Consider the following 72,089-nt stretch of genomic DNA (forward strand, 5'->3'; position numbering starts at 1 on the left):
AGAGTTTATTTGACTGAGACATTAAATAATCTCTGTGTAGCAGCGCTCTGAGGCACCGTGTCATCAACACAGCTGATTCCAGTAGGCTATATGCTCCGTCGTACGACCGTGTCACGTAAACTTGTAGATCGTCTATTTTCCCCGTGCGATACCTTCGTACGATAAAGTATAACATACACTGGAATGTTAACGAGATGGGAGTAATTTTGCTTTAACACAGGAGGATATTTATAACCTTCTAACCATTGATCAACCGTAAGTCCACCAAATAAGTCCAAATTAACAACATAGTCCATTTTACTTAATTGTCTTTGTGTATGAAATGTGTTATATATTTAAATATATTTATCCCATTTATACCTGATTCTAAAAACGCCTTCTAAATACGGACCTAAGTTTTCAGAAAAACTTCAAATATTGATGTGTGTGTTTGTGTGTGTGTGTGTGTGTGTGTGTGTGTGTGTGTGTGTGTGTGTGTGTGTGTGTGTGTGTGTGTGTGTGTGTGTGTGTGTGTGTGTGTGTGTGTGTGTGTGTGTGTGTGTGCGTCAGATCGTCACCATAGCAACCCCTGTAACTCTTCCTCTGTGGTTAAACACACACACACACACACACACACACACACACACACACACACACACACACACACACACACACACACAGGGGCATGTGCACACATGGGTATCAAAGGGGGTCTTGAGCCCCTTTACTCGTCTGTAAAAAGTGCCTCTCAGCATTTACTATGGTGAAAGAAATGCAAACTATAAAGCCTCCTTTTCCATGCTGTACCTGAAGGCAGGAAGGAAGTAAGGAAGAGGCCCGGTTTGCTGTGCATAGAGCCTACTGCCTTCTCCAAACTCTGCAGCATGTCATGTCATGTCATGTCATGTCATGCCATGTTGTCCTCTTTGTATTAATTCATGGTGTATGATGCAACTCCAGCAAAGGTTTAGTTGATTATACTTAGTTGAGCGTGGTGTCGTGCACAATGATGACCGATCTACAAGCTCACAACACGTCGTGTTGTGAGCTTGTAGATCGGCTATTTTCGGGCTAGAAAAGTCAGAATTCCGGCACTGTGCCTCTGGTTGTGTTACACCCCATGTTGTTACCCTTAATATAATGTGACCTACAGTCAGTGCAGTATAAGGCTAGGTGACAGAATGTGATGATGGTAACCATGGTGACAGGTTTAGGATACTTTGTAACTAATAGATTTGATAGACATTACAAGTTGTGACAATAACGTGTGTGTGTGCGTGTGCGTGTGCGTGTGCGTGTGCGTGTGCGTGTGCGTGTGCGTGTGCGTGTGCGTGTGCGTGTGCGTGTGTGTGTGTGTGTGTGTGTGCGCGCGTGCGTGTGTGAAATATCTTTCTTTCTTTGTTTTTACTTTTTAACTTCCATCAGACTGTTCACTGAACAGCGCAATGCTGCCCTCTACAGGAACCAGTTTGACGTTGAAACTAATGAAGACACATCTAATCTACTTTCTTATTGCACTAGTTTATTAGATAACACTGGAGATAATATTAGCAAATGTAGCTTAGTTCAAACAACCAATTATATGAAGATGAATACTATTCTATTATGGTGTCATGTGTGACAATGCTGTTATGTTATGCATTATGACAGTATTATAATGTAACAGTTATTTATTGTACTTAAATGTGTGTTTAGGTCCTTCTACTCCAGCTGACCCTGATCCAGATACTGGTGAGAGACCATTATTTATATTAACTTTATACTGGTTGATCCTCATCAGAATACTGGTGAGAGAACAAGTTTTATTTATATTAACTTTTATACTGGTTGATCATCAGACTACTGGTGAGAGAACATGTTTTATTTATATTAACTTTATACTGGTTGATCCTCAGACTACTGGTGAGAGAACATGTTTTATTTATACTAACTTTTATACTGGTTGATCCTCAGACTACTGGTGAGAGAACATGTTTTATTTATACTAACTTTATACTGGTTGATCCTCAGACTACTGGTGAGAGAACATGTTTTATTTATACTAACTTTTATACTGGTTGATCCTCAGACTACTGGTGAGAGAACATGTTTTTTTTATATTAACTTTATACTGGTTGATCCTCAGACTACTGGTGAGAGAACACGTTTTATTTATATTAACTTTATACTGGTTGATCCTCAGACTACTGGTGAGAGAACATGTTTTTTTTATATTAACTTTATACTGGTTGATCCTCAGACTACTGGGGAGAGAACACGTTTTATTTATATTAACTTTATACTGGTTTGTCATGACACCTCAATATCTCCACAGAGAACAATAAGGTTCTATATAGATGCTGAAGAGAGGAGAGTGTATGTTAGGCTCAAATGATGACTTATTATGTGGTGGGAAACAAGGAATGATAAAAACATGTTTACCCACTCATACGGGTCCAGTTCCAAGGCTGTATACAAAACAGTTGACCGACACAGGCCGCCACTGTCCACGGGGACTTGTGGTGGTGCAGGGGGTGTAGGTGGGAGAGGCGGTGTTCATGAATCAGAGGAACACCCTGCTGGGGACCATAGGTTGGACACCTCGACTGGGACCGTACAACAGTCAGACAGCCTTTACAGACAGGTTGTTGGATGGAGATGGTGACCGTCTGGAGGGAGAAAGGATCCTCACTTCACGCCTCGGCTGCCGATCCGCCGTCACGCGTCGCTCTCGAGGATCCTCGTCCTCTGATCGGTACGGTGAGAAGTCACCAGCGGTAGCTCGGGTCCCCGCTCTCACGGTGACCACTCCCTCCCTCTGTAACCTCTCTGAGGTCTGCGTTGTGGAGAACTCCACCCGGTGCTCCCTCTGGTGGCTCCTGACCGTAGACCTGCAGCCAAACCTGCCACAGTCACAGTCTGACAGGCTCCTCATTGTCCTCTGTGCTCCCCAGCATCCTGCAGCCAGTCCTCACTGGGGGGCGGGGGGGGGGGGGGGCATCCTCTGTCCTGTGGCTTCGTGCTCTTAACTCCCTCAGTCTGTAAGTTGTCCATCTTCACCATGAGGCGTCGAACCACATGGATGAGCTTCTCTGCAGCATTAGCATCACAGTCCATAACAGCAGTCGGTGGTGAATTTAGATTAGCCACCACAGCAGGATGTGGGAGACCACTTCCTGCGTTGTTGGGGGCGTGGTCACCCCCAACACAGCCTGTCGTCCACGCTCACAGCGGCTTGCTACCGTCAAAGCCTCTTCCATGTCAGTTGCTCCCTGTTTACGGCACTTAGCTTGGAGAGCAGGATCCAGCCCAGCAAGAAAACGTGTTCTCCCCGTGTCCCCTAGGGTAGGCACCCTCACAAAAAAAAATGTAGTAATCCTGGTCACTATACTGCCTCCCCCTGGCCAGCTTGGGCGCCTGATGGAGGGGAAAGGAACTGGTTGGAATAACGTGTTCCTTCCATACGCTACGTCCTACCGGGGAAACTCTCCCCTGTCAGGTGATAAGAAGGTCAGTTGGCTCTCATACATTGTGTGCCCAGGATTATTTAGACAATTGGCACTGGGTGAAGAAAATGGGGTTACGAAATAAGGGGGTAAAAAATAAAAACAAAGTGTCTGACAATAACACTATAACAAGCCACTTCACATTAATAACAATATAGTTACCAGTAACTCAAACACAAAACTATATTCTACAATCCCACGCTGTGTGTGTGTGTGTGTGTGTGTGTGTGTGTGTGTGTGTGTGTGTGTGTGTGTGTGTGTGTGTGTGTGTGTGTGTGTGTGTGTGTGTGTGTGTGTGTGTGTGTGTGTGTGTGTGTGTGTGTGTGTGTGTGTAGATGAGTGTAGCACCTATCCCTGCACCCAGCGCTGCATCAACACACCTGGCAGCTTCCACTGTCTCTGTGTGGAGGGCTTCCAGCTCAGCCCTGAAGACCCCACCATCTGCAAGTCCACGTCTGGTAAGAAACAACCATAGTCCTGCTTTGAGAGCTGTGTGGATGTTTAAATGTAAACCAACTCAAACGTCATGTCTCACTTTCTCTAGAGGTGGAGCCATTCCTCATATTTGCCACCCGATACCACCTGAGGAAGATGAACTTGAACGGCACCAATGACACAGTGCTCAAACAGGTGAAAACCACTGAACATAACAACACATCCTATACAATACTCTGTACAGACTGCTTTTGGTTCGATTCCCGCCGGGGACGCTGTGGGCGCTGGGGGCGTGTCTTCTCCTCTGTGTCATCCTGATCTCTATACCGCCTCCCCCGGGCCAGCCGGGGCTCCTGATGGAGGGGAAAGGAACTGGTTGGAATTACGTGTTCCTTCCACGCGCTACGTCCTACCGGGGAAACTCCCCCCTGTCAGGTGACAAGAAGGCTAGTTGGCTTTCATGCATTGAAGGAGGCATGAGCTCGGCCCTGGGCTCCCTAGGCTGTGGGGGGAGTGTAGCGCCCAGGACCACTTAGAAAATTGGCACCGGGTGAAAAAAATTGTGGGATAAAAAAATGTAAGAAAAAAAAAAAGACTGACATAACTACTGTGGTGTGACAGGGCTTAGACAACCCGGTGGCTCTGGATATTAACTATCAGCAGCAGATGATCTACTGGACAGACGTGAACCGCCCAAAGATCAGTCGCATGAACATCAATGGCAGTGACGTCCAGGTCAGTGTGACAATGACAACAATGAGGACAGATGATGGGGAAGGGAAATCATATTCCAAATGTTTATATTTTTATTCAAATGTTTCAAAATTTTTGGTGATATCATTGTTAAATGAAAAACAAGAAAACATAATTTCTGGAGGCTCAGCCATGTTCTCCCCGTGAGCCACGAGGACCAGAGTTTGAATCCGACTCCTTGTCTTATATTCTATGTTTCTCCTCTCTCTGCACTTGATTTAGTGTCACTCTACACTATTCTATCTAACAAATAAAGCACACAAATGGCAAAATAAATGCTTTAAAGTGAAAGAAAGAAAGAAAGAAAGCTTGTATTGCTCGTTGACAGGTTCTTCACAACAAGTTGATCAATATATCAGACGGTCTGGCTGTTGATTGGATAGGAGGAAACCTGTACTGGTGTGACCGTGACAGGGACACCATAGAGGTGTCCAAACTAAACGGGTCGTACCGAACAGTCCTGGTCAACACCGGCCTGGAGGAGCCACGTGGCATGGCTGTAGATGTACGCTACGGGTAAGCATAGCCGCGGGAAGATGTTTTAGGTTAAGGGTGCTGTATGCGCGCGCACGCATGCACGTGCACGTACTGTAGTGTGTGTGAGTGTGTGTGTGTGTGTGTGCACACGCGTGCACGCGCATGTAGTGTGTGTGCGCGTGCATCGGTTTTTGGGGGGGTTATGTTACTTTAATTCGGTTCATTCCGTTCCAGAACACATATTGCACTAAATCTAAAACTGATGAGATTGCATGATATTCTGTAGCTACTTTGTATAAACTTTATTTCAGACACCATGGGTCCATATAAAAACAGAGCTACAAAACAGACAACAACAACACATAAATAGCCTGAGTACCAGACTGTTTTCATTAATTGAAAACATATAAGCATTGCCTCCAGTGTATCCAGAAACATGAGGAATACCTTGTATCACTCCGTGTGATCCCTGTTAAGGCCATAATTAATATATTCTTTGACTCCAACAGTCTACACATAAATTTAAACATGAAATTCCTCAATACAGCATGAAAGGTGGGTACATTACTAGTCACAAACATTTCACTTGCACTAGTCCATCTTGGAAGTTTCATGAATATTCTAAAAGCATCATTATATGCCACCTGAAGTTTTTTAATTTTTGCACTGCTATAACGGCACCACAAGTGGGCTGTATATAGCCTGGTAAAGCCCCTCCCTCCGGAATTCTCATTTCCATTTGATTTCAGGAGTGAGTTTGGCCTGAAGGCTTATCTGGGCGTTTCTTGCTCGTCCACCAAATGGACAGCAATCAGCGTCCTCGCTCATTGTTTTGTGATTGACAGCGGAGGTAGGCCAATCAGGTGGAACCCGAGTGGTTCACACATCATTAATCAATACACCTTTCATACAAGCTGCTCGTTAACATCAGAGACAACCCAATTACTCCTGGTGATAATCACTGCAGCCTAAAGTGGCTTAATTGGACATCAAAGGGCCACTTGGACATCAAAACTACATTACTCCCGCCCAGCTCCAGCCCACAGCCAAAAAGCCAAACAGGCCCTCATGCCAGACTCACTCCTGAAATAAAATACAAATGAGATTTCTGGAGGGAGGGTTTACCAGGCTAGGCTGTATATAGAGGAGTGCAATATGTTTTAAAAAGTGATACTTTAACATCGTCTGTACACATGTGAAATTTTTGTGCCAGCATGTTGGCTTGCCCATATAGTTTACAACACTGGCGCTGCACATCATCGTCATCACAGAGATCATCCCTGATTATGTGACCCAGGTCACATAATCAGGGATTTACATAATGTACTTAATGTAGCAACAGTACAATTTAGAAGGGTTACATTTAACACATGTTAAATAATATCATATAAGTTGTCACAGACAGACAGACAGACACACAGACACATAGTTTGACGTTACTTTCTCAGACATTGTATTATTATTGGGGCTTTTTAGCATATTTTCTGCAGCTCCTATGAAACAAAGTCCAAACAAAATGACACCTAAGATGATTAAAACAAATCATAGTAAAGCATGAAAAGGATTTTTGAGCCATGGATGTCTTATCATAATGCCTGTCTACTAGTACTGTACACTCACTGTATGTGTGATTTGTTGTGAATAGTGACCCTGACACAGTGTATCTCTGACAGATACTTGTACTGGACAGACTGGGGCAACCACCCTCACATAGAGAGGATGGGGATGGACGGCACCAACAGGAGAGTCATCGTGAAGGAGAAGATCTCCTGGCCCAACGGTCTGACATTAGACTACATCAATGATCACATCTACTGGGCTGATGCCAAGGAGGATTACATTGAGTTTGCCAACCTGGACGGAACCAACAGACACACAGGTAACACACAGGTAACACACACACACACACACACACACACACACACACACACACACACACACACACACACACACACACACACACACACACACACACACACACACACACACACACACACACACACACAAGTCTGTGTGTGTGTGTGTGTGTGTGTCTAAGGTTACTTGTCTAAATGTGGTGTTATCTCTACAGATTATTTGTCCTGCCGCCCTACGGGCGCCCAGCCCGCTAGCCGCGCACGGGGCTCTAGTGAGGGCGCGTTTATTTTGGGGTACCAAAATCGTGGGATATAAATTTCCAAAACAAAAGTTTAAAAAATAAAATAATAATAATTAAAAAAAATAGATGAGGGACCTTTTGCCGACGTGGCAACCCAGATGCCGAGTTGTCTGTTGTTGTGGGAGATTACAAAAGCAGCTGCGTGGTGTTGGTTGTCTTTGGGATGTACATGGCACGTGACATATTACCGTGAGTGTGGTGTGATAGAGACATGACTAAAGTGAAAGCAACGGCATGGATCGTACAAAAAGGTAAGCAAGAGGGGGGTTTGAAGCGACATGAAGGACGCGCTTCTGTTGTTGTTGTTGTATGTATGTATTGATATGTCATAATAGTATGTATGTTTGTATTGTAAATATCATTTATATGTGACTGTAAGTATGTGTTATTGTGTACTATAATACAGCATATGACATGATATAATAATATATTATTATATGTAATACTATATGATAATATAATATATAACATCATGAATACAAAATTTATTATAGTATAACATATAATATACTTAATAATACATATTATTGTAATGTGTAATATTATGATATCTAACAGTTTATTGCAATAATAATTGTAGTGTGTAATTTATTTATATATAACATATGGAATATATATAAATAGCCACACACACACACACACACACACAGAGTAAGGGGAGCTTGTTTACTACGTGACGTTGTGGCTGATGGTGGTGAGCCAATAGATTAGCGTTATTGTTATTAACGCTAATCTACCGATTGAAATAGCAAAACGCTCGCCTCGGGGCAAATCCGGCGGTATTACAGGCAAAATCGGCAGTATATAGAATGGGGGGCGAGTGTGTTCTGGGGCGAGTTTTTTTTTATTTTGTCATTTGTTTTCCGAGGCGAACTTGTCCGCCCAGCCCAATACTTATGGAATACTTTCATTGCCGTAAGCAAGGAAATACTTCGTTTTGTTGTTACTTTTGGGTAAATGTATTTATGTATTTATTAAGTAGCCGTGTAATAAGCGGGATAATGGTGGTTAATCGCCCTGAAGGGCTTTAAATTTCAATAATGACTACCTCCCCATGCATTATCCCTTGCATACTTTTGCGAGCGAAGACCGCTGATTTCAATGGCCGCCGCTTCGTGTTGTTTCGGCTGTGGCCGTCGGCGTTCGGTTGTGCTGACGGTAAACGGTGCGAAAGTGTTTCCACGTCCGGTGTGGTCGTAATGTGGTGAGTAGGATGAATTATGTTGCGAGGTGGAAAATGTGTAGTGAGCAATGAGAAGTACCCAACGCCACCCGTAAATTCAGCGCGCACGTTGTGGCTGGTGTTGTGGTGATATTACATATGTAGCTGTTGTGTTTAGTCGAAATCAATGCTGTGGGTATGGCGTCAGCGGCGAGAGGTCCAAATGCATGGAGTGGGTGTGGCGTCAGCGGCGGAAGTAGCTTTCTCCTTTATATAAGTAGATAGAGTCACAACATGAAAAATATTTATTTTGATTTTAAGAACACAACCTGTAATTACACAGTTAACACGTTCATTATTTAAGTTAAATTACTAAGCTGGATTTCATGGCTGTGTATAAGAATAGCTTTTGTTAATTTTCACAAGTTGAAGAATAGCAATAAAAGAAGTGAGATTATTATCGTTTATAATATATGCTTTATTGATGCATTTGAACACATAATGTACCTTTATTATAAGGATAAACCCCTTTAGATGTATCATCTAGTTTTCGAGGGGGTCCTTATCACAAGAATACAAAGAGTACAATAAGTACACTAAGGGTTTGTTCATGTATTGTCATATCCATGTAAAGCTATATGAACAAAACTACAGAGCGTTACATACAGTACATGCACATACAGTAACATGCAATAATATGCCCATAAGAATTGTATTTCACTTTTTTGTCTTCACTCCTATGTTAACAAACCTAGAAATACCCAACTCCAAAAATACAGTAAAACTAAATAAACAGTTATAATTCACCTTCTTCACAGTTGACACTACAACACAACCAGTGGATATTGAACAATACACATGAACCAAATATTACCCTTATTTTCTCCTGTTATAGAACAGTCTCTACTAATTCAATAGTAAAAAAGAGATGTTGAAGATGTGTGATGCCCTTTGCAATCCATGTTCTGATTAACAAGTGTTTTCTTGTGTTAATTGTGGAGTCAGGATTATTCTAAATTGGAGTGAATTGTGATGGTTAGTAAGCACATTTTATAATAGTCTGACTCTTTTGGTTTTGTGTATCTGTAGTTGTGAGTCAGGACATCCCCTCCATCTTCGCTATAACTCTGTTTGAGGAGCACATCTACTGGACAGACTGGGAGACCAAATCCATCTACAGAGCCCACAAGACTCAGGGTACCAACAAGACCAAGCTCATCAGCACCACAGACAGACCAATGGGCATCCACATCTACCACCCCTATAGACAACCTGAGGGTCTGTACTGTAATGGCTATTTCAGAATGCCAACCTGTTCTTCTGTATTTCTGTACTATCTAACTCTATCTGAACCAAGGAGGTCTAAACTCACAGCAGGGGTCTTTAGTCAACTTAGCTACAGCTGTCAATCTAACAGCTGATCTGGATCCTCCATGCTATTCTCTGTGTCAGCATATATTTGTCCTGTGATACTATGAATGTGTCAGCTATGTGTATTTGTGTAGCTATGGTTGTGTCTCTCTTATCTTTAGTACATACCTTATATGTACATTTAGAATAGCACCTTTGGTAAATGGTCTACTATAAGAACTGTGTAAGATGGGTGTTTGAGGGGCTTGTGCCCCGATGGGCTGTTGGAGCAGGGCTGGAGCCCTGCTTCTCATGATCTGTATGGCCAGGAGGCCAGAGCTCTATCTGATGTGTATGCTGTCTGCTCTACTGAAATCTTCAGAATAAATGATCTAAAACTTCACCTGAATGGAATATCATATTTCTATTACAGTACCACCTACTGTATACAACTCTCATTATTACTCTTCATGCTGGTTTATGACTTTTATCTGCTTCTTCTTCTTCTTCTTCTTCTTCTTCTTCTTCTTCTTCTTCTTCTTCTTCTTCTTCGCCTTCTTCTTCTTCTTCTTCTTCTTCTTCTTCTTCTTCTTCTTCTTCTTCTTCATATACTAGTAGTCGCAGCAGTAGCAATAGTAGTATTCTCACATACTGTAGGTGTAGGTTCTCTAGTGTGTCATAACCATAAACATGTACATGTTTTCTCCACCCTACAGTATCAGGTCATCCATGTCAGACCAACAATGGAGGCTGCAGTTACCTGTGTCTGCTCTCACCTGGAGGAGGCTACAAGTGTGCCTGTCCCACCTACTTCTGTTGTACGCGCGAACACACACACACACACACACACACACACACACACACACACACACACACACACACACACACACACACACACACACACACACACACACACACACACACACACACACACACACACACACACACACACATACATACATACATACATACATACATACATACATACATACATACATACATACATACATACATACATACATACATACATACATACAATAAATGTATGCCTGCTTGGGGTAGGGTGAGCTGCATAAAAGTAAAACATAAACTGCATTATTGATAGAGAACTTTAAACATCATGTATAACTGTCACCTTTTCTGTCCTAGCGTTATGGTCTTATTCTGTATAATAGCATCATCATGTGACTGCAATTTGTTCTTGTTGGAGGATGACTCTTTCCTAGTCTCTGACGAGAACAAATTGCAGGTTGAAAAAGCCCTTAGCTCAGAGCTCGGCGAAATCTGCACATGGCTCGCTGATAACAAACTATCATTACACCTGATAAAACTGAATCCATTCTTTTTGGGTCTAAAATGAACCTCAGTAAGGCCACAGACTTTATGATCAGAGTGGGTGACAATGTTATCACAAGGAATGAAGAAATGACCTACCTGGGTTGTGTTTTAGATAACGGTGATAAAATGGCAACAAAATGAAGGACACTTGGAGCACTCATCCAATGTAATTTTGACTATACATGCACCTCAGGTACTCAAAGGTACTAAAATCAAAACTACAGACCTCTCAAAACAAACTGATCAGTCTACTACTAGACCTCACTACTAGGACTCACCTAACCCCTGTTCATGATGCTCAGGGTAGAGGACAGAGTACAGCAACTAGCAAGTGGCCTGGTTTTCAAGATATTCAAGGGACCAGTGACCATGTATCTGTCTGACTACTTCAATAGAGTGATAAACGCCCATGGGCAGAACACCAGAGGGAGCTCCACTGATCTCATCCTCCCCAGATTTGGCATGAATATGATGATGAATTAATTCTACTGTTATGCCACCAATATGTGGAATGTCCTACTATACCACCAGACATCACAAAGTGTGACTCCCTACCTTACTTCAAAACCGTAATCTTCTAGACAAGACAAGTCTTCTAGCTTGCCAAAAGAAATGACCCCCCACTGTGTTTATGTAAATATACTTTTACTGCTCCTAGTATTGATTATATCTTGTATAGTATTGTGTGTCTTTAAATGTCTTGATGAATTGAATACACAGGACCACAATGGAAACAAAGCCCTCAGGGCCTCTTGTGTTATCCTTTTAGCATTATTGTATAACTATATTACTATACTTTAGCGAACTGTTAATAAAGTATTCATTCAATCTATCAATACAGAATGAATTGAAAACAATATAAATATAAATTATATAAACATACAGAAGGAATAGAATGGTATTTGTTGGGTTAATCCAACAACTACCATTCTATTCATCTGTTCTTCTCCTCCTTTGTGTCATTTCCAGCTGGAACAGAGCAGACATGTGATGTTCCAGTCTATACTTGTCACAACGGGAACTGTGTTGGTGACACATTGCTGTGTGACAGTAAGGACGACTGTGGTGACGGCTCTGATGAGCTCAACTGCTTTAACGAGTGTTTGAACAAGGAGCTGAGTGGCTGCTCCCAGATCTGTGAAGACCTCTACATAGGCTTCAAGGTATGGAAACAACACTGTCATTGTACACAGATTCCACAAAGACACTAATGAAACATCTGGTCATCATCTCTGTTCCTGTCTCCTTACAGTGTACATGATCTGTTGATTGATTGATTGATGTACTTTTATTTAGTAAGACATGAGAATAACAGTACATGGAAGTACAAATTCACAATACAAGGTCTAAACTGGAAGACTCATTAAGCACTGAGCTTGTTTAAGATGAGAACCCCATGCACACAAATCATGATGACACATAAGAGACAGACAGATATACACACTACTATACAGAATGTCATACAATCAGCTTACAGGTTACTGGTATGAAGAGTGAAAAAAGTATATACGAAAGAAGAAAATGAAAAGGGGGGGGGGGGGGGGGGGTGGGGGGGGTTCTGTCTCCTTACAGTGTCCCGTCTCCTTAAAGTGTACATGATCTGTTCCTGTCTCCTTACAGTGTACATGATCTGTTCCTGTCTCCTTACAGTGTACATGATCTGTTCCTGTCTCCTTACAGTGTAAATGCCAGCCTGGCTTCCATCTGCAGGACGATGAGAAGACGTGTGGGGACATAGATGAGTGTAGCACCACCTATCCCTGCACCCAGCGCTGCATCAACACACACGGCAGCTTCCACTGTCTCTGTGTGGAGGGCTTCCAGCTCAGCCCTGAAGACCCCACCATCTGCAAGTCCACGTCTGGTAAGAAACAACCATAGTCCTGCTTTGAGAGCTGTGTGGATTTTTAAAGGTAAACCAACTCACATGTCATGTCTCACTTTCTCCAGAGGTGGAGCCATTCCTCATCTTTGCCAGCGGCAAGTATCTGAGGAAGATGAACTTGAACGGCTCCAATGACACAGTGCTCAAACAGGTGAAAACCACTGAACATAACAACACATCCTATACAATAATCTGTACAGACTGCTTTTGACATGTTGGAATGTATTCCTGTCAGAGACTAACACAACTACTGTGGTGTGACAGGACTCACCCTTGGCAGTGGCTCTGGACTTTAACTATCAGCAGCAGATGATCTACTGGACAGACTACACTCCCCCAAACAGCAAGATCAGTCGCATGAACATCAATGGCAGTGACGTCCAGGTCAGTGTGACAATGACAACAATGAGGACAGATGATGGGGAGGGGAAATCATATTCCAAATGTTTATATTTGAATTCAAATGTTTCAAAATGTTTGGTGATATCACTGTTAAATGAAAAACAAGAAAACATAATTTCTGGTGGCTCAGCCATGTTCTCCCCGTGAGCCGCGAGGACCAGAGTTTGAATCCGACTCATTGTCTTATATTCTATGTGTCTCCTCTCTCTGCACTTGATTTAGTGTCACTCTACACTAGTCTACAAATAAAGCACACAAATGGCAAAATAAATGCTTTAAAGTGAAAGAAAGAAAGAAAGAAAGAAAGAAAGCTTGTATTGCTCGTTGACAGGTCCTTCACAACACGTCGATCAGTGGACCAGAAGGTCTGGCTGTTGATTGGATAGGAGGAAACCTGTACTGGTGTGACAGTGACAGGGACACCATAGAGGTGTCCAAACTAAACGGGTCGTACCGAACAGTCCTGGTCAACACCGGCCTGGACAAGCCACGTGGCATGGCTGTAGATGTACGCTACGGGTAAGCATAGCCGCGGGGAAATGTTTTAGGTTAAGGGTGCTGTATGCTTGCGCACGCATAGACGCACACGTAGTGTGTGTGTGTGTGTGTGTGTGTGTGTGTGTGTGTGTGTGTGTGTGTGTGTGTGTGTGTGTGTGCGCACGTGTGCATGTGCATGTAGTGTGTGCGCGTGTGGTATCGGTGTTTGGGGGGGTTTTGTTACTTGAATTCGGTTTATTCCGTTTCAGAACACATATTGCACTAAATCCCCCCCAAATAACGACCAACAACAACAGGGACATTATCCAAAAATGTTTTTTAATAATTTTATTAAAAAATACATATATATATATTTTTTCATAGATTATTCTCAGAGGGTGCTGCAGCACCCCCAGCACCCCTTCTTCCCGTGGTTATGCGGGTATGAGCACTATGTGATCATGAACCTCATGCTGAATTTATCAACCATCCTGTGAAACGAGACTAAAACTGATAAGATTGTGTGATATCCTGTAGCTACCTAATGTAGCTACAGAAGAATTTAAAAGGGTTACATTTAACACATGAGGGCAATTTAAATAATATCATATAGGTTGTCACAGACAGACACACAGACACACAGACAGACAGACACAGACACATAGTTTGATGTTGCATTCTCAGACATTGTATTATTATTGGGGCTTTTTAGCTGTCTATATTTTCTGGAGCTCCTATGAAACAAAGTCCAAACATAATGACACCTAAGATGATTAAAACAAATCGTACTAAAGCATGAAAAGGATTTTTGAGCCATGGATGTCTTATCATACTGCCTGTCTACTAGTACTGTACACTCACTGTATATGTGATTTGTTGTGAATAGTGACCCTGACACAGTGTCTCTCTGACAGATACTTGTACTGGACAGACTGGGGCAACAACCCTCACATAGAGAGGATGGGGATGGACGGCACCAACAGGAGAGTCATCGTGAAGGAGAAGATCACCTGGCCCAACGGTCTGACATTAGACTACATCAATGACCGCATCTACTGGGCTGATGCCAAGGAGGAATACATTGAGTTTGCCAACCTGGACGGAACCAACAGACACACAGGTACACACACACACACACACTAACACACACACACACACACACACACACACACACACACACACACACACACACACACACACACACACACACACACACACACACACACACACACACACACACACACACACACACACACATTTATAGGAAATATATGTGTCATATATAGATCATATATATCCACGTATATAATATGTTAAACATATATGTGGAATATATAAAATATATATATGTTGTTGACCTCCCTGAAATGATTTTTTCCATGGTGGGATGTCTGCGGTTGTTATTCACCTTCTTCACAGTTGACACTACAACACAACCAGTGGATATTGAACAATACACATGAACCAAATATTACCTTATTTTCTCCTGTTATAGAACAGTCTCTACTAATTCAAGAGTAAAATAAGAGATGTTGAAGATGTGTGATGCCCTTTGCAATCCATGTACTGATTAACAAGTGTTTTCTTGTTGATTGAGGAGTCAGGATTATTCTAAATTGGAGTGCATTGTGATGGTGAGTAAGCACATTTTATAATATTCTGACTCTTTATGTTTTGTGTATCTGTAGTTGTGAGTCAGGACATCCCTCTCATCCGGGCTATAACTCTGTTTGAGGAGCACATCTACTGGACAGAGTGGGAGACCACATCCATCTACAGAGCCCACAAGACTCAGGGTACCAACAAGACCAAGCTCATCAGCACCACAGACAAACCTGATGGCATCCACATCTACCACCCCTATAGACAACCTGAGGGTCTGTACCACCTACTGTATACAACACTCTCATTATTACTCTTCATGCTGGTTTATGACTTTGATCTGTTTCTTCTTCTTCTTCTTCTTCTTCTTCTTCTTCTTCTCCTTCTTCTTCTTCTTCTTCTTTATTATATACTAGTAGTCGCAGCAGTAGCAATAGTAGTATTCTCACATACTGTAGGTGTGGGTTCTCTAGTGTGTCATGTGTCATAACCATAAACATATGTACATTAGGGGTGGGACGATATATCGATATATCGCGATACTTTCTCCCGCGATAAATAATCGATATCCTGCCGAAAAATATCGATATTTTTTTTTTAGTGTGTGATACGTTGTTTTTCCTACTCTGTATTTGTGTAATGATGATTTTGAACTGTTTGGTGCTATTTATGTGTTTATGAATTGAATACAAGGACTATCGTGATATATCGTTGGTGAATTTTCATGCAATATATCGTGATATCGCAATATATCGATATTTTCAGATATCGTGATATATCGTTGGTGAAATTTCTTGCAATATATATCGAATATCGTGATATCGCAATATATCGAACATCGTCGAATATCGTGATATATATTGTTATCGTGGGCCTAATATCGTGATATATATCGTATCGTGAGGTACCCATATCGTCCCACCCCTAATGTACATGTTTTCTCCTCCTTACAGTATCAGGTCATCCATGTCAGACCAACAATGGAGGCTGCAGTCACATGTGTCTGCTCTCACCTGGAGGAGGATACAAGTGTGCCTGTCCCACCTACTTCTGTTGTACGCGCGAACACACACACACACACACACACACACACACACACACACACACACACACACACACACACACACACACACACACACACACACACACACACACACACACACACACACACACACACACACACACACACACACACACACACACACACACACACACACACACACACACACACACACACACACACACATACATACATACATACATACATACATACATACATACATACATACATACATACATACATACATACATACATACATACATACATACATACATACATACATACATACATACATACATACAGTACATACATACATACATACAATAAATGTATGCCTGCTTGGGGTAGGGTGAGCTGCATAAAAGTAAAACATAAACTGCATTATTGATAGAGAACTTTAAACATCATGTATAACTGTCACCTTTTCTGTCCTAGCGTTATGGTCTTATTCTGTATAATAGCATCATCATGTGACTGCAATTTGTTCTTGTTGGAGGATGACTCTTTCCTAGTCTCTGACGAGAACAAATTGCAGGTTGAAAAAGCCCTTAGCTCAGAGCTCGGCGAAATCTGCACATGGCTCGCTGATAACAAACTATCATTACACCTGATAAAACTGAATCCATTCTTTTTGGGTCTAAAATGAACCTCAGTAAGGCCACAGACTTTATGATCAGAGTGGGTGACAATGTTATCACAAGGAATGAAGAAATGACCTACCTGGGTTGTGTTTTAGATAACGGTGATAAAATGGCAACAAAATGAAGGACACTTGGAGCACTCATCCAATGTAATTTTGACTATACATGCACCTCAGGTACTCAAAGGTACTAAAATCAAAACTACAGACCTCTCAAAACAAACTGATCAGTCTACTACTAGACCTCACTACTAGGACTCACCTAACCCCTGTTCATGATGCTCAGGGTAGAGGACAGAGTACAGCAACTAGCAAGTGGCCTGGTTTTCAAGATATTCAAGGGACCAGTGACCATGTATCTGTCTGACTACTTCAATAGAGTGATAAACGCCCATGGGCAGAACACCAGAGGGAGCTCCACTGATCTCATCCTCCCCAGATTTGGCATGAATATGATGATGAATTAATTCTACTGTTATGCCACCAATATGTGGAATGTCCTACTATACCACCAGACATCACAAAGTGTGACTCCCTACCTTACTTCAAAACCGTAATCTTCTAGACAAGACAAGTCTTCTAGCTTGCCAAAAGAAATGACCCCCCACTGTGTTTATGTAAATATACTTTTACTGCTCCTAGTATTGATTATATCTTGTATAGTATTGTGTGTCTTTAAATGTCTTGATGAATTGAATACACAGGACCACAATGGAAACAAAGCCCTCAGGGCCTCTTGTGTTATCCTTTTAGCATTATTGTATAACTATATTACTATACTTTAGCGAACTGTTAATAAAGTATTCATTCAATCTATCAATACAGAATGAATTGAAAACAATATAAATATAAATGATATAAACATACAGAAGGAATAGAATGGTATTTGTTGGGTTAATCCAACAACTACCATTCTATTCATCTGTTCTTCTCCTCCTTTGTGTCATTTCCAGCTGGAACAGAGCAGACATGTGATGTTCCAGTCTATACTTGTCACAACGGGAACTGTGTTGGTGACACATTGCTGTGTGACAGTAAGGACGACTGTGGTGAGCTCAACTGCTTTAACAAGTGTTTGAACAAGGAGCTGAGTGGCTGCTCCCAGATCTGTGAAGACCTCTACATAGGCTTCAAGGTATGGAAACAACACTGTCATTGTACACAGATTCCACAAAGACACTAATGAAACATCTGGTCATCATCTCTGTTCCTGTCTCCTTACAGTGTACATGATCTGTTGATTGATTGATTGATGTACTTTTATTTAGTAAGACATGAGAATAACAGTACATGGAAGTACAAATTCACAATACAAGGTCTAAACTGGAAGACTCATTAAGCACTGAGCTTGTTTAAGATGAGAACCCCATGCACACAAATCATGATGACACATAAGAGACAGACAGATATACACACTACTATACAGAATGTCATACAATCAGCTTACAGGTTACTGGTATGAAGAGTGAAAAAAGTATATACGAAAGAAGAAAATGAAAAAGGGGGGGGGGGGGTGGGGGGGGTTCTGTCTCCTTACAGTGTCCCGTCTCCTTAAAGTGTACATGATCTGTTCCTGTCTCCTTACAGTGTACATGATCTGTTCCTGTCTCCTTACAGTGTAAATGCCAGCCTGGCTTCCATCTGCAGGACAATGAGAAGACGTGTGGGGACATAGATGAGTGTAGCACCTATCCCTGCACCCAGCGCTGCATCAACACACACGGTAGCTTCCACTGTCTCTGTGTGGAGGGCTTCCAGCTCAGCCCTGAAGACCCCACCATCTGCAAGTCCACGTCCGGTAAGAAACAACCATAGTCCTGCTTTGAGAGCTGTGTGGATGTTTAAATGTAAACCAACTCAAACGTCATGTCTCACTTTCTCTAGAGGTGGAGCCATTCCTCATATTTGCCACCCGATACCACCTGAGGAAGATGAACTTGAACGGCACCAATGACACAGTGCTCAAACAGGTGAAAACCACTGAACATAACAACACATCCTATACAATACTCTGTACAGACTGCTTTTGGTTCGATTCCCGCCGGGGACGCTGTGGGCGCTGGGGGCGTGTCTTCTCCTCTGTGTCATCCTGATCTCTATACCGCCTCCCCCGGGCCAGCCGGGGCTCCTGATGGAGGGGAAAGGAACTGGTTGGAATTACGTGTTCCTTCCACGCGCTACGTCCTACCGGGGAAACTCCCCCCTGTCAGGTGACAAGAAGGCTAGTTGGCTTTCATGCATTGAAGGAGGCATGAGCTCGGCCCTGGGCTCCCTAGGCTGTGGGGGGAGTGTAGCGCCCAGGACCACTTAGAAAATTGGCACCGGGTGAAAAAAATTGTGGGATAAAAAAATGTAAGAAAAAAAAAAAGACTGACATAACTACTGTGGTGTGACAGGGCTTAGACAACCCGGTGGCTCTGGATATTAACTATCAGCAGCAGATGATCTACTGGACAGACGTGAACCGCCCAAAGATCAGTCGCATGAACATCAATGGCAGTGACGTCCAGGTCAGTGTGACAATGACAACAATGAGGACAGATGATGGGGAAGGGAAATCATATTCCAAATGTTTATATTTTTATTCAAATGTTTCAAAATTTTTGGTGATATCATTGTTAAATGAAAAACAAGAAAACATAATTTCTGGAGGCTCAGCCATGTTCTCCCCGTGAGCCACGAGGACCAGAGTTTGAATCCGACTCCTTGTCTTATATTCTATGTTTCTCCTCTCTCTGCACTTGATTTAGTGTCACTCTACACTATTCTATCTAACAAATAAAGCACACAAATGGCAAAATAAATGCTTTAAAGTGAAAGAAAGAAAGAAAGAAAGCTTGTATTGCTCGTTGACAGGTTCTTCACAACAAGTTGATCAATAGATCAGACGGTCTGGCTGTTGATTGGATAGGTGGAAACCTGTACTGGTGTGACAGGGACACCATAGAGGTGTCCAAACTAAACGGGTCGTACCGAACAGTCCTGGTCAACACCGGCCTGGAGGAGCCACGTGGCATGGCTGTAGATGTACGCTACGGGTAAGCATAGCCGCGGGAAGATGTTTTAGGTTAAGGGTGCTGTATGCGCGCGCACGCATGCACGTGCACGTACTGTAGTGTGTGTGAGTGTGTGTGTGTGTGTGTGCACACGCGTGCACGCGCATGTAGTGTGTGTGCGCGTGCATCGGTTTTTGGGGGGGTTATGTTACTTTAATTCGGTTCATTCCGTTCCAGAACACATATTGCACTAAATCTAAAAATGATGAGATTGCATGATATTCTGTAGCTACTTTGTATAAACTTTATTTCAGACACCATGGGTCCATATAAAAACAGAGCTACAAAACAGACAACAACAACACATAAATAGCCTGAGTACCAGACTGTTTTCATTAATTGAAAACATATAAGCATTGCCTCCAGTGTATCCAGAAACATGAGGAATACCTTGTATCACTCCGTGTGATCCCTGTTAAGGCCATAATTAATATATTCTTTGACTCCAACAGTCTACACATAAATTTAAACATGAAATTCCTCAATACAGCATGAAAGGTGGGTACATTACTAGTCACAAACATTTCACTTGCACTAGTCCATCTTGGAAGTTTCATGAATATTCTAAAAGCATCATTATATGCCACCTGAAGTTTTTTAATTTTTGCACTGCTATAACGGCACCACAAGTGGGCTGTATATAGCCTGGTAAAGCCCCTCCCTCCGGAATTCTCATTTCCATTTGATTTCAGGAGTGAGTTTGGCCTGAAGGCTTATCTGGGCGTTTCTTGCTCGTCCACCAAATGGACAGCAATCAGCGTCCTCGCTCATTGTTTTGTGATTGACAGCGGAGGTAGGCCAATCAGGTGGAACCCGAGTGGTTCACACATCATTAATCAATACACCTTTCATACAAGCTGCTCGTTAACATCAGAGACAACCCAATTACTCCTGGTGATAATCACTGCAGCCTAAAGTGGCTTAATTGGACATCAAAGGGCCACTTGGACATCAAAACTACATTACTCCCGCCCAGCTCCAGCCCACAGCCAAAAAGCCAAACAGGCCCTCATGCCAGACTCACTCCTGAAATAAAATACAAATGAGATTTCTGGAGGGAGGGTTTACCAGGCTAGGCTGTATATAGAGGAGTGCAATATGTTTTAAAAAGTGATACTTTAACATCGTCTGTACACATGTGAAATTTTTGTGCCAGCATGTTGGCTTGCCCATATAGTTTACAACACTGGCGCTGCACATCATCGTCATCACAGAGATCATCCCTGATTATGTGACCCAGGTCACATAATCAGGGATTTACATAATGTACTTAATGTAGCAACAGTATAATTTAGAAGGGTTACATTTAACACATGTTAAATAATATCATATAAGTTGTCACAGACAGACAGACAGACACACAGACACATAGTTTGACGTTACTTTCTCAGACATTGTATTATTATTGGGGCTTTTTAGCATATTTTCTGCAGCTCCTATGAAACAAAGTCCAAACAAAATGACACCTAAGATGATTAAAACAAATCATAGTAAAGCATGAAAAGGATTTTTGAGCCATGGATGTCTTATCATAATGCCTGTCTACTAGTACTGTACACTCACTGTATGTGTGATTTGTTGTGAATAGTGACCCTGACACAGTGTATCTCTGACAGATACTTGTACTGGACAGACTGGGGCAACCACCCTCACATAGAGAGGATGGGGATGGACGGCACCAACAGGAGAGTCATCGTGAAGGAGAAGATCTCCTGGCCCAACGGTCTGACATTAGACTACATCAATGATCACATCTACTGGGCTGATGCCAAGGAGGATTACATTGAGTTTGCCAACCTGGACGGAACCAACAGACACACAGGTAACACACAGGTAACACACACACACACACACACACACACACACACACACACACACACACACACACACACACACACACACACACACACACACACACAAGTCTGTGTGTGTGTGTGTGTGTGTGTGTCTAAGGTTACTTGTCTAAATGTGGTGTTATCTCTACAGATTATTTGTCCTGCCGCCCTACGGGCGCCCAGCCCGCTAGCCGCGCACGGGGCTCTAGTGAGGGCGCGTTTATTTTGGGGTACCAAAATCGTGGGATATAAATTTCCAAAACAAAAGTTTAAAAAATAAAATAATAATAATTAAAAAAAATAGATGAGGGACCTTTTGCCGACGTGGCAACCCAGATGCCGAGTTGTCTGTTGTTGTGGGAGATTACAAAAGCAGCTGCGTGGTGTTGGTTGTCTTTGGGATGTACATGGCACGTGACATATTACCGTGAGTGTGGTGTGATAGAGACATGACTAAAGTGAAAGCAACGGCATGGATCGTACAAAAAGGTAAGCAAGAGGGGGGTTTGAAGCGACATGAAGGACGCGCTTCTGTTGTTGTTGTTGTATGTATGTATTGATATGTCATAATAGTATGTATGTTTGTATTGTAAATATCATTTATATGTGACTGTAAGTATGTGTTATTGTGTACTATAATACAGCATATGACATGATATAATAATATATTATTATATGTAATACTATATGATAATATAATATATAACATCATGAATACAAAATTTATTATAGTATAACATATAATATACTTAATAATACATATTATTGTAATGTGTAATATTATGATATCTAACAGTTTATTGCAATAATAATTGTAGTGTGTAATTTATTTATATATAACATATGGAATATATATAAATAGCCACACACACACACACACACACACAGAGTAAGGGGAGCTTGTTTACTACGTGACGTTGTGGCTGATGGTGGTGAGCCAATAGATTAGCGTTATTGTTATTAACGCTAATCTACCGATTGAAATAGCAAAACGCTCGCCTCGGGGCAAATCCGGCGGTATTACAGGCAAAATCGGCAGTATATAGAATGGGGGGCGAGTGTGTTCTGGGGCGAGTTTTCTTTTATTTTGTCATTTGTTTTCCGAGGCGAACTTGTCCGCCCAGCCCAATACTTATGGAATACTTTCATTGCCGTAAGCAAGGAAATACTTCGTTTTGTTGTTACTTTTGGGTAAATGTATTTATGTATTTATTAAGTAGCCGTGTAATAAGCGGGATAATGGTGGTTAATCGCCCTGAAGGGCTTTAAATTTCAATAATGACTACCTCCCCATGCATTATCCCTTGCATACTTTTGCGAGCGAAGACCGCTGATTTCAATGGCCGCCGCTTCGTGTTGTTTCGGCTGTGGCCGTCGGCGTTCGGTTGTGCTGACGGTAAACGGTGCGAAAGTGTTTCCACGTCCGGTGTGGTCGTAATGTGGTGAGTAGGATGAATTATGTTGCGAGGTGGAAAATGTGTAGTGAGCAATGAGAAGTACCCAACGCCACCCGTAAATTCAGCGCGCACGTTGTGGCTGGTGTTGTGGTGATATTACATATGTAGCTGTTGTGTTTAGTCGAAATCAATGCTGTGGGTATGGCGTCAGCGGCGAGAGGTCCAAATGCATGGAGTGGGTGTGGCGTCAGCGGCGGAAGTAGCTTTCTCCTTTATATAAGTAGATAGAGTCACAACATGAAAAATATTTATTTTGATTTTAAGAACACAACCTGTAATTACACAGTTAACACGTTCATTATTTAAGTTAAATTACTAAGCTGGATTTCATGGCTGTGTATAAGAATAGCTTTTGTTAATTTTCACAAGTTGAAGAATAGCAATAAAAGAAGTGAGATTATTATCGTTTATAATATATGCTTTATTGATGCATTTGAACACATAATGTACCTTTATTATAAGGATAAACCCCTTTAGATGTATCATCTAGTTTTCGAGGGGGTCCTTATCACAAGAATACAAAGAGTACAATAAGTACACTAAGGGTTTGTTCATGTATTGTCATATCCATGTAAAGCTATATGAACAAAACTACAGAGCGTTACATACAGTACATGCACATACAGTAACATGCAATAATATGCCCACTTTTTTGTCTTCACTCCTATGTTAACAAACCTAGAAATACCCAACTCCAAAAATACAGTAAAACTAAATAAACAGTTATAATTCACCTTCTTCACAGTTGACACTACAACACAACCAGTGGATATTGAACAATACACATGAACCAAATATTACCCTTATTTTCTCCTGTTATAGAACAGTCTCTACTAATTCAATAGTAAAAAAGAGATGTTGAAGATGTGTGATGCCCTTTGCAATCCATGTTCTGATTAACAAGTGTTTTCTTGTGTTAATTGTGGAGTCAGGATTATTCTAAATTGGAGTGAATTGTGATGGTTAGTAAGCACATTTTATAATAGTCTGACTCTTTTGGTTTTGTGTATCTGTAGTTGTGAGTCAGGACATCCCCTCCATCTTCGCTATAACTCTGTTTGAGGAGCACATCTACTGGACAGACTGGGAGACCAAATCCATCTACAGAGCCCACAAGACTCAGGGTACCAACAAGACCAAGCTCATCAGCACCACAGACAGACCAATGGGCATCCACATCTACCACCCCTATAGACAACCTGAGGGTCTGTACTGTAATGGCTATTTCAGAATGCCAACCTGTTCTTCTGTATTTCTGTACTATCTAACTCTATCTGAACCAAGGAGGTCTAAACTCACAGCAGGGGTCTTTAGTCAACTTAGCTACAGCTGTCAATCTAACAGCTGATCTGGATCCTCCATGCTATTCTCTGTGTCAGCATATATTTGTCCTGTGATACTATGAATGTGTCAGCTATGTGTATTTGTGTAGCTATGGTTGTGTCTCTCTTATCTTTAGTACATACCTTATATGTACATTTAGAATAGCACCTTTGGTAAATGGTCTACTATAAGAACTGTGTAAGATGGGTGTTTGAGGGGCTTGTGCCCCGATGGGCTGTTGGAGCAGGGCTGGAGCCCTGCTTCTCATGATCTGTATGGCCAGGAGGCCAGAGCTCTATCTGATGTGTATGCTGTCTGCTCTACTGAAATCTTCAGAATAAATGATCTAAAACTTCACCTGAATGGAATATCATATTTCTATTACAGTACCACCTACTGTATACAACACTCTCATTATTACTCTTCATGCTGGTTTATGACTTTTATCTGCTTCTTCTTCTTCTTCTTCTTCTTCTTCTTCTTCTTCTTCTTCTTCTTCTTCTTCTTCTTCTTCATATACTAGTAGTCGCAGCAGTAGCAATAGTAGTATTCTCACATACTGTAGGTGTAGGTTCTCTAGTGTGTCATAACCATAAACATGTACATGTTTTCTCCACCCTACAGTATCAGGTCATCCATGTCAGACCAACAATGGAGGCTGCAGTTACCTGTGTCTGCTCTCACCTGGAGGAGGCTACAAGTGTGCCTGTCCCACCTACTTCTGTTGTACGCGCGAACACACACACACACACACACACACACACACACACACACACACACACACACACACACACACATACACACACACACACACACACACACACACACACACACACACACACACACACACACACACACACACACACACACACACACACACACACACACACACACATACATACATACATACATACATACATACATACATACATACATACATACATACATACATACATACATACATACATACAATAAATGTATGCCTGCTTGGGGTAGGGTGAGCTGCATAAAAGTAAAACATAAACTGCATTATTGATAGAGAACTTTAAACATCATGTATAACTGTCACCTTTTCTGTCCTAGCGTTATGGTCTTATTCTGTATAATAGCATCATCATGTGACTGCAATTTGTTCTTGTTGGAGGATGACTCTTTCCTAGTCTCTGACGAGAACAAATTGCAGGTTGAAAAAGCCCTTAGCTCAGAGCTCGGCGAAATCTGCACATGGCTCGCTGATAACAAACTATCATTACACCTGATAAAACTGAATCCATTCTTTTTGGGTCTAAAATGAACCTCAGTAAGGCCACAGACTTTATGATCAGAGTGGGTGACAATGTTATCACAAGGAATGAAGAAATGACCTACCTGGGTTGTGGTTTAGATAACGGTGATAAAATGGCAACAAAATTAAGGACACTTGGAGCACTCATCCAATGTAATTTTGACTATACATGCACCTCAGGTACTCAAAGGTACTAAAATCAAAACTACAGACCTCTCAAAACAAACTGATCAGTCTACTACTAGACCTCACTACTAGGACTCACCTAACCCCTGTTCATGATGCTCAGGGTAGAGGACAGAGTACAGCAACTAGCAAGTGGCCTGGTTTTCAAGATATTCAAGGGACCAGTGACCATGTATCTGTCTGACTACTTCAATAGAGTGATAAACGCCCATGGGCAGAACACCAGAGGGAGCTCCACTGATCTCATCCTCCCCAGATTTGGCATGAATATGATGATGAATTAATTCTACTGTTATGCCACCAATATGTGGAATGTCCTACTATACCACCAGACATCACAAAGTGTGACTCCCTACCTTACTTCAAAACCGTAATCTTCTAGACAAGACAAGTCTTCTAGCTTGCCAAAAGAAATGACCCCCCACTGTGTTTATGTAAATATACTTTTACCTCTCCTAGTATTGATTATATCTTGTATAGTATTGTGTGTCTTTAAATGTCTTGATGAATTGAATACACAGGACCACAATGGAAACAAAGCCCTCAGGGCCTCTTGTGTTATCCTTTTAGCATTATTGTATAACTATATTACTATACTTTAGCGAACTGTTAATAAAGTATTCATTCAATCTATCAATACAGAATGAATTGAAAACAATATAAATATAAATGATATAAACATACAGAAGGAATAGAATGGTATTTGTTGGGTTAATCCAACAACTACCATTCTATTCATCTGTTCTTCTCCTCCTTTGTGTCATTTCCAGCTGGAACAGAGCAGACATGTGATGTTCCAGTCTATACTTGTCACAACGGGAACTGTGTTGGTGACACATTGCTGTGTGACAGTAAGGACGACTGTGGTGACGGCTCTGATGAGCTCAACTGCTTTAACGAGTGTTTGAACAAGGAGCTGAGTGGCTGCTCCCAGATCTGTGAAGACCTCTACATAGGCTTCAAGGTATGGAAACAACACTGTCATTGTACACAGATTCCACAAAGACACTAATGAAACATCTGGTCATCATCTCTGTTCCTGTCTCCTTACAGTGTACATGATCTGTTGATTGATTGATTGATGTACTTTTATTTAGTAAGACATGAGAATAACAGTACATGGAAGTACAAATTCACAATACAAGGTCTAAACTGGAAGACTCATTAAGCACTGAGCTTGTTTAAGATGAGAACCCCATGCACACAAATCATGATGACACATAAGAGACAGACAGATATACACACTACTATACAGAATGTCATACAATCAGCTTACAGGTTACTGGTATGAAGAGTGAAAAAAGTATATACGAAAGAAGAAAATGAAAAAGGGGGGGGGGGGGGTGGGGGGGGGTTCTGTCTCCTTACAGTGTCCCGTCTCCTTAAAGTGTACATGATCTGTTCCTGTCTCCTTACAGTGTACATGATCTGTTCCTGTCTCCTTACAGTGTAAATGCCAGCCTGGCTTCCATCTGCAGGACAATGAGAAGACGTGTGGGGACATAGATGAGTGTAGCACCACCTATCCCTGCACCCAGCGCTGCATCAACACACACGGCAGCTTCCACTGTCTCTGTGTGGAGGGCTTCCAGCTCAGCCCTGAAGACCCCACCATCTGCAAGTCCACGTCTGGTAAGAAACAACCATAGTCCTGCTTTGAGAGCTGTGTGGATTTTTAAAGGTAAACCAACTCACATGTCATGTCTCACTTTCTCTAGAGGTGGAGCCATTCCTCATATTTGCCACCCGATACCACCTGAGGAAGATGAACTTGAACGGCACCAATGACACAGTGCTCAAACAGGTGAAAACCACTGAACATAACAACACATCCTATACAATACTCTGTACAGACTGCTTTTGGTTCGATTCCCGCCGGGGACGCTGTGGGCGCTGGGGGCGTGTCTTCTCCTCTGTGTCATCCTGATCTCTATACCGCCTCCCCCGGGCCAGCCGGGGCTCCTGATGGAGGGGAAAGGAACTGGTTGGAATTACGTGTTCCTTCCACGCGCTACGTCCTACCGGGGAAACTCCCCCCTGTCAGGTGACAAGAAGGCTAGTTGGCTTTCATGCATTGAAGGAGGCATGAGCTCGGCCCTGGGCTCCCTAGGCTGTGGGGGGAGTGTAGCGCCCAGGACCACTTAGAAAATTGGCACCGGGTGAAAAAAATTGTGGGATAAAAAAATGTAAGAAAAAAAAAAAGACTGACATAACTACTGTGGTGTGACAGGGCTTAGACAACCCGGTGGCTCTGGATATTAACTATCAGCAGCAGATGATCTACTGGACAGACGTGAACCGCCCAAAGATCAGTCGCATGAACATCAATGGCAGTGACGTCCAGGTCAGTGTGACAATGACAACAATGAGGACAGATGATGGGGAAGGGAAATCATATTCCAAATGTTTATATTTTTATTCAAATGTTTCAAAATTTTTGGTGATATCATTGTTAAATGAAAAACAAGAAAACATAATTTCTGGAGGCTCAGCCATGTTCTCCCCGTGAGCCACGAGGACCAGAGTTTGAATCCGACTCCTTGTCTTATATTCTATGTTTCTCCTCTCTCTGCACTTGATTTAGTGTCACTCTACACTATTCTATCTAACAAATAAAGCACACAAATGGCAAAATAAATGCTTTAAAGTGAAAGAAAGAAAGAAAGAAAGCTTGTATTGCTCGTTGACAGGTTCTTCACAACAAGTTGATCAATAGATCAGACGGTCTGGCTGTTGATTGGATAGGTGGAAACCTGTACTGGTGTGACAGGGACACCATAGAGGTGTCCAAACTAAACGGGTCGTACCGAACAGTCCTGGTCAACACCGGCCTGGAGGAGCCACGTGGCATGGCTGTAGATGTACGCTACGGGTAAGCATAGCCGCGGGAAGATGTTTTAGGTTAAGGGTGCTGTATGCGCGCGCACGCATGCACGTGCACGTACTGTAGTGTGTGTGAGTGTGTGTGTGTGTGTGTGCACACGCGTGCACGCGCATGTAGTGTGTGTGCGCGTGCATCGGTTTTTGGGGGGGTTATGTTACTTTAATTCGGTTCATTCCGTTCCAGAACACATATTGCACTAAATCTAAAAATGATGAGATTGCATGATATTCTGTAGCTACTTTGTATAAACTTTATTTCAGACACCATGGGTCCATATAAAAACAGAGCTACAAAACAGACAACAACAACACATAAATAGCCTGAGTACCAGACTGTTTTCATTAATTGAAAACATATAAGCATTGCCTCCAGTGTATCCAGAAACATGAGGAATACCTTGTATCACTCCGTGTGATCCCTGTTAAGGCCATAATTAATATATTCTTTGACTCCAACAGTCTACACATAAATTTAAACATGAAATTCCTCAATACAGCATGAAAGGTGGGTACATTACTAGTCACAAACATTTCACTTGCACTAGTCCATCTTGGAAGTTTCATGAATATTCTAAAAGCATCATTATATGCCACCTGAAGTTTTTTAATTTTTGCACTGCTATAACGGCACCACAAGTGGGCTGTATATAGCCTGGTAAAGCCCCTCCCTCCGGAATTCTCATTTCCATTTGATTTCAGGAGTGAGTTTGGCCTGAAGGCTTATCTGGGCGTTTCTTGCTCGTCCACCAAATGGACAGCAATCAGCGTCCTCGCTCATTGTTTTGTGATTGACAGCGGAGGTAGGCCAATCAGGTGGAACCCGAGTGGTTCACACATCATTAATCAATACACCTTTCATACAAGCTGCTCGTTAACATCAGAGACAACCCAATTACTCCTGGTGATAATCACTGCAGCCTAAAGTGGCTTAATTGGACATCAAAGGGCCACTTGGACATCAAAACTACATTACTCCCGCCCAGCTCCAGCCCACAGCCAAAAAGCCAAACAGGCCCTCATGCCAGACTCACTCCTGAAATAAAATACAAATGAGATTTCTGGAGGGAGGGTTTACCAGGCTAGGCTGTATATAGAGGAGTGCAATATGTTTTAAAAAGTGATACTTTAACATCGTCTGTACACATGTGAAATTTTTGTGCCAGCATGTTGGCTTGCCCATATAGTTTACAACACTGGCGCTGCACATCATCGTCATCACAGAGATCATCCCTGATTATGTGACCCAGGTCACATAATCAGGGATTTACATAATGTACTTAATGTAGCAACAGTATAATTTAGAAGGGTTACATTTAACACATGTTAAATAATATCATATAAGTTGTCACAGACAGACAGACAGACACACAGACACATAGTTTGACGTTACTTTCTCAGACATTGTATTATTATTGGGGCTTTTTAGCATATTTTCTGCAGCTCCTATGAAACAAAGTCCAAACAAAATGACACCTAAGATGATTAAAACAAATCATAGTAAAGCATGAAAAGGATTTTTGAGCCATGGATGTCTTATCATAATGCCTGTCTACTAGTACTGTACACTCACTGTATGTGTGATTTGTTGTGAATAGTGACCCTGACACAGTGTATCTCTGACAGATACTTGTACTGGACAGACTGGGGCAACCACCCTCACATAGAGAGGATGGGGATGGACGGCACCAACAGGAGAGTCATCGTGAAGGAGAAGATCTCCTGGCCCAACGGTCTGACATTAGACTACATCAATGATCACATCTACTGGGCTGATGCCAAGGAGGATTACATTGAGTTTGCCAACCTGGACGGAACCAACAGACACACAGGTAACACACAGGTAACACACACACACACACACACACACACACACACACACACACACACACACACACACACACACACACACACACACACACACACACACACACACACACACACACAAGTCTGTGTGTGTGTGTGTGTGTGTGTGTCTAAGGTTACTTGTCTAAATGTGGTGTTATCTCTACAGATTATTTGTCCTGCCGCCCTACGGGCGCCCAGCCCGCTAGCCGCGCACGGGGCTCTAGTGAGGGCGCGTTTATTTTGGGGTACCAAAATCGTGGGATATAAATTTCCAAAACAAAAGTTTAAAAAATAAAATAATAATAATTAAAAAAAATAGATGAGGGACCTTTTGCCGACGTGGCAACCCAGATGCCGAGTTGTCTGTTGTTGTGGGAGATTACAAAAGCAGCTGCGTGGTGTTGGTTGTCTTTGGGATGTACATGGCACGTGACATATTACCGTGAGTGTGGTGTGATAGAGACATGACTAAAGTGAAAGCAACGGCATGGATCGTACAAAAAGGTAAGCAAGAGGGGGGTTTGAAGCGACATGAAGGACGCGCTTCTGTTGTTGTTGTTGTATGTATGTATTGATATGTCATAATGTATGTTTGTATTGTAAATATCATTTATATGTGACTGTAAGTATGTGTTATTGTGTACTATAATACAGCATATGACATGATATAATAATATATTATTATATGTAATACTATATGATAATATAATATATAACATCATGAATACAAAATTTATTATAGTATAACATATAATATACTTAATAATACATATTATTGTAATGTGTAATATTATGATATCTAACAGTTTATTGCAATAATAATTGTAGTGTGTAATTTATTTATATATAACATATGGAATATATATAAATAGCCACACACACACACACACACACACAGAGTAAGGGGAGCTTGTTTACTACGTGACGTTGTGGCTGATGGTGGTGAGCCAATAGATTAGCGTTATTGTTATTAACGCTAATCTACCGATTGAAATAGCAAAACGCTCGCCTCGGGGCAAATCCGGCGGTATTACAGGCAAAATCGGCAGTATATAGAATGGGGGGCGAGTGTGTTCTGGGGCGAGTTTTTTTTTATTTTGTCATTTGTTTTCCGAGGCGAACTTGTCCGCCCAGCCCAATACTTATGGAATACTTTCATTGCCGTAAGCAAGGAAATACTTCGTTTTGTTGTTACTTTTGGGTAAATGTATTTATGTATTTATTAAGTAGCCGTGTAATAAGCGGGATAATGGTGGTTAATCGCCCTGAAGGGCTTTAAATTTCAATAATGACTACCTCCCCATGCATTATCCCTTGCATACTTTTGCGAGCGAAGACCGCTGATTTCAATGGCCGCCGCTTCGTGTTGTTTCGGCTGTGGCCGTCGGCGTTCGGTTGTGCTGACGGTAAACGGTGCGAAAGTGTTTCCACGTCCGGTGTGGTCGTAATGTGGTGAGTAGGATGAATTATGTTGCGAGGTGGAAAATGTGTAGTGAGCAATGAGAAGTACCCAACGCCACCCGTAAATTCAGCGCGCACGTTGTGGCTGGTGTTGTGGTGATATTACATATGTAGCTGTTGTGTTTAGTCGAAATCAATGCTGTGGGTATGGCGTCAGCGGCGAGAGGTCCAAATGCATGGAGTGGGTGTGGCGTCAGCGGCGGAAGTAGCTTTCTCCTTTATATAAGTAGATAGAGTCACAACATGAAAAATATTTATTTTGATTTTAAGAACACAACCTGTAATTACACAGTTAACACGTTCATTATTTAAGTTAAATTACTAAGCTGGATTTCATGGCTGTGTATAAGAATAGCTTTTGTTAATTTTCACAAGTTGAAGAATAGCAATAAAAGAAGTGAGATTATTATCGTTTATAATATATGCTTTATTGATGCATTTGAACACATAATGTACCTTTATTATAAGGATAAACCCCTTTAGATGTATCATCTAGTTTTCGAGGGGGTCCTTATCACAAGAATACAAAGAGTACAATAAGTACACTAAGGGTTTGTTCATGTATTGTCATATCCATGTAAAGCTATATGAACAAAACTACAGAGCGTTACATACAGTACATGCACATACAGTAACATGCAATAATATGCCCACTTTTTTGTCTTCACTCCTATGTTAACAAACCTAGAAATACCCAACTCCAAAAATACAGTAAAACTAAATAAACAGTTATAATTCACCTTCTTCACAGTTGACACTACAACACAACCAGTGGATATTGAACAATACACATGAACCAAATATTACCCTTATTTTCTCCTGTTATAGAACAGTCTCTACTAATTCAATAGTAAAAAAGAGATGTTGAAGATGTGTGATGCCCTTTGCAATCCATGTTCTGATTAACAAGTGTTTTCTTGTGTTAATTGTGGAGTCAGGATTATTCTAAATTGGAGTGAATTGTGATGGTTAGTAAGCACATTTTATAATAGTCTGACTCTTTTGGTTTTGTGTATCTGTAGTTGTGAGTCAGGACATCCCCTCCATCTTCGCTATAACTCTGTTTGAGGAGCACATCTACTGGACAGACTGGGAGACCAAATCCATCTACAGAGCCCACAAGACTCAGGGTACCAACAAGACCAAGCTCATCAGCACCACAGACAGACCAATGGGCATCCACATCTACCACCCCTATAGACAACCTGAGGGTCTGTACTGTAATGGCTATTTCAGAATGCCAACCTGTTCTTCTGTATTTCTGTACTATCTAACTCTATCTGAACCAAGGAGGTCTAAACTCACAGCAGGGGTCTTTAGTCAACTTAGCTACAGCTGTCAATCTAACAGCTGATCTGGATCCTCCATGCTATTCTCTGTGTCAGCATATATTTGTCCTGTGATACTATGAATGTGTCAGCTATGTGTATTTGTGTAGCTATGGTTGTGTCTCTCTTATCTTTAGTACATACCTTATATGTACATTTAGAATAGCACCTTTGGTAAATGGTCTACTATAAGAACTGTGTAAGATGGGTGTTTGAGGGGCTTGTGCCCCGATGGGCTGTTGGAGCAGGGCTGGAGCCCTGCTTCTCATGATCTGTATGGCCAGGAGGCCAGAGCTCTATCTGATGTGTATGCTGTCTGCTCTACTGAAATCTTCAGAATAAATGATCTAAAACTTCACCTGAATGGAATATCATATTTCTATTACAGTACCACCTACTGTATACAACACTCTCATTATTACTCTTCATGCTGGTTTATGACTTTTATCTGCTTCTTCTTCTTCTTCTTCTTCTTCTTCTTCTTCTTCTTCTTCTTCTTCTTCTTCATATACTAGTAGTCGCAGCAGTAGCAATAGTAGTATTCTCACATACTGTAGGTGTAGGTTCTCTAGTGTGTCATAACCATAAACATGTACATGTTTTCTCCACCCTACAGTATCAGGTCATCCATGTCAGACCAACAATGGAGGCTGCAGTTACCTGTGTCTGCTCTCACCTGGAGGAGGCTACAAGTGTGCCTGTCCCACCTACTTCTGTTGTACGCGCGAACACACACACACACACACACACACACACACACACACACACACACACACACACACACACACACACACACACACACACATACACACACACACACACACACACACACACACACACACACATACACACACACACACACACACACACACACACACACACACACACACACACACACACACACACACACACACACACACACACATACACACATACATACATACATACATACATACATACATACATACATACATACATACATACATACATACATACATACAATAAATGTATGCCTGCTTGGGGTAGGGTGAGCTGCATAAAAGTAAAACATAAACTGCATTATTGATAGAGAACTTTAAACATCATGTATAACTGTCACCTTTTCTGTCCTAGCGTTATGGTCTTATTCTGTATAATAGCATCATCATGTGACTGCAATTTGTTCTTGTTGGAGGATGACTCTTTCCTAGTCTCTGACGAGAACAAATTGCAGGTTGAAAAAGCCCTTAGCTCAGAGCTCGGCGAAATCTGCACATGGCTCGCTGATAACAAACTATCATTACACCTGATAAAACTGAATCCATTCTTTTTGGGTCTAAAATGAACCTCAGTAAGGCCACAGACTTTATGATCAGAGTGGGTGACAATGTTATCACAAGGAATGAAGAAATGACCTACCTGGGTTGTGTTTTAGATAACGGTGATAAAATGGCAACAAAATTAAGGACACTTGGAGCACTCATCCAATGTAATTTTGACTATACATGCACCTCAGGTACTCAAAGGTACTAAAATCAAAACTACAGACCTCTCAAAACAAACTGATCAGTCTACTACTAGACCTCACTACTAGGACTCACCTAACCCCTGTTCATGATGCTCAGGGTAGAGGACAGAGTACAGCAACTAGCAAGTGGCCTGGTTTTCAAGATATTCAAGGGACCAGTGACCATGTATCTGTCTGACTACTTCAATAGAGTGATAAACGCCCATGGGCAGAACACCAGAGGGAGCTCCACTGATCTCATCCTCCCCAGATTTGGCATGAATATGATGATGAATTAATTCTACTGTTATGCCACCAATATGTGGAATGTCCTACTATACCACCAGACATCACAAAGTGTGACTCCCTACCTTACTTCAAAACCGTAATCTTCTAGACAAGACAAGTCTTCTAGCTTGCCAAAAGAAATGACCCCCCACTGTGTTTATGTAAATATACTTTTACCTCTCCTAGTATTGATTATATCTTGTATAGTATTGTGTGTCTTTAAATGTCTTGATGAATTGAATACACAGGACCACAATGGAAACAAAGCCCTCAGGGCCTCTTGTGTTATCCTTTTAGCATTATTGTATAACTATATTACTATACTTTAGCGAACTGTTAATAAAGTATTCATTCAATCTATCAATACAGAATGAATTGAAAACAATATAAATATAAATGATATAAACATACAGAAGGAATAGAATGGTATTTGTTGGGTTAATCCAACAACTACCATTCTATTCATCTGTTCTTCTCCTCCTTTGTGTCATTTCCAGCTGGAACAGAGCAGACATGTGATGTTCCAGTCTATACTTGTCACAACGGGAACTGTGTTGGTGACACATTGCTGTGTGACAGTAAGGACGACTGTGGTGACGGCTCTGATGAGCTCAACTGCTTTAACGAGTGTTTGAACAAGGAGCTGAGTGGCTGCTCCCAGATCTGTGAAGACCTCTACATAGGCTTCAAGGTATGGAAACAACACTGTCATTGTACACAGATTCCACAAAGACACTAATGAAACATCTGGTCATCATCTCTGTTCCTGTCTCCTTACAGTGTACATGATCTGTTGATTGATTGATTGATGTACTTTTATTTAGTAAGACATGAGAATAACAGTACATGGAAGTACAAATTCACAATACAAGGTCTAAACTGGAAGACTCATTAAGCACTGAGCTTGTTTAAGATGAGAACCCCATGCACACAAATCATGATGACACATAAGAGACAGACAGATATACACACTACTATACAGAATGTCATACAATCAGCTTACAGGTTACTGGTATGAAGAGTGAAAAAAGTATATACGAAAGAAGAAAATGAAAAAGGGGGGGGGGGGGTGGGGGGGGGTTCTGTCTCCTTACAGTGTCCCGTCTCCTTAAAGTGTACATGATCTGTTCCTGTCTCCTTACAGTGTACATGATCTGTTCCTGTCTCCTTACAGTGTAAATGCCAGCCTGGCTTCCATCTGCAGGACAATGAGAAGACGTGTGGGGACATAGATGAGTGTAGCACCACCTATCCCTGCACCCAGCGCTGCATCAACACACACGGCAGCTTCCACTGTCTCTGTGTGGAGGGCTTCCAGCTCAGCCCTGAAGACCCCACCATCTGCAAGTCCACGTCTGGTAAGAAACAACCATAGTCCTGCTTTGAGAGCTGTGTGGATTTTTAAAGGTAAACCAACTCACATGTCATGTCTCACTTTCTCCAGAGGTGGAGCCATTCCTCATCTTTGCCAACCGCAAGTATCTGAGGAAGATGAACTTGAACGGCTCCAATGACACAGTGCTCAAACAGGTGAAAACCACTGAACATAACAACACATCCTATACAATACTCTGTACAGACTGCTTTTGACATGTTGGAGTGTATTCCTGTCAGAGACTAACACAACTACTGTGGTGTGACAGGACTCACCCTGGGCAGTGGCTCTGGACTTTAACTATCAGCAGCACATGATCTACTGGACAGACGTGACCCGCACAAACAGCAAGATCAGTCGCATGAACATCAATGGCAGTGACGTCCAGGTCAGTGTGACAATGACAACAATGAGGACAGATGATGGGGAAGGGAAACCATAATCAAAATGTTTATATTTTTATTCAAATGTTTATATTTTTATTGTCTCCGCCAGGCCGAAAGGCATGGCGAGAGAGTATGTTTTACCCCCTGTCCGTCCGTACGTCCGTCCGTCCGTGTGTCCGTCCGTCCGTCCGTCCGTTTGTCCGTCCTGTCCGTCCGTTAACCAAATTTTTCAGATTGGCCTGTTATAGCGCCACCAGGAGGCCGATATGTGCAAAACATATTTATTGATACTACTCCTACAGATTTTGTCCAAACATCACACAAATCGGTACACAGTATCTCTATAGTCATGTGATCAACACGGATTTATCCGATTTCCCATATTCCATCCTGATTGCCTAAGATTGGCTTCCAAAGTTTGCAGGATTGTTTCGTTTTGAACAAAATGCCTCAAATCATGAACGCACCTTGCGATTTCCGTGAAATTTCACATGCACATTTCTATTAGGTCGACAAAGAAATGCCACCCTTTTCACATTGGCCTGTTATAGCGCCACCAGCAGGTCTAATTTTGCAAACATATTTTTGGAACAAAATGCCTCAAATCATGAATGCAGTGTCTGATTGCAGTGAAAAGCCCTTGAACAAATAGCACCCTTTTCACATTGGCCTATTATAGCGCCACCAGGAGGCCACAATAACGTACCTGACCTGGTGGAGACCTGTACTCCGAGGAGCACTTTTTCTAGTTCAAAATGTTTATACTTTTATTCAAATGTTTCAAATAGATTTGTGATATCAACGTTAATGTGTTAAATGAAAAACAAGAAAACATCATTTCTGGTCGCTCAGCCATGTTCTCCCTGTGAGCCACGAGGACCAGAGTTTGAATCCGACTCCTTGTCTTGTGTTCTATGTTTGTCCTCTTTCTGATTCAGTGTCACTCTACACTATCCTATCTAACAAGTAAAGCACAAAAATGGCAAATTAAATGCTTTAAGGAGAAAGAAAGAAAGCTTGTACTACTCGTTGACAGGTCCTTCACAACACGTTGATCAGTGAACCAGGCGGTCTGGCTGTTGATTGGATAGGAGGAAACCTGTACTGGTGTGACAGTGTCAGGGACACCATAGAGGTGTCCAAACTAAACGGGTCGTACCGAACAGTCCTGGTCAACACCGGCCTGGAGGAGCCACGTGGCATGGCTGTAGATGTACGCTACGGGTAAGAGCACTGTGGTGTGATCATGAACCTCATGAACCTCATGCTGAATTTATCAACCATCCTGTGATAGAAGAAAACTGAATTAGATCGCTGCACATACTTATATTAATGCAGTTCTAAGTTAAAAAGAAAAACAGAGAATTAAGTTAAATTACTAAGCTGGATTTCATGGCTGTGTATAAGAATAGCTTTTGCTAATTTTCATGAATAGTTGAAGAATAACAATGAAAGAAGTGAGATTATTATCGTTTATAATATATACTCTATTGATGCATTTGAACACATAATGTACCTTTATTAACCCATTAAGACCTGGAACGCATCTGTGTCACTTTAGATTTCTTTGGCTATTCAAAAATAGCAGATCTACAAGCTCATAGCGCGGCACCGAGTGCCGCGCTATGAGCTTGTAGATCTGCTATTTTTGAAAAATCTTGAGTTTCCAGTTTTATTTTTTTACATTTTTAAGAATCGCCTCAGGTCTTAAAGGGTTAAAAGGATAAACCCCTTGCAGTTCTAAGTTAAAAAGAAAAACAGAGAATTAATATGGGTGGCATTTACCACATGAGGGCACAATATATTAACTTTGGGGCGTGGCTCCTGGCAATCCTTTCTAGCTGCCTATACTCTCTGGAGCTCCTATGAAGCACAAAGTCCAAACATAATGACACCTAAGATGATTAAAACAAATCTTAGAAAAGCATGAAAAGGGTTTTTGAATCATGGATGAAGTCTTATCATATAGCCTGTCTACTAGTACTGTACACTCACTGTATGTGTGATTTGTTGTGAATAGTGACCCTGACACAGTGTCTCTCTGACAGATACTTGTACTGGACAGACACAGGTGATAACAACCCTCACATAGAGAGGATGGGGATGGACGGCACCAACAGGAGAGTCATCGTGAAGGAGAAGATCACCAAGCCCTTGGGTCTGACATTAGACTACATCAATGATCGCCTCTACTGGGCTGATGCCAAGAAGGATTACATTGAGTTTGCCAACCTGGACGGAACCAACAGACACGCAGGTAACACGTGTGCACACACGCACACATACGCACGCACATACACACGCACACAAACGTGAAAAATATGTATTTTGGGCAAGATTTTAAGAACACAACCTGTAAAAATAAATGGTAAATAAAATGGTAAATGGTGCATTTATACAGTGCTTTTATCCAAAGCCCTTTACATAGATTGTGCATTACATTCACCCATTCACCGATGGAGGAGGAAACCATGCAAGGCACCAACCTGCTCATCAGGAGCCATTAGGGGTTTCAGTGTCTTGCTCAAGGACACTTCGACACTAACTCTTCTGGGGGAACCCGGGATCGAACTGGAAACCTCACGGTTACCATCCGGCCGCTCTAGCGGCCACTCTACCCCTGAACTACTGCCGCCCCCAAGTTAAATCACTAAGATGGATTTCATGGCTGTGTATAAGAATAGCTTTTGCTAATTTTAGTTGAGTAGTTGAAGAATAGCAATGAAAGAAGTGAGATTTTTTACGTTTATAATATCTACTTTATTGATGCATTTGAACACATAATGTACCTTTATTATAAGGATAAACCCCTTGAGATGTATCATCTAGTTTTCTAGGGGGTCCTTATCACAAGAATACAAAGAGTACAATAAGTACAATAAGGGTTTGTTCATGCATTGACATATCCATGTAAAGCTATATGAACAAAACTACAGAGCGTTACATACAGTACATGCACATGTAGTAACATGCAATAATATGACCATAAGAATTGTGATTTACTTTTTTTGTCTTCACTCCTATGTTAACAAACCTAGAAATACCAAACTGCAAAAATACAGTAAAACTAAATAAACAGTTATAATTCACCTTCTTCACAGTTGACACTACAACACAACCAGTGGATATTCAACACTATTCAACGATTCACATGAACCAAATATGACCCTTATTTTCTCCTGTTATAGAACAGTCTCTACTAATTCAAGAGTAAAAAAAGAGATGTTGAAGATGTATGATGCCCTTTGCAATCCATGTTCTCATTAACAAGTGTTTTCTTGTTCATTGTGGAGTCAGGATTATTCTACATTGGAGTGCATTTTTATGGTGAGTAAGTACATTTTATAATATTCTGACTCTTTATGTTTTGTGTATCTGTAGTTCTGAGTCAGGACATCCCTCGCATCTTCTCTATAACTCTGTTTGAGGAGCACATCTACTGGACAGACTGGACATCTAATGTGACCAGATCCATCTACAGAGCCCACAAGACTCAGGGTACCAACAAGACCAAGCTCATCAGCACCACACACAATCCATATGGCATCCACATCTACCACCCCTATAGACAACCTGAGGGTCTGTACCACCTACTGTATACAACACTCTCATTATTACTCTTCATGCTGGTTTATGACTTTTATCTGTTAAATGGTAAACACGCTATAGAAATATAACAACATATTTCTTCTTCTTCTTCTTTTTTTCAAGTTTAAATAGGTAAAAAGTACCCTTTACCTTCGAAAAAGGCTTCTTGATATCCTCAGAAACGGCTATTTTAACACAACAATATTAATTACCACCATTTTAGTTAATTCTGATGGTCTAAAAAAAATGACACTTGCTGTGTTTAGGGTCAAATTTTACCCGGCAGAGAAGTGTGGCTCAATTCCCCCCAAATTGTAAATTGAAAGATGAAACCCTAACCCTAACCCAACATAATATTTTAAAAAGTGTTTACATGGATATGATTGCATAACAAGTCAGCTATGAGGTGGGAGGGAAAAAAATGAAAAAAATCTTTTTTTTTTGTATTTTGGGCTGAGTTAAATCACGGGTCAAATTTGACCCGCTAACACCAAAAGTGTATGCAGGTTTCTAACACAATGCAAGGGTTAAGGGTGCTTGCCATCGGGGGCACGGTGGCGTAGTCGGTAGCGCTAGAAGCTACCAGCTAGAAGGTCCTGGGTTCGATTCCCGCCGGGGACGCTGTGGGCACTGTGTGCGTGTCTCCTCCGCGTCACCAGCGCCCATACCCTAGGTGGGGTTGGCGAAAGGGCCTTTCTGTGTGGAGTTTGCATGTTCTCCCTGTGTCTCCTAGGGTAGTTAATACCCTCACAAAAACATGCAGTAATACATTGACACGGAGATAGACGGGAACGCCCAGGAACGCCCATTCGATTTTGTCCCGGGGGAAAACAGAACGATCTGCCTCATAGAGTTACATCATACACGATCGTTTGGATAACTTTCAGAGCTATTTTATGGACGATTGAAACATTGTCAGCTAAGAAAAATCCATCAGAAGGACAGCTGGAACACAATCGTCCACTCGCCCTCGGAAAAGTTGACTTATTATTAAGATATATGTGACTAAAAAGACCAAACATTGACAATCTATGAGCTCACAGCGTTGTAACTGTGAGCTAGATTGGCAATGTTTGGTTTATGTTCCCCCCAGAATACGTAAGCTGGGGTTCATGTGGTTTATCAGATTATCTTTATATCTTTAATGCATGAGTCAAGTTTCAGCACAAGCACCACTGAGATGTTTTGGTATTCAGCCGGAGATGGAAAGAGGGAAACCCTCTTTCCATCTCCGTCTGAATACCAAAACACTCGCCCCGGGGCAAACCCGCCGGGATTCACCTGGTGTTCCCAAACGTAACCTCAGTAAAACTGTGCCAAAACATAACCTTATTACTAAACTGAACCTCAGTAAAACTATGCCTAACCCTGAACTTATTTCAAACCTTATCCTCTGTAAAACAAATACAAGAATACAAGAACCGCTGGTCGGTGAAAAAATGGGGGCGAAGGTGTTTTGGGGCGAGTCTTCTGGTTACCTCCTTTGTCCTCTTTGTTACCAAACATGTTTACATATGCACAGTGTTTAATCGCCTGGTAGAGACACTATTACAAGATATGATCAATTAAACTTACCATAACCAACAGCCATTAAGTCATCAATAATGTTTATAGTGAATTTGAAGTACAGTTTAGAGACTGTTTTGTGAACAGCACGTACCGACGCCATTACGATTTGGCGAAGTGCGTCATTTAATATCATGCAGGATTTACACACTGCTTTAGCTCCGTGTTCATTGCCAGATTAACAATTGTGTTTTCTGTAGGTTTTTAAACGAGGATAGTCTAGGGTTTGGCTTGTTTTGTGTGTAAATCGCTGCATGTTGACTGCGTTTCCAAACTGTAATGGCGAGGTCTCCTGTACTTGGAATTCACTAAAACGTGTTCTATAAACATCATTGATGAATGAATGGCTTTTGCTTTTTGATATTATGATGAGTTTAATTGATCATATCTATAGAAAATGTAATAGTGTCTCTTACCAGGCGATTACATCCGATAACCTCGGGCCATTGTGTTGTGTTGGATCCTTTGTCCAGTCAGGACAACATTCCAGTCGGACTCTTGTTTAATTTGCTAATGTAGCATTCCTTGTCGAGTGGCAAGAAGGTTCTGTGCCTGTGATCTGGCAAGCCATGACGCCTGCTTTTAGATCAGTATACTTTTACAGCATATGAGTTTGAAAACCCCGCATCCCACCGTCTATACCAGCTGGGGGAAATCTGTGTTTTCCCCCGAGTGCAACTCCGCCCTCCTAGGTACAACCCACTGATGACACTACGCCGTGTGGATCTATCCTGGTCACTATACCGCCTCCCCCTTGTCAGCCAGGGCGCCTGATGGAGGGGAAGGGAACTGGTCCCGGTAGGTCCTAGCGGGAAACTCCCCCCTGTCAGGTGACAAGAAGGTCAGTTGGCTCTCATGCATTGAAGGAGGCATGAGCTCGGCCCTGGGCTCCCTAGGCTGGTGGGGGGAGTGTAGTGCCTAGGATCACTTCGAAAATTGGCACCTGTTGAAAGATTGGCACCGGTTGTTACAAAATCGAGGGATAAAAATGTAAAGAAAAAAAAAAGGGTGCTTGCCATGCCAATGGCAAAACACTTCCGCCATACTTAATAATGTTTATTCTTCCCACAAAATTCCGCCTGCACGGTTGACACAACAAGTAAAGGCTGGCTGCGGCTGCACTGAGCCTGAGCTCTCCGTGAATTAATAAAAATGCCTAAACAAGAATGCCATTTCACCGTTGAAATGCAGAAAAAGTACTGTTTTCGTCTTACTCATGACCAATTAGAAGCAGATTGTATTGTCTGCAAAGCTGGCACTTATGTGTCCGTTGCAAATAAAAGTTCTTTAGACCTGCAAGCCCATATCAACACTGCAAAGCACAAGACAGCTGTGTGAGGTGAGCTCTTCTGCAAATCAAATTGACCAAATATTGTATACAACCTGGCAAAGCAGAAGATGTGATGGTTTGAAGAATGGGCTACCTCTCTTCTTCTAAGATAAGCCTAAGACTTAAGGCTTATCAAATATTATTTTTAGACCTTTTTTGAGGGATTCAGAATATGGTCACCCTATAGTATTGAAATTGTTATTAATACTTTTTTAAATATCTATGAGTTTCATGTTGCCATATTTGGTGAAAAAAGCATAAACCATGTGAGGTGGTGGTTTACAGTGATTGTAGAACAGTTAGAGGGTTGTAGTCACTCTGCTCTGCATCGTTCCTGGTGTGGCTTATTGCTTTATTCTAACATATAGGTGTGTGTTCTCATGTTTGTTCCATGTGTGCATGTTTTCTCCACCCTCAGTGGCCGGTCACCCGTGTCAGACCAACAATGGAGGCTGCAGTAACCTGTGTCTGCTCTCACCTGGAGGAGGCTACAAGTGTTCCTGTCCCACCGACTTCTACATGGCAGCTGATGGCAAACAGTGCATTTCCATCTGCACTGCCAGCCAGGTGATTCACCTCACCTTCACTTGTGTTACGCTGTATGACTTTATGTCTCATGTCTGCTTTTGATACATTACCAGTGTTGGGCATAACAGCGTTTAAATAAGCGGCGTTACCTAACGCCGTTATTTTTTCCAGTAACGACGAGTAATCTAATTAATTACAATTTCCATCCTTGCAACGCCGTTACCGTTACTGACATGAAATGTGCTCCGTTACTATGTCAAGCGTCCCCAAGCTTTCTGTTACCACGGGCCGGCTGACAGTGTGTCTGTGTGTGTGAGCGCGCAGCGCTACTACAGGCTGGGGCTTGCTGCTCCTGCTGCAGACATGACACGGTTAGAAAAAATACCAAGGATACGACAGTGATGTCTTTTACTTTTTGCTCTTACGCAGCCAGGAAGTAACACAGACTCGACGCTGTTTAAGCAGTGACATGTGACATAACATCACTGACGAATCCTTGGTATTTATATCTTCATGGGTATTTTTTACACACAAACCCAGCGCGGCGCACACACACAAACAAACTAACTTTAACAGCCAGAACAGTAGAGAAGAGATGGCGAGTCACGAGCAATCCGACAAGATGGCTTTCAGCGCGGCCACGGTTCGGTGCCCCCCGGAGCGTTTTGTCAACGGGGGGGTGAATTTAGAAGGTGGCTCTTCTAAATTCCGCAGATTTTTGCCTTTTTTTTTTCCTTCACGCCGTTTGGTGCCCTGTGCTTCAGCACCTCAAGCCCGTTGGATAAGCCACCACTGTCTACCAGTACCATACCAGTTGTCTTGTCTGAAGTTGTAACTAAGGCAGTTTTTCTTTAATTTACACTAAAAGCACTGTAGTGTAGTCCAGTGTTTTTCTTTATAGTTTACAAATGTATGTGAACATGTTGCTCTGTAAAGCTTTAAACCAAATTAAGGAAGAATTTTGACTAGCACAACTGTCACTGAATGGAAAATAGGTTACTTTAAAAAAAAACGTATTTCAACATATTGAGACTTAAAAACTGGACCAACACTGTACATTACTGATTCTAAACATAATCCTCTGTCTCCCCCATCAGTTTGTTTGTAAGAATGAAAAGTGCATTCCGTTCTCGTGGAAATGTGACACGATAGACGACTGTGAGAACTGCTGTGAGTTGAGACCTCGCACGCACGCACGCACACACACACACACACACACACACACACACACACACACACACACACACACACACACACACACACACACACACACACACACACACACTTCGTTGGTATTGAACGATGGACAGTTGTGTGTTGTGTAACTAGAGAGTTGATGAAGCTACAGGAAGACTGTGGTCACTTGTAGCTTCAGTCAACAACCTACACGGTCTGCTTGATATTTATGGCAAACTGCAACACCTTGATGATGTCACATGACATAAGATGAAGTTACACCACACAGAGTAGCAGGTGCATGGCTTGCTTTTTATTAGTGTCCAAAATATGAACTGTCAAATGTGATAGGAATCTAAATAAATTAAATTATTTACATTATTACATTACATTAAATTATGTGTAATAAAGTTAGATCAGTGCAGATGTCAATTAAGTTCAACAGATTATCCCTTGGCATTATGCAGCAATTAGATTTTTCAAACAGAAAGTGACACAATTAATTGTATTTGCGCAAACAAACAAACTATATTTCCTAAAACTGTCAACACTGTAAACATATTATTTTAATCTATTTTTATATAAATCATACATTTCATCATCAATTATCAGTCATTCTCAGCTTGTGAATATCAAATAAATATCATCAAACAGGAGAAACAAAGGACATCTGGTCCTGTATTTGAACACATCAACAAGCTGCTGTATTGGTAGAGAAGATCCATGTTCTCTGTTACAGTGAAACTCATTTATTTGATGATTTTTCTCCTCAGCTCTCCAGATTAAACCAACACACAACTCAACAGGTAAACAAAGATGAAAGAAGAACAACTGATCATAGATTACAGTTTTGTAATACAATGATGTAATGTTGTAATGAAAGTAATATGTTTTAATGTTTACTCTGTACAGAGTCTGATGATGATGAATCAGTAACTATATTGGTTGTCTAAATAGTGATTAATCATGTGTAAAGAACACCATTAGTTATTTAAGGTGTCTTGTGGCCAGGTCTTATTAGAGTTTGGAGCTTAGACGTATATGAGCTCTAGAGGAGGACATTGTTTCATGTTAGTTAGACGTATATGAGCTCTAGAGGAGGACATTGTTTCATGTTAGTTAGACGTATATGAGCTCTAGAGGAGGACATTGTTTCATGTTAGTTAGACGTATATGAGCTCTAGAGGAGGACATTGTTTCATGTTAGTTAGACGTATATGAGCTCTAGAGGAGGACATTGTTTCATGTTAGTTAGACGTATATGAGCTCTAGAGGAGGACATTGTTTCATGTTAGTTAGACGTATATGAGCTCTAGAGGAGGACATTGTTTCATGTTAGTTAGACGTATATGAACTCTAGAGGAGGACATTGTTTCATGTTAGTTAGACGTATATGAGCTCTAGAGGAGGACATTGTTTCATGTTAGTTATTTTCTTTCTCTTTGAGTATTGAAATATTAATTCAGTTTGTTTATCGGCTTATGTTAAAAATGTATATTGTTACGTTTCTATACATTTTAGGTATTATTATCATATTGATATATCATTTATATCATCGTATTATTTCATTTAATATTTGTCCTCCTCTGTGTGTACAGTTAAACAACTTCCACATGCATTCATATAGGATTCATGTAATTTCTGTTTTGTTTTAATGAATTAATATTTGATTAACACTGCATACGATGGGACCCTTTAGATTTGTATTTCTTCTAAATGATGTATTCATCTCTCTCTCTCTCTCTCTCTCTCTCTCTCTCTCTCTCTCTCTCTCTCTCTCTCTCTCTCTCTCTCTCTCTCTCTCTCTCTCTCTCCAGAGTCAGTGAGGTTGGTGAATGGGACTAGTGTGTGTTCAGGCAGAGTGGAGGTGAAGTCTGATCAGTCGTGGGTCTCAGTGTGTGAAGGTGACTTTGACCAGCAGGATGCAGAGGTGGTCTGTAGGGAGCTTGGCTGCGGGACTCCTTCAGTCCTCCAGGGGGCGCTCTATGGAGAAGTGAATGCTTCAATGTGGACCAAAGAGTTCCAGTGTGAAGGCAACGAGCCTGTTCTCCTGGACTGTAGAACCTCAGACTCAACTAGAAACACCAGCTCACCTGACAAGACTGTTGAACTCACCTGCTCAGGTAAAAGATAAACTATACTTTGGTGTGGATTATTACTTAACAAAATATGAGCTATTATATGTGATATGAATCTAAAAATGTAATAAGACTTGTTTAATTGCATACTCTCTGTACAGTCTGATCATGTCAGGTTGGTGGGCGGAACCACTACATGTACTGGTTTACTAAATAGTGATTAGTTACATGTAAATAAATTAATTTATTATTTAAGGTGCTTGTGGTGATGTTTAGTAGAAACATTTATGTTGAGTCACAAGAGTGGAGAGGAGAGCAGATATGGTCTCTCTGTAGTCTGGTTTACAGGACCAGGTCTTACAGTGGAGTATGGATACAGGACCAGGTCTTATAGTGGAGTATGGATACAGGACCAGGTCTTATAGTGGAGTATGGGTACAGGACCAGGTCTTACAGTGGAGTATGGGTACAGGACCAGGTCTTACAGTGGAGTATGGGTACAGGACCAGGTCTTACAGTGGAGTCTGGAGCTCATCTCTAGAGGATGACTGATGATGATGATGATGATGATGATGATGATGATGATGATGATTGACATTGTGTTATTTTAGTTATTGTCTTTCTCATTGAGTAATGAAATATTAATTCAGTTTGTTTATGGGTTTACTGCTAGTAATTTATATTGATGTGTAATCTATTCATTTTAGGTATCATTTAATATTTGTCTTTTTCTCTTTGTGTACAAAGTTACAGTTAAACAACTTGTATCTGATGTGTTTAGAGTTCCATATGCATTCATACAGTGTACATGCAACTTCTGTTTTGGTTTAATTAATTCCCTCTCTCTCTCTCTCCAGAGTCAGTGAGGTTGGTGAATGGGACTAGTGTGTGTTCAGGCAGAGTGGAGGTGAAGTCTAATCAGTCGTGGGTCTCAGTGTGTGAAGGTGACTTTGACCAGCAGGATGCAGAGGTGGTCTGTAGGGAGCTTGGCTGCGGGACTCCTTCAGTCCTCCAGGGGGCGCTCTATGGAGAAGTGAATGCTTCAATGTGGACCAAAGAGTTCCAGTGTGAAGGCAATGAGTCTGTTCTCCTGGACTGTAGAACCTCAAACTCAACTAGAAAAACCAGCTCACCTAACAAGACTGTTGAACTCACCTGCTCAGGTAAAATACACTATATTTTGGTTTGAATAATTACTTTCCAGAATATGAAGTATTATATGTGATAAGAATCTAAAAATGCTTCATATAGTTAACATAATGACAGTGAAGATATCGATATCATTCAATTCAATTAACGTAATTTTTTATAAACTGTTAATTTTCATTCCTGTATACATTTTATTTTCATCTGTTTTTAAATAAGTCATACATTTCATCATTCACTCATTCCCAGTGTGTGGATATCAAATAAATATCATCAAACAGGAGAATCAAAGGACATCTTGTCCTGTATTCCAACGCATCAACAAGTTGCTGTATTGGTAGAGAGGATCCATGTACTCTGTTAAAGTGAAACTCATGTATTTGATGATTTTTTTCCTCAGTTCTCCAGGTTAAACCAACACACAACTCAACAGGTAAACAAAGATGAAAGAAGAACAATTGAAAATAGATTACAGTCTTGAAGGTGTTTTAATTAAAGTAATACTTTTTACTGCTTATTCTCTGTACAGAGTCTGATGATGTCAGGTTGCTGGGAGGAACCAGTCACTGTAGTGGCATACTGGAGATGAAACACCAGGGAGAGTGGAGACCATTGTTGGCTTGGTTTGACTGGAACAGGATATCATCATCTGTAGTGTGTAGACAGCTGGACTGTGGCTTTGCTGTCTCAACAGAATTTACTTATATTTCTACACGTCAAGCTGGATGGGTGATTCCATCTTCCTGTGTTGGCTCTGAGTCTTCACTGATGGAGTGTGGACCAGTAAAGTCTTATGATTCTACTGTCACACTGATGGTGAACTGTTCAGGTAAAACAATTACTTCAACAAAGACACCAATCTTTACACTCTCTTATATCATTGCTCTCTCTCTCTCACACACTCTATAGCTTGTCTCTACTTTGCATATCTGTCCCTCTATATATATATATATATATATATATATATATATATATATATATATATATATATATATATGATATTTTAAAAGTTGTGTCAATATCAAAATGCATTTAAAATGTACCATTTCTGTTCATCTGGAGTTCACAGTTTATTCAGTGCATTTAAAATAATGATTTGACACGTGTAAATAACTCCATTTGTTATTTAAAGTTGTACAATGCAGAATCACAAATAACGATTTTTAGCAACCTCTGCTGGTCACTACCGTCACTGCATACAATTTCCGTAGTCCTCGATTACCCAGAATTCCATTCGTTTTCACCGGAAGCCGGAAGCGTTTCAAAAAGCGATCTTTTAATTGTTTTATACTATCTACGGATCGTTTCTCTTAGCCAGTGGAGCATTAGTTACCATGAGCTGTGCTTTCTTTTTCTGTTCTTTTTCGATCTTCCAATCCTACATTCTCTTAAAATCAGCGTGAGGTTCCTTTTTGTTATTAGCGCGGTAGTTCCTGACCAAACAGGAAACCGTTGCGGACGTCGGCCAGGACGTCGGCCACGACGTCATGACGTTGGCCAGGAACGTCATTTTCCCGGGAAAGTCCCCCCTGTCCACGTTCAATAGAAAATATATAAATAAAAGGCTTCCGGGGGTGAAATTCATGGAGTGGGTGTTGTGAAACTTTTGCCACTCACAAAAGATATACAATTTAACTTTAGTTTTGTTGAAAACGTTACCTAGTATGCCTTTAAGTTGTCTTGTTATTTTACTAGATAAATGCAGATTGAGTCACATGACTTGATAGTAGAGCAGATCTATGTTTAGACTTAATAGAGTATGTAAAGTTCCAGATGCATTCTTTAAAGATTCATGTTTCCATTGTTGTGGTTTAATACATAAATATTTTAAATTATAACGCCCACTCTCTCTCCATATTATGCAAAAATCCCCCCCCCCTCTCCCTCTCTCCCTCCAGAGTCAGTGAGGTTGGTGAATGGGACTAGTGTGTGTTCAGGCAGAGTGGAGGTGAAGTCTAATCAGTCGTGGGTCTCAGTGTGTGAAGGTGATTTTGACCAGCAGGATGCAGAGGTGGTCTGTAGGCAGCTTGGCTGTGGGGCTCCTTCAGTCCTCCAGGGGGCGCTCTATGGAGAAGTGGAGGGTCCAATGTGGTCCAAAGAGTTCCAGTGTGAAGGCAGTGAGTCTGTTCTCCTGGACTGTAGAACCTCAGACTCAACTAGAAACACCAGCTCACCTGACAAGACTGTTGGACTCACCTGCTCAGGTAAAAGATAAACTATAACTTTTGCTTGGATTATTACTTGCTGCATACATTTGTAATAACATTTGGAGAGTGAAGACATCTTTATATCCAAATTCAATTCAGTCCATTGGATTATCTCTTGGCATGATGCAGTAATTAGAATCACAGAAGGTGACAAAATGAAAGTTATTTGCAATCATCAAACAAACTGTTAATTTATATTCCTGAATACAACTTATTTTCATCAATAAATATAATCAAATGGGAGAAACAAGGGACATCTTGTCCTGTATTTGAATACATCAACAAGCTGCTGTATTGGTAGAGAGGATCCATGTACTCTTTTACAGTGAAACTCATTTATTTGATGATTTTTCTCCTCAGCTCTCCATGTTACACCAACACACAACTCAACAGGTAAACAAAGATGAAAGAAGAAAAACTGATTATAGATTACAGTCTTGAAGGTGTTGTTATATGTTTTACTGCTTACTCTACAAAGTCTGTCTGCCTGCCTGCCTGCCTGCCTGCCTGCCTGCCTGCGTGCGTGCGTGCGTGCGTGCGTGCGCGCGTGTGTGAGAGAGAGAGGGGCATTACTTCCATATATATTAATGCACTTAATCCTTCATTACTCCTATGAAATCCAAGAAAAAATGGCCGCTGTCTTGCCTGTTTGATGAGTGGTTGTTGAAACAAACGAGGCTTCTCTTTTACAGTTCTTGTGCACTAGTGCTACTGCTGCTCACATATATCTGATCAGATGTTTTTGTTGCAGCACAGCAGCAGTCGGGTAGTCTGGGATCCAGACTGCTTCGCTAGGTTCGGCCGATTTTGTTTCTCACTCGTTATACAGTCTGGAAAGTCTCTTATCTCTGTGCAGAGCACGGGTGAAAACGACCCGCGGCTTCTGATTGGTCTTTAGTCTCTGGGGGGGGGGGGGTGTGTGGCGGGACCAGGGTTGTCCGATGTAAAACTCAAGTCACTTCCTGACTTGCCTACGTCATTAAAATACGACTCAAATGGAGGCTGGCCAGACTGATAAGTGAAGTGAGAAAAAAAAAACAGCCAAACGTAGTGAATCAGGCTGGATCCCAGGCTAGCAATTGGGGTCTAATCACCCTGCCGGGGTTTATTTCTCAATAATGACCTGCTCCCCATTCATTATCCTACTTATTAAGGCCGCTCAGTGCTTTCACTTCAGCACAATCGGAAAGCGTTATGTGCTGTATTGATCTCGCCATTTAAACAACTTGTAGTAATCATGTATCCTCTGTTGTGGTTAAATATTTAATCTTTTAAGTAGTAATTATTTCTCTCTCTCTCTCTCTCTCTCTCTCTCTCTCTCTCTCTCTCTCAGTGAGGTTGGTGAATGGGACTAGTTCATGTTCAGGCAGAGTGGAGGTGAAGTCTAATCAGTCGTGGGTCTCAGTGTGTGAAGGTGACTTTGACCAGCAGGATGCAGAGGTGGTCTGTAGGGAGCTTGGCTGTGGGGCTCCTTCAGTCCTCCAGGGGGCGCTCTATGGAGAAGTTGACACTCCTATGTGGACCAAAGAGTTCCAGTGTGAAGGAAACGAGTCTGTTCTCCTGGACTGTAGAACTTCAAACTCAACTAGTAACACCAGCTCACCTAACAAGACTGTTGAACTCACCTGTTCAGGTAAAAGATAAGCTATTTTCTTGCTTTGGTTTAATATTCTATAATACAATAATTGTATTGCATTAATGTTTAGGCTATTGCCACTTTACAGTGATAGTGCTAGGTGACACCACAGCGCTAGTTAAGAGTTAATGTTAAATGTCAAATAGAAAGAGTATGGAGGTTAGACTTCCATGAGCTCTTGATGATGATGATGATGATGAAGACTAGCATTGTTTTGTTAATGTTGTTTTTCCTCTGTTTGTTTCTTTCTGTTTGTTTATGGACACTGTTAGTAATTTATGTTTATGTGTATCTATACATTTTAAAGATCATTTAACATTTAATATGTGTTTTCATCTCTGTGTGTACAGAGGTACAGTTAAACAACTTGTATCTGATGTGTTTACAATGCTTTCTTGTAGTAATCATGTATCCTCTGTTGTGGTTAAATAATGTAACCTTTTAAGTAATAATTCTCTCTCTCTCTCTCTCTCTCTCTCTCTCTCTCTCTCTCTCTCTCTCTCTCTCTCTCTCTCTCTCTCTCTCTCTCCAGAGTCAGTGAGGTTGGTGAATGGGACTAGTGTGTGTTCAGGCAGAGTGGAGGTGAAGTCTAATCAGTCGTGGGTCTCAGTGTGTGAAGGTGACTTTGACCAGCAGGATGCAGAGGTGGTCTGTAGGGAGCTTGGCTGTGGGGCTCCTTCAGTCCTCCAGGGGGCGCTCTATGAAGAAGTTGTCACTCCAATGTGGACCAAAGAGTTCCAGTGTGAAGGCAGTGAGTCTGTTCTCCTGGACTGTGGAACTTCAAACTCAACTAGTAACACCAGCTCACCTAACAAGACTGTTGAACTCACCTGTTCAGGTAAAAGACGAGCTATTTTCTTGCTTTGGTTTAATATTCTATAATACAAGTAATTGTATTGCATTAATGTTTACGCTATTGCCACTTTACAGTGATTGATAATGTCAGGTTGGTGGGAGGAATCAGTAACTGTTCTGGTAAACTGGAGATGAAACACCAGGGAGAGTGGAGGCCAGTGGATGGTGGGTTTCACTGGAACCTGAAGTCATCATCTGTAGTGTGTAGACAGCTGGACTGTGGCTCTGCTGTTTCAACAGAAAGGAGTTCTGGTTTTACACATCAACCTGTATGGAGGATTACACCTTACTGTGCTGGTTCTGAGTCTTCACTGAGCGACTGTGTCATGATGGAGACTTTTGGTATCAAACGGAAAGGTTTGATTACAGGCAGACCCACAGTGATCTGTTCAGGTAACGAAAAACAATGACTTGAACAATGAGAGCAATCTTTAAAGTCACTTATTTAATCTGTCATGGAGGCTTTTCGTCTCCTATGAGCTATTGGGGATGATCTGATGATAATTCGTTTTTAGTTGTTTTCTTTCCATCTTAGCTTAATTGTGAATGTGTTTTTTATTGATTAATTATGTATTTCCATATGTATGAATTCATTCTAGGCTGAGTATATTGCTATTTGTCATTCTCTGTGTGTGTGTGTGTGTTTAAGGGTTCATTAAAATACTTGCGTGTGATATGTTTAGATTTCAAAATGCATCCATAATGGATTCATATATATAGGCAATAGTGGATTTGGGAAATTATCTTTAAAAATCTCTCTCTCTCTCCAGAGTCAGTGAGGTTGGTGAATGGGACTAGTGTGTGTTCAGGCAGAGTGGAGGTGAAGTCTAATCAGTCGTGGGTCTCAGTGTATGAAGGTGACTTTGACCAGCAGGATGCAGAGGTGGTCTGTAGGCAGCTTGGCTGTGGAGCTCCTTCAGTCCTCCAGGGGGCGCTCTATGGAGAAGTGAATGCATCAATGTGGACCAAAGAGTTCCAGTGTGAAGGCAGTGAGTCTGTTCTCCTGGACTGTAGAACCTCAGATTCAACTAGAAACACCAGCTCACCTGACAAGACTGTTGGACTCACCTGCTCAGGTAAAAAGCAAACTACAATTTAGGTTTGGTTTATCATTGTATAATGAACATAATAGTTTGGGGTGTTTTTATGTTTACTTTCTTGTCTCTACAGAGTCTGATGATGTCAGGTTTGTGGAAGGAACCAATAACTGTTCTGGTCTACTGGAGATGAAACACCAGGGAGAGTGGAGACCAGTGGATGGTTGGTCTGCCTGGAACCTGAAGTCATCATCTGTAGTGTGTAGACAGCTGGACTGTGGCTCTGCTGTTTCAACAGAAAGGAGTTCTGGTTCTACACATAAACCTACGTGGAGGATTACATCTTCCTGTTTTGGGTCTGAGTCTTCACTGAGGGAGTGTGGAACACAGATGTCTGCTACTTCCTTGTACATACTGGAGGTGATCTGTTCAGGTAACAAACTACTACTTCTTCAACATCAGTAATATTTACGGGGTAAGGCCACAACCCCAGCCCTGGGTGCTGCACCCTCAGCTCTGGGTGCTGCAACCCCACGACTGCAACCCCAGGAGGTTATGAACTAAATATGAATGTGTTCATGTATTTTTACTGTATATATTGTTTTGTAGTGATGCAACAATATTGTCATAATCGTGATAACACAATAACAAAAATATATAAATATTATTATGGGTCTCTGACGGCAACTTCCCTCGGTGTTCATTTTGAATTGTGTTGTTTTGTTTGAACAGCAGTAATGAGAGTGATTGTTAATACCGCTGACAATCATGTTTTTTATCATCAGCCTATCAAAATGTACGACTTGAAATGTACTACTCTCTCTCTCTCTCTCTCTCTCCAGAGTCAGTGAGGTTGGTGAATGGGACTAGTTCATGTTCAGGCAGAGTGGAGGTGAAGTCTAATCAGTCGTGGGTCTCAGTGTGTGAAGGTGACTTTGACAAGCAGGATGCAGAGGTGGTCTGTAGGCAGCTTGGCTGTGGGGCTCCTTCAGTCCTCCAGGGGGTGCTCTATGGAGAAGTGAACACTTCAATGTGGACCAAAGAGTTCCAGTGTGAAGGCAACGAGTCTGTTCTCCTGGACTGTAGAACCTCAGACTCAACTAGAAACACCAGCACACCTAACAAGACTGTTGAACTCACCTGCTTAGGTAAAATACAAACTATATTTTTTGTTTGGATTATAATTTTCTAATGAAATTACATTTTTTTCTTTAATGTTTACTTGTTACTCTCTTGACTCTGTACAGAGTCTGCTGATATCAGGTTGGTGGGAGGAATCAGTAACTGCATTGGTATACTGGAGATGAAACACCAGGGAACATGGAGACCAGTGGATGGTTGGTCTGACTGGAACCTCAAGTCATCAGCTGTAGTGTGTAGACAGCTGGACTGTGGCTCTGCTTTATCAAGAAAGATTCATTCTGGTTTTACGCGTGAACCTGTTTGGTGGATTTCATCTTCCTGTGTTGGTTCTGAGTCTTCACTGAGAGAATGTGGAACAAAGGTTTCTGGTAATTCCACTGCCAGACTGGAGGTGATCTGTTCAGGTAAAACAGTAACTTCCTCAATGGCATATTTACATTAGTCTGTCAGTCTCTCTGTCTCTCTGTCTGTCTGAGCTGATTAATGCAGATCTTGACATGAGTCTTTATGTTGTCAAGATTTTCCTCAGTTTAGAATCAGACACAGAGTAATCTCTCTGTTTAGAGACAATGATGTTTACAATTAAATTATTTCCAATATTTTTTTCTTTGTCTCATTTGACCTTAATGTAATTTTCTCTCTGTTTGTAAATCTGTTGTTTCAGTCAATCACCTCTGTCTTGTTACAGATCTGCCATTTCATCCAAGCATCACCTTCAACTCTTCCTCCATGAACGGGGTTTCTGAGGGCCAGCAGCAGGGGCCACAGGTGATGGAGGGTTCCAGCTTCTCCATCAGCTGCTCCATCCAGCCACAGTACCCAGGAGGCTCCTTCCACCTCACCTTCACTGGATCCAACACATCACACACCTACATCCTGCCAGCTGTCAATCACTCTGACAACTTCCTGTTCCCGGCAGCAAACCACACCCACCAAGGGAACGACAGCAGTTTCAACACAACACACAACCAAACCCAGCCAGCTGTCAATCAATCTGACAACTTCCTGTTTGCCAACCTCCTGTTTCCTGAAGCAAACCACACCCACCAAGGGAACGACAGCAGTTTCAACACAACACACAACCACACCCAGCCACCTGTCAATCACTCCGACAACTTCCTGTTACCGGCAGCAAACCACACCCACCAATGGAACGACAGCAGTTTCAACACAACACACAACCAAACCCAGCCAGCTGTCAATCAATCTGACAACTTCCTGTTTGCCAACCTCCTGTTTCCTGAAGCAAACCACACCCACGAAGGGAACGACAGCAGTTTCAACACAACACACAACCACACCCAGCCAGCTGTCAATCATTCTGACAACTTCCTGTTACCGGCAGCAGACCACACCCACCAAGGGAACGACAGCAGTTTCAACACAACACACACCTACATCCAGCCACCTGTCAATCATTCTGCCAACTTACTGTTTGCCAACTTCCTGTTTCCTGAAGCAAACCACACCCACCAAGGAAATTACAGCTGTGTGTTTCACATCAATGTTTTTAATCATAACTTCTCCTCTGAGAGCGAGATCCTCTCTCTCACTGTCACAGGTAATATGAATGAAATTAACTTTTCAAATTACAATATGAATCACAATCAAAGAAGCATATATAATGTAACCAATAACATGAATTGTTACCATATTAAGAAATACATTTTTTTTAATGAGAGTGGTTCCTTAGATGATGTTTGATGACGTTCTAACACATTTCTCTCACAGCTTCTCATCTAACATCTAACATCACCAAAGTTATCATAATGCTGCTGCTGCTGCTGATAATCAGTGTCCTCTATCGCTTCTGGAGGGTAATTCCACGTCTTTATTCAACTTTATGTATCCTTATTTTATACAAGATTGTAATGTAAATGGAGAAGTTATGGAATGTTGCACTGTTTTTATTGAAGAGAACCTGATCTGATCCAGTAAATTAAAGTTGGATGCTGCTGTGTTTCTCCAGGCCACCAGAGGGCAGAGAGAAGGAGCGGAGAACGTTGAGTTGGTGTATTATAACGTCAGACGAGAGAACGTTGAGATAGTTTATTATAACGTTGCTGGTTCTGATGCTGAAGCTGCTGGACCCAGTGAAGAAGAAGAAGAATATGATGACATAGATCTACCAGATGGACCCAGAGTAGAGACAGAATACCACCAGTATGAAGACATAGATCTACCAGATGGATCCAGAGTAGAGACAGAATACCACCAGTACGAAGAGGTGGATCTACAAGGAGGTTCTGAAGCTGGACCCAGTGTAGCAGCAGGAGTCCATGTGTATGAGGTGGATCATCCAGTTGTCATCACTCAAGTCTGACTTGATACTGGAGATACATTCATCTATGCTGGTGACAGTGATTAGGCCTCAAATTGGTCAAAAATAGGACTGAAACTATTGTTTAACTATTGACTTAGAGGTCATGTCCACAGAGAGCGTCTTTTCAGCTGGCAGCGCCAGCCTGCCATGTATTTCTATGGTAAAGACAATCTGTCACGTATTTCTATGGTAAAGGCAGTCTGTCATGTATTTCTATGGTAAAGGCAGTCTGTCATGTATTTCTATGATAAAGACAGTCTGTCATGTATTTCTATGATAAAGACAGTCTGTCATGTATTTCTATGATAAAGGCAGTCTGTCATGTATTTCTATGATAAAGACCGTCTGTCATTTATTTCTATGGTAAAGACAGCCTGCCATGTATTTCTATGGTAAAGACAGCCTGTCATGTATTTCTATGATAAAGACAGTCTGTCATGTATTTCTATGGTAAAGACAGTCTGTCATGTATTTCTATGGTAAAGACAGTCTGTCATGTATTTCTATGATAAAGACAGTCTGTCATGTATTTCTATGGTAAAGACAGTCTGTCATGTATTTCTATGGTAAAGACAGTCTGTCATGTATTTCTATGGTAAAGACAGCCTGTCATGTATTTCTATGATAAAGACAGTCTGTCATGTATTTCTATGGTAAAGACAGTCTGTCATGTATTTCTATGGTAAAGACAGTCTGTCATGTATTTCTATGATAAAGACAGTCTGTCATGTATTTCTATGGTAAAGACAGTCTGTCATGTATTTCTATGGTAAAGACAGTCTGTCATGTATTTCTATGGTAAAGACAGTCTGTCATGTATTTCTATGATAAAGACCGTCTGTCATTTATTTCTATGGTAAAGACAGCCTGCCATGTATTTCTATGGTAAAGACAGCCTGTCATGTATTTCTATGATAAAGACAGTCTGTCATGTATTTCTATGGTAAAGACAGTCTGTCATGTATTTCTATGGTAAAGACAGTCTGTCATGTATTTCTATGATAAAGACAGTCTGTCATGTATTTCTATGGTAAAGACAGTCTGTCATGTATTTCTATGGTAAAGACAGTCTGTCATGTATTTCTATGGTAAAGACAGTCTGTCATGTATTTCTATGGTAAAGACAGTCTGTCATGTATTTCTATGATAAAGACAGTCTGTCATGTATTTCTATGGTAAAGACAGTCTGTCATGTATTTCTATGATAAAGACAGTCTGTCATGTATTTCTATGATAAAGACAGTCTGTCATGTATTTCTATGGTAAAGACAGCCTGTCATGTATTTCTATGGTAAAGACAGTCTGCCATGTATTTCTATGTTAAAGACAGTCTGTCATTTATTTCTATGGCATTTCTATTTCTATGTTTTTTGCCGTTGCACCCTGGTAGCTTCAAGCTGGAAACTTCTGGAGAGGAGCGTTGCTCTTTTGATCCTCCTGGCTGTGTCTGACAACCCGGTCATTTACGACCGACTCTGAATCATTACCACAGCCATGAGAAGTCCATTGTTTAGCATTGTTTCAGCTAAGATAGTTGTGCTAATAACACAGATCAGGACATTCAAGCACAGCAATGGTTGATCAGTTTGTTGAACGTTATGGGAGCATCAATAAACACTTCATGTGAGTCCTATGGACATGATATACAAAGCTCTTACAACACAGACAGTCACTGGTGCCGATATTTTTGCGCTGCCATGTGGGCTCAACAACTTATTGGAATAATGAAGAAGAGTTTTGTGTTACATAGACTAAACAAAAAGCCCTTGTTACCTTGGAGAGGAAGATCAAAACAAGTCAATAACAACAAGCTGTTTGACATCGTCAGAGAACATTAGCAGTCTGCTCATCCCTCAGAGGCGTGTTCCTTACTAATGAGACACCATTTAAAAGTTAAATAAAGGATTTCCTTTAACGGTATAGAAGCGTTGTTACAGTAATAAACTATGAAACAGAAATCCCTACATTTTTATTTTATGTTTATATGGAATCAATTTGAAATTATTCTAGTAGATTTGATTAACCACTGAAGCCCTATTTTATTTTACTGCATCGTACTTACATTTTAGCATTTTGTATTTACACTTATTACTTTTAAATGTTTTGATGATTTATAACCACTGTTTTGAGCATATCTTAAAGGAGTAGTTCACCCAAATTACTTTTTTCAGATCTACAAGCACACACCGCCTCGCAATGGGACAAGTTGTGTGCTTGTAGATCGGGTATTTTCACCATTTTAAAATGTTTTTTTAAATGATAAAAAAAAAGGAACGGTTTTGGACATACAAGGTTTCCACCTGACAGCAACGATATAATCTATAGTTTATACTTTATTCATGTCATTCTGTTGTTGGATGAACAGCTCATGGAACCTTTTTGAACTGAAACTGAAAGTTGTTATAATTATGATCTTTTATGGATGATACGTCTATTATGAAACTATTCATATAAAACCATTAATATGGTGTAAAATAATGAACTATTAGTTCATTATTTTACAAACACACAGACATGAATGTTCGATGTGGCTTTTATTCTTACAGTGTTAAACGGTTGAATGTATTAAAATATGTAAATGTTTGTTTCTTTTAACCTTGAGAAATAAAAGATAAAGCTCCTTGATGAAGATGAAGAGTCTGCTCTCCTCAATGTGTAACATTTGAATGTAGTCAAATATAAATGGTTCATTTATATGAACACCTTCATCCACAGGGATTTACATTCACTGAGTACTGGAAGAGTCTCTCTAGGTCTACCAGTAGGGAGACCACATGACACCAAAAAATATATAATTAAAATATAAAATACATTTTATAAACAAAATCACAAAACTCCCCCTTTATTTGGCATCTGACTCTTGGATTAACACTTTAAGACCGGGGAACCATCTGTGTGTCATTTTTAGATTTCTTTGGCTATTCAAAAAATAGCAGATCTACAAGCTCATAGCCGTGGCACCGAGTGCCGCGGCTATGAGCTTGTAGATCTGCTTTTTTTTTTTTTTTATCGTGAAAATGTGTGCAAATCTTTGAATTTATATTTTAAAGCAAACATTTGCAACTCTAATCTTTGCTTCTGGTGGATTCTACAAATCCTACAGTTTTTTGGGGGGAAAAACTTATGTTTTCAAACTTTTTCACGTCAAGGACCCCCAAATACATTATATGTATTTGGGCCGCGGACCCCCAATAATTTGTTCCCTTTAAAGATGTAAATATTCAAATATTTGCACATTTTCATGATTAAAAAAAAAAAAAAAGCAGATCTACAAGCTCATAGCGCGGCACTCTGTGCACTCTGTGCCGCGCTATGAGCTTGTATATCTGCTATTTTTGAATAGTCAAATAAATGGAGCACCGAAGTCTGACGTATAAGAAAACGCTGATGTTACTTCCGCCGAATTGGTTACATTTTCACCAGAAACAGACTGTATCAAATATGAGTGACTGACTATCATAAACGAGGCAGAGCCTCCCTGACAATATCGCAGAGACAGTTTGTTTATTTTTGGACCACATTTCTTATATGAGACGATTCTAAGATGACCCAACGTTATTCTCCATAGAGAAATTGCTTTCTGCGACCCAGGGGATGAACGAGTGACGTCAGGACTTCTGTACTCTATAGAAGTAGGCAATGCAATGCTTTGTTTTCAAGAGTGCTGCGCGCAAACGTCAGTAGCATTATAGAGTTATATAAAAATGTGCAAGGCAAAGAATCAGAAAACATACCTCTTCCATACAGAATGGGAGGAAGGCTTTTTCCCCGCTATTTCCCATTCCAAGTGCGTTTGTCTCAGACACAACGCCAGCACGCTGCGCCGCTATTCCAAAGCCCCATCAGGTCATTTTTTTCCAGGAATGGGATACGTTTTGGGTGGATAGAGCTTGTTGAGCTGGTCATTTTAAAATGAGTTCCCGAGTCAAAAAAAGTGTGTCACCCCTGCTCTACTGCTCTAGGCGGTCCTCAGACGAGCCCTCCATCGTTGCCTCCAGTCATCCCGGTTCTTGCTTTTTTTGTTTTTTGAGTACATCCACGTATGTTAATATGCAGTGGTGTAAAGTAACTAAGTACATGTAGGCTACTCAAGTACTGTACTTATAATAGTATTTTTTGGGGGGTATTTTCACTTTCTTCAGTAGCCTATTTACAATTTCCAATACTTTTACTTACCACTACATCTCAAAGGAAAATATTCTACTTTTACTCCATTGCAATTATTATGAAAATGTAAGATTGTTATTACGAAACAGCAGATGTAGCAGATCTACAAGTGTTTAAATCTCTTATTTAGTTCAGCCTATGGCCAGTCAACCCCTGTCCGCATGCGCAGTACTACTCCCGTTAAGGTTGGTTTGGGAAAATGCACCTGTGACTCCGTGGTGGGTACTTTACCACTGTGCCGCCACGCCACCCAAGCACCTTTCTTTTCTTTTCTTTTCTTTTCTTTTCTTTTCTTTTCTTTTCTTTTCTTTTCTTTTCTTTTCTTTTCTTTTCTTTTCTTTTCTTTTCTTTTCTTTTCTTTTCTTTAAAATGTTGGGCACATAAACATCTCATTTCAGGTTTGGAACACTTCCACTTGCATGAAGAATAAGGCATTCAAATAACAGCCATACATGTGTGGAACATAAGAGTCCCTCAGAGCACAACATATCACACGTTAATATATATTGATGAATCAGACTCACTCGTATTTGAGCTTGAGTATAAAATAAGTGCGTAACCGAGCTGGACAAGCTCGAGCTTGCAGATCTATTACCTTTGATCTTCTTGGTTTTGCTCAGTAGAAATTAGCCATACCACAATTTTTAAGTCCTGCATTAAAACATTTACTTGAGTAAAAGTACAAAAGTATTGGCATCGAAATATACTCAAAGTACCCAATTTAAATGTAAGGCAGTAGCCTATTTATGTCAGCAGGTGTCGCTGTTGCCAAGCTCTTTCACCTGTGGTGTCAGCAAGCATCACCTTTTTGTCCCTCACTGGACACCATAGTTCAGCTAACTAGGCAGCTAACATGTTTGTCAGTGTTTCTTTCCATTGTGAAAGGTAAGCATGGTGTTTTATGTCTGATAAATACATCTTTTTGAAAACTTAAACTTAAATATAAAAACTGCCATTGGTATGATTTGTTGCCTTGCAGTGTGTCCAGTGTGAGTCCAAGGGTGTGTAGAGAGGCCAGTAACACTGTGGGTTACATAAACATATGTCATTATGAGAGGCCAGTAAACATTGTGGGTTACATAAACATATGTCATTATGAGAGGCCAGTAACACTGTGGGTTACATAAACATAGTCATTATGAGAGGCCAGTAACACTGTGGGTTATATAAACATAGTCATTATGAGAGGCCAGTAAACACTGTGGGTTACATAAACATATGTCATTATGAGAGGCCAGTAAACACTGGGTTACATAAACATATGTCATTATGAGAGGCCAGTAACACTGTGGGTTACATAAACATAGTCATTATGAGAGGCCAGTAAACACTGTGGGTTACATAAACATATGTCATTATGAGAGGCCAGTAAACACTGTGGGTTACATATTAAACATATGTCATTATGAGAGGCCAGTAAACACTGTGGGTTACATAAACATAGTCATTATGAGAGGCCAGTAAACACTGTGGGTTACATAAACATAGTCATTATGAGAGGCCAGTAAACACTGTGGGTTACATAAACATGTCACTATGAGAGGCCAGTAAACACTGTGGGTTACATAAACATAGTCATTATGAGAGGCCAGTAAACACTGTGGGTTACATAAACATATGTCATTATGAGAGGCCAGTAAACACTGTGGGTTACATATTAAACATATGTCATTATGAGAGGCCAGTAAACACTGTGGGTTACATAAACATAGTCATTATGAGAGGCCAGTAAACACTGTGGGTTACATGAACATAGTCATTATGAGAGGCCAGTAAACACTGTGGGTTACATAAACATATGTCATTATGAGAGGCCAGTAAACACTGTGGGTTACATAAACATTTCATTATGCAAAATGTCCCATTTGACTTTTTTTCCAAAAACATGTTTTCAACATGTACAAAATATTTCAAAAATAGCAGATCTACAAGCTCGCAACGTGTCGCACAACGACACGTTGTGAGCTCGTATATCTGCTATTTTCGAACGGCCAAAGTATATTGGGCTTATTTTCTCAATGTATGTTTTGTGATATAAAATCAAAAATCTACAAAGTAACTTGTAACTTTTTAGACTTTAATGAGGAGAATATTTTTTAATTATCAATATCTAGTCAATGGAGACATTTTTTACTTCTGGCCCAGCTTTGGGCAGCTTTTACATCATGCTCTATTAAAGTGGTCTAGCCCTTTAAGGAACAAGCCCTGGCAGACAGAACTATACTGCCCCCTAGTGGTTAAACTGGTGAAGGACAACATCTACCAGGAAAGAGGTTGTTTAGACCAGTGGGTCTCAAATATTGTGTCAAGACCCCCACATTGAGTTTATCAGGCAGCAGACCCCCATTTGAAAATGTTTTGAGCCAGGGAGGACCCCCATAAATGAAGATCTTTTGTTGTTCGATTAGATTTAAATCAGAATTCTCCAACCCATAGAGCCACTGCTGGTTCTCAATATGGAGCCATATTAGTGCAGGAACAAACCCTCAAAAAGGGCCTTCGTTTTTGACATACCCCTCCCCGGGGTAGAACAAAATGTGACATTGTTTTTTCATATCTTTAGGATGTCTCCTTCATGAAATGGATTGTCACAAGTTTTACTTTTACTGCGAAAGTCATGAAATTTATCCATGAAGTGACTCACTACATAGGCAAAAAAAACACCTACCCTGAAAGAGGGAGTTCCAAGTAAATCCTTTGTAATTGTCTACCTGCTGGTTGTTTTTACATCATACTGGCACAGATGGTTCTATCGTGAATCAGCAGCCTTTTATATAAGGCCTAAAATAGGCGGAAATAGCAAAAAGTTGACTTTTCTGAACAATATCCACTTGTCATTTTGGTCCTACTCTTTATCAGGGGTAGAACACAATGTGACTTTGTTTTTTCATATCATTAGGATGTCCTCTTCTGGAAATGGATGGTCAGAAGTTTTACTTTGTACTCCAAAAACCATGAAAGTCATCCATGAAGTGACTCACCACTGCAAAAAAAACGCCTGAGAAAAACTGAAAGAGGGAGTTCCAAGTTAATCCTTTCTCATTTTCTACCTGCTGATCTTGTTTTGGGATGTAGGAACGCTACATGTAGACCATCTGTACAATTATAATGTAAAAAAAAAAAAACAGCAGTTATAAAATGAACAAAGGATTGACTGGGAACTCCCTCTTTCAGGGTAGGTGTTTTTTGTTTTGCCTATGTAGTGAGTCACTTCATTGGTCAATTTCATCACCTTTGCAGTAAAAGAAAAACTTGTGACAATCCATTTCATGAAGGGGACATCCTAAAGATATGTTTAAAAAAGGATGTCACGTTTTGTTCTACCCCGGGGAGGGGTATAGTCAACTTTTGGGCTTTTGGTTCCTGCACTATATACCCTGGCATTGACTGACACAAAATGGAACCATATAACCTTCCTCTGTAGCTACACTGCAAAATCCTCAGAGTTTATTGAAGTTAAATGGCTAAATGAACACTGAGGATTTTAAGATCTCTGAACAGCAGCTCCTGCAAAGCCACCTTATGAGGCCATAAGTCAGCAAGCTTTTTCACATGAAGGGCCATATTTTATTGTCTATGCTGGCCCCCGTGCCTTAGGTTGCCTACCCCATACCTAATTCACTGATTCATTATTATTCATTTATTACATGGACCATAAGCTACACTAAATAGCACACATATGTTTATTCTGTGTGCAGGCTAATTGAAAAACCACTTTATGTATGTGTGTGTGTGTGTGTGTGTGTGTGTGTGTGTGTGTGTGTGTGTGTGTGTGTGTGTGTGTGTGTGTGTGTGTGTGTGTGTGTGTGTGTGTGTGTGTGTGTGTGTGTGTGTGTGTGTGTGTGTGTGTGTGTGTGTGTATGTACAGTCATTGCCTATTGACTTTGTCGTTTTTTTTCTTGCATCTCATGCATGTCACGCAGGGCATGTGTTATTTATTTATTATTCCACTCTGTGCCACTAGGGGCAGCAGCGGTCTACTGCCTACAGCTGCCTACAGTTACTGTATCCTCTCCAAACTGTATATACTTTACTTTACACTTTTGTATTATGTTTTGACACTTGCTTTGGAAAATGTAAACGTATTTTTTCTCATGCCATAGCTCATTTGAATTGACAAATTGTTTGTTTGTTTATTTCTGTGGTGGTGTTTCAGTGGCACTGAGGGAATAACATAATTAAGCATTTTGAAATAGCCTAATGTTGCTATATTAAATAATTAAAATATATATTTAACTCTTAACTTCCTAGAAAGACAGAGAGATATCATGTCTGTTGCATACAGTACACGATGTGACATTTATTACCTCGCGCTCCTGCATTAATAAATAAATAAAATAAAGTAACGGGCGTCAACGCTCCTATCTGCCCCCTATTAACCGTTATTTCGTTATTTCTATTAACCGGTTATTCTATGAAATATATTTATAAGATAAGATATTTTCTTTTTTTTTCCATATTGCTGTCAAGTTTAGTTTAGTTTTATGAGCACATTGTTATAATATAGAAACAATACATGACGAGGCACAAAGCTCTGTGCGGCTTTCATCATAAAGTTTAAAAATAAAAACGTCGACATTAAACAAATATATTTAGCTCATCATCAGCTATATATTCTCAGTTATCTTGGCATATGCTTAAATTTTGTATAAGATGATTGGATCATCTGTGACAGCAAATATGTTTGTATTTAACGATAGAACGCAAAAGTACACAACTAAACACGTGCATGACATAGTGCGTTTAGTCAGAATGCTGTGTTGGCCATGTTTGATTAAGAAAATGGTCAGGGAACGTACATTTTAAATGGGTTCCAACATGACCGTCATATCATGACAGTCATGGCACTACTTGTTCCTGTTTTTTGACATTTCTTCATTTACAACCCGTACATCTACATAAACGTTAACATTTCAAATATAAAGTGCTGACCCCACGGCCATGGATGTAACAAGTTAAAACGTCTGGGTTTAAGTACCTGTACCTTCCGTATTGTGTAATAAAGAAGCATTTTAATCCGATCGATGGCCATTTTTTATACAGTTATAATGTATCAGAGTGCAGTACACCTCCCAACCGATAGGGTCGCGGTATTGAAAGCATATGAAAAAATGGCCACCGATTGGATTAAGAAGCTTTTTATTGAAAAATACGGAAGATACGGGTACTTAGACCAAGGCGTTTTAACTTGTTACATCCATGGCCGTAGGGTCATCACTTTATATTTGAACTTTGAACGTTTATGTAGATGTACGGGTTGTAAATGTTAACATTTCAAAAACCAGGAACAAGTAGCGCCATGACGCTTGTGACAGACGAGCGTCATGTGAACCATGGTACAGCTGTTCAGAGTCGCACACTCCCAACCAGCCCCCCCCCCGGACAGAACGGTCGGTCAGTGTGAGAGAACAGAGAAGATGATCCATGATTATTACTGCATTTGATTTCGTTCCTTACACACAACAAAGGTAAGTCGCTTGTTTTGGATGAATGAAAAGTTGACTGATGAATACATGTGCATGTTGTTGTCTTGTTATTTGGGGATGGATAAAATGGCAAAATGCCCAACTTGTAACGTTTGACCCATTTAATCTCCGGTTGTTTGCAGTCATTTGTGCCATATTGTTGAATCTAAATTAAATTTAAATAAGCTGGTTAATTATTGTCGTTGGGTATTTGAACACAGATAATAATAATAATAATAATAATAATAATAATAATAATAATAATAAACTTTATTTGTATAGCACCTTCCATGACATGAAATGCAGCTCAAAGTACTTTACAGAGCAATAATACAATTACAGAAAAAGTACAACTAAGTTAACAATAGAGCAAAAAAGAAAAGCAAAAGTATAAAACAACATTAAAATAATAGCCAAAAAAAGGCAGTGAATCAGGCAAAACAGTGAGGACATGATGGACAGATGGACAATGGTTGGTCATTGTGGTGTTTTGATTGATGTGTAAACACCTTTTTTTAACTCTATGGTAAACACAGATGATCATTACATTCAAAGCTGTTGAGGCACATAGTAGTGGCATGTTGCATGTTAATCAGTCACCTACATTATATAAACTTCAGTTTAAATATAGGTATTACTATTACATGAAAATACGATTGCTTTCACTTGTAAATGTAGGTATTGTTGGTCTACTGATTTATATGTTCTGCACACCTGTATACTTGTTCTGGCCAGTGAATTTCCGTAGGCAAAGTTCTCCCCCTCCCCCATTCACTCACTCACTCTCATTCAACAACCATACTGGCTGGTTGTACCGTTCATGTTAAGAATGTGTCTGTGAGACTGAGAGTCAGGCTCCCTGCTGGTCTGCTTGCATTGTCTTGTACATGTGATAAACATTTGCTGTGGTCTCTCCCCCCCCCCCCCCAGTGATGGAGAGAAATAGTCAAATCAATCATCATAATGTTTTACCACTACTACTGTTTAACTTTAATCTTTAACATTTTTAAATCTATAAGTATATCTTATTATTATCCACACTGTTGAGGAAGCTTTAAGTGCCCTGTGTGTCTGAGACAATTAACACAATTAAATCATTGTAGGTTTGGCCAAAATCACACTTGATTTGCCCCACCTCTCCTTCCATGCACCCCCTCCCCCTTTACATGACCTATCTCACAGCTGGATGAAACAAATTTACACATGCATGCTTTTTTGAACACCTTTCAACCTATAGCATTTTGGGCGAAACAATAACAATTAAAAAATGTTCATACATAAAAATACATTTAAAGTTCCCCTTTATTAAGGATATGTATGGCCTGTGTTAACCATATTTTTACATTGTTTATTGTCTCCGCCAGGCCGAAGGCATGGCGAGAGAGTATGTTTTACCCCTTGTCCGTCCGTCCGTGTGTCCGTGTGTGTGTCCGTCTGTCACCAGCTAATCTCCGGCACCGTTGGCCCGGTCGCTCTGAAACTGTGCACACACACTCCCTGGATGCCAATTCAGAACCTCTGCCCCAAATCTTTCACTTGGGCCTGTTATAGCGCCACCAGGAGGCCGCTTTGTGCAAAACACATTTTTTTATATTACCCTACAAATTTTATCCAAACGTCATGCAAATCGATTTCCCATATTCCATCCTCATTGCCTAAGGTTGGCTTCCAAAGTTTGCAGGATTGGTCCGTTTTGAACAAAAAGCATTGGGATTTCCGTGAAATTTCACACGAACATTCCCACTAGGCCGAGGAAGAAATGCCACCCTTCTCACATTGGCCTGTTATAGAGCCACCAGCAGGTCTAATTTAGCAAAACACATTTTTGGAACAAATCATGAATGCAGTGTCAATGCAAGAATAAATGGCACGGTTGGCACCCTTTTCACATTGGCCTATTATAGCGCCACCAGGAGAGCAGAATAACGTACCTGACCTGGCGGAGACCTGTGCTCCGAGGAGCACTTTTTCTAGTTTTCATTATTGATTCCGTCATTGTCAATCAGGGTTTCTTTGTATATTTCAGTAATATGCTTTGCATATTTAAGTTATTTGCAGGGATTGTCATGATCGTCAATGTGTCTGCAAGACTTGGCCTGGTCTGTGGCAAATTTTTGTTTTGTTTGTTTTTTACATAACATGACATTATAATATAGTTCTTGTTTTGATCATAAGACCCAATTACTGAGTGTCAGTCTCTGGGTTTTCTTCAGAATATGTATGACACTGATTTACTATGACGCTATGGCACATTAGGAGTCCACTAGGACAGTGGTTCTCTAACTTTTTATCTTCAAGGACCCCTATAACTCTTCAGAGTGCACAAATGGGTTTGGTTCCATTTGTACACTCTCAGAGTTACAGACCTGTAAAGGTAATTTAAGGCTATGGCTCTTTATGTGTTTCTGGTAATATTATTGTCTGCTCATTTGTATGTCCATGGCAAAAATAGAATTTTGACAAAAATGTCCACCACAAGCCAGCAGTGAAGTTTACCATTTGTTGAGGCCCATGATATAAGCTGTGTTGTGAATGAAGCCTAAATAAACTATAATGTGGGACACAAGACATCTCTGATAGCCCTGGGCATTTACAGAGCTATGAATCACGAGCCATGGCTTGACTCACACACTATATACTTATAATATAATTAAGAATATCAACTTGTTTCAAAAATAAATATGTCTAATGTATGAATCTAATACTTTCTCTTCTTCATTTGTGATAGGCAAACATGCACAGAAGAATGTCCTATTTCCCTGGAAGAGTACATGTTATTTTCCGGTCTCAACTGATCTCAACAAAACAGAGAGTGGAGGCCAAAGCCCAGAGAAAGAGGAAACTCCCAGACACTCAACCTAGCGGACGACTTTGCCGTTTCTGCCGCCAGGGGCTCAAGCAGGGGCCAAATAGTCCGCATATCCATACTGGGTTTCCAGGAGTGACTGGGAAGTATACATTTACTGTCCACCAAAAGTGCTTTTATTGTACAAAGGCATGGCAAAGGAGATGTCATGGAAGGAATTCCAACAATCCTCCTTCTATGCCATGGAGAAGGATAGGTGGACAGAAGAGAGGAGGAAGAAATGAGAGATATGTCAACGTCCCCCCCCCTCCCCCCATTTTTCCCAGCAGCTTTTAGTGCCCTGATCATGGACAAGGTCTGAAAGAACTGAATCTAAACTGTAAAGAATCCTGAGCAGCTATTTGCAAAATGTACGTACTGTACATAGACAAGTGAAATTCCATTCATATTGTATGTATGGCTTCTGCTTCTTGGACATTTTTATATACTGTGAATGATGTCTGCTTCTAGCACATTTTATGTACATGTATGACTTCTGCTTCTTGCAAAAAAAAATCATATATGCCTTAAGACAGTGGTTCTCAAACTTTTTCATGTCAAGGACCCCCAAAATGATATGTATTTGGCCGCGGACCCCATGTCAAAATATGTTGTTCCAGGGACCCCCAGAAGCAAAGATTTGAGTTACAAATGTTCGCTTTAAAAAATATTATATTCAAAGATTTGCACAAAGTTTTACAAATTTTCAAAAATAGCAGATCTACAAGCTCATAGCGCAGCACTCGGTGCCGCGCTATGAGCTTGTAGATCTGCTATTTTTGAATAGCCAAAGTATAAACGGTTAAAATTATTATGATGCTATATTAACACATTTTGCTGGGGACCCCCTGGAACACCCCCAAGGACCCCTGGTCCTTTGAGAACCAATGCCTTAAGAGTTCTGTCATACCTGCCGTTCTACCTGTACAATATTTACCTCTGTCTTACCTATAATGTGTATATATATATATTTTGTATTTCATTATATCCAGAGTTATTACGTTTTTATTATCTTTTTGTATTGTGTTGTATTAGCAGTCTCTGCAAAACATGGCATAAACATTTCAATAATGTCAGTGTAAGTGACAAAATAAATCCCTCTTGATTCTCATGTGTGCACACGCGTGTGTGCATGATGCGCACACATGCACACGCACACATGTGTGTCGTCGTGGACACTGGATAGTAACCATAGACTGTATGATAGTAACCCATAAAAATATCTATTCTCCCCCTATCGGGTTACAACTCGGATGGCGCTGATTCGACTCAGCAGACCTTCGGCCGGTCGGCGCGGGCACTCGCGCCTGGAGGCGCAAGGGCGCGCCTCCTCGGCCTCAAGCTCTGCTGAGTCGGCGCGCCTCCGACGAACGCAAATAAAGTAGATTCAGACCATATAGAACATCACCAAACCCAGTACTGTTTTTCTTTTTTTATAAAAATGTCAACTTCCTGTTGATTTTGCCATTTTTAATAAGTAGAAAACCTGGACTGGATCCACGGATCCAGCTCTTCAAATAGTAAAAACAACAGGAAATTGACATTTTTATTAAAAAAACAAACAGTACTGGGTTTGGTGATGCTCTATATTGTCTGAATCAG

General features: G+C 40.9%; 3 protein-coding genes across 3 annotated transcripts; all 3 read left to right on the forward strand.

Annotated features, from left to right (window-relative positions):
• Positions 1-2,516: 2,516 nt before the first annotated feature.
• On the forward strand, positions 2,517-37,226 carry LOC308082972 (low-density lipoprotein receptor-related protein 5-like; the record flags this gene model as incomplete). The annotated part of the gene is made up of 35 exons (XM_080425051.1): positions 2,517-2,901; positions 2,997-3,218; positions 3,800-3,922; positions 4,009-4,094; positions 4,521-4,634; positions 4,981-5,168; positions 6,803-7,008; positions 9,539-9,727; positions 10,516-10,617; positions 12,107-12,300; positions 12,818-13,001; positions 13,088-13,173; positions 13,287-13,406; positions 13,756-13,943; positions 14,816-15,021; positions 15,590-15,778; positions 18,157-18,338; positions 18,821-19,001; positions 19,088-19,173; positions 19,600-19,713; positions 20,060-20,241; positions 21,876-22,081; positions 24,568-24,756; positions 25,499-25,600; positions 27,116-27,309; positions 27,794-27,977; positions 28,064-28,149; positions 28,576-28,785; positions 29,036-29,217; positions 30,852-31,057; positions 33,557-33,745; positions 34,479-34,580; positions 36,134-36,327; positions 36,811-36,994; positions 37,081-37,226. 35 exons carry the CDS (start codon positions 2,517-2,519, stop codon positions 37,224-37,226), a joined length of 5,901 nt encoding a protein of 1,966 aa, XP_080281177.1.
• Positions 37,227-38,598: 1,372 nt separating this feature from the next.
• On the forward strand, positions 38,599-52,660 carry LOC308082973 (scavenger receptor cysteine-rich type 1 protein M130-like; the record flags this gene model as incomplete). The annotated part of the gene is made up of 13 exons (XM_080425052.1): positions 38,599-38,621; positions 39,446-39,654; positions 40,779-40,976; positions 44,300-44,448; positions 45,507-45,579; positions 46,359-46,391; positions 47,403-47,518; positions 48,523-48,826; positions 49,210-49,242; positions 49,339-49,436; positions 50,866-51,013; positions 51,377-51,409; positions 52,350-52,660. 13 exons carry the CDS (start codon positions 38,599-38,601, stop codon positions 52,658-52,660), a joined length of 1,728 nt encoding a protein of 575 aa, XP_080281178.1.
• A 712-nt stretch (positions 52,661-53,372) lies between these two features.
• LOC308082975 (scavenger receptor cysteine-rich type 1 protein M130-like) lies at positions 53,373-58,123 on the forward strand (the record flags this gene model as incomplete). Its single annotated transcript, XM_080425054.1, has 9 exons — positions 53,373-53,490; positions 53,583-53,900; positions 54,278-54,583; positions 54,678-54,977; positions 55,387-55,692; positions 55,792-56,091; positions 56,376-57,248; positions 57,419-57,504; positions 57,657-58,123. The coding sequence occupies 9 exons, from the start codon at positions 53,373-53,375 to the stop codon at positions 58,008-58,010; spliced, it is 2,961 nt and encodes a 986-aa protein (XP_080281180.1). The 3' UTR covers positions 58,011-58,123.
• Positions 58,124-72,089: the final 13,966 nt, after the last annotated feature.

The sequence above is a fragment of the Gymnoscopelus braueri genome (assembly GCF_963280865.1).
Source record: "Gymnoscopelus braueri genome assembly, chromosome: 3".
Classification (NCBI taxonomy): domain Eukaryota; kingdom Metazoa; phylum Chordata; class Actinopteri; order Myctophiformes; family Myctophidae; genus Gymnoscopelus; species Gymnoscopelus braueri.